Source organism: Fringilla coelebs, assembly GCF_963513975.1.
Source record: "Fringilla coelebs genome assembly, chromosome: 2".
NCBI lineage: Eukaryota > Metazoa > Chordata > Aves > Passeriformes > Fringillidae > Fringilla > Fringilla coelebs.
In genome coordinates, this window is record NC_140029.1 from 78,357,864 (window position 1) to 78,429,952 (window position 72,089).

Consider the following 72,089-nt stretch of genomic DNA (forward strand, 5'->3'; position numbering starts at 1 on the left):
CAGCTTTATTCCCTACTAGAATTTTTAAACTACACCTACCTGTTGGTGTGCCAGATGTGGGGAGGTACTTTCCTTATATTTCCCCATAGCATAGACCAAGTTACAATTTTGGCATCAAATACACTTTCTCTCTTATTATGTCAGCTAATTTCTCTTTATTTGACAATTTTTTAGTGAGTAAGTTTTTTCTTATACAGCATGAGGAGAATTGGCACCAAGAACTGGTGAAGATTTTAATGCATTTCAACTGCAATCTACCTTTTTATTCAATCAAAATGTTCAATGAATTAACAATCAATGACTTCACTTCTCGTTTGCTTTCTTGTTATTATTTTTTTAATCGATGCTGCAGGGACAGTATGTGAGAGTAATGATTTCAACACATGAGATGAACTGTGAGCTCTCATAACTTTGGAAGTTAAGCTAGCAGACCTCTGGATCTCACAGTTTAGAGAATTTGAAGAAGAGTGACCAAGTGTCCTCTTACAGATGATGATTCTGAAAATTACAAAAAGAACATTGTTTATAAGGCTAGAAAATAAAATTTGGAAAAATAGGAGTAATCATATGATTAGATAGTCCCATTTTGGATAAGTGACCAAAAATATGGAATGATTTAAACATTTAAAAGTTAAGAATAAGAACCTTTAATCATTCTGTGGTGAAAAGAAATGTTCCTGTTTGGCTTGTCAGAAAACCTGCATGCAAGCAGCGTAATTGTTATTCTGTGAGTTTTATGACAGGATAAAAACAATGTGATAATAAATTAAAAGAAAAAAAACAGTAATTGTAAATAGTAATTTTAAAACTCCATGGCAACACTGAGCTGGATAAACAAGAAATCAAGGCTGGTTTGATTAAACTATTGGCTGAAGTTGCAATGGGTTTGTGAAACCATGTAGCACTCCCGGTCTGCTCCCTTTGCTCTCTATCCTTGCCTCTCCAGTCCCTGGAACTGTGAAGACTGAGCTCATTTTTGTGTTTCCCCTTCTTCTTCACACCATATTCCTTTCTCTCTCCCAGTCATCAGGCAGCCTTAATTCAGTATGTGCAGCTCTTCTCTAAAGACTTCTATTTTCCACACAGTCCCACCCCCTTTCTTTCCCTAATTGTATGATATTAAATGGACAGGAGGCACCATAGTTCAAGTTTGCAATTTTCAGCCGCATAAAATGTCTGGAGATGCAAATTTTGAAAAGATTCAGGAAGCAAACTCAAAGCAATAAAGCATGAAATATTGTAGTGGTGAATTAGTAAAGAATGCACAATTAACTTAGACACTGTACAAAGTTGCTTCTTATGGAGAATTAAAAACAACACAACAAAATGCGAAAATCACATATCCCATTTGAAAAATAAAACATAATGGACAGTGTGATATGCCAGCTTATAAAATATAATATTTAATACATAAGTATTGCCATTTATGATGAGAGTATAAAGAGAGAAAATCACCTTTTTTAGTTAAAAAGCCTGTAATATAGTACACTTATTATGGAATGAGCTTCATTTATACCTTTAAAATTTTACAGATTTTAGGAAATAGCTTGCATGTTCTACAGGATACAGGATACAAGAATGTTCATTATAGTATAATATCTCTACGCTATAAGTGCCTCTCTGAATCTTTGTGCTGATGCAATGTTTTATTTGTATTCTGAAAGTCTAATATGAATATAGTAAAATTTCTGCTGTTTATGATGTCAATATAGGATTAAAGTTAAAAATTAGTCATCTACAGGACTTAGTTATATAACTGAGGGAAAAATACCTTGATCGACTTATTACTGAAATAACTGAACAGAGAGTTGCAAAGATGGTCAGAGAAATGGAGTTAGTAACTGGAAATGTTGTGCAGAAAATTCACAATGATAAACCAAGAAATATGAAAAATAGATTTGGTCATCAAACAGATTTGAATGTATTTCTATACTCAGTTTGAATACCTGGGAGCAATCTCTCACCAACTTCAAGAAGGAACTGGAGACTTGGGTGGAGAGAGAACAAGCTGGCATGAAGGGGATTGGCAGTAGCCATGTCTTAGATGGCTCTTAGACAGCAACTTGCCATGTTTAAATTAAAAAAAATCGTAATGGTGAATAATTGCATCTAGTGCAAATTGAGACCACAGCAAAAAATAGAGAAAAAGATAGATTTCTTCTTATTTGAAGGAGTTAGGAAATTATTATTCAAAAGTTATAACATTTACTTCTGTCTAATACAAAGCCAGGCTTTGTACATAGAAATACTGGTTTTTCTTCTGCAGGAATTCCTCAGTGAGAAGGATGTGTTTTAAGTCTACATTTCAGGTCATTATACCTGTTATTTTTCATATAGATGTGAGCTCTGGGATCTTATTACTGAAAGTAAGACAGATAGATAAATACTTCGGAAAATAAAATACTGTGACAGATTATAGAGCCAGGAAAAGAAAAACAAAATCTAATAAGGAATTGTGAGAAGTCTACAAACATCCAAATAAAATAAACACTGTGATATGTCAACAATATCAGGAGGTATAACACATGACTATAGTGAAAAGGGTAGACTAATTATTTGTCTTTTGACGGAAAAAGAAGAAAAAACCAAAGAAGGATAATAAGGAAACCATAAAAAATCTCAGTGTGAGATTTAACAGGAGAAATAATAATCTTGACAGAACAGGTGGAATAAAACTGTGAAAGTCGCTAAGGGTTTAAACATGCATGGGAGTAATAATTGCAGCACTTCATGAGGCAGATGTTATACAGGGTGAATTTCTTTATTTTTTTATCCATTTAGCAAAAGCAAAGAATCCACATATTAAGATATTTAATGAATCTTAAGAATTTTCTACAGGCTTCAACAAAGGTGAATTACCTGCTCCAGGTATCGTTACTTTACTTGTGCAACTAGCTGTTATTTGTTCTGGATAATAGATCCAATATTCTTGTATTCACTAAATTTAGACAAAAATAGGGGCTTCTCAGTTTTATGTACTTCCTCTTTTCCACTCTGCTCTCTGGAATTTGGGTTGTACATTAGACTTCTCTAGAGGCTTTAAGATGAATCTATCAAACTGCTTTGCCATTTCTCATTTTCTTCTGTAAAATTCCAAGGAAGGCTTGTCGGCATTTTGCTGATTCCTCTGTGATGCCAATTTGGTGCTCAGTTTTCTGCGTCTGCGCTGCTGCCTGGTTTTTCCATCTTATGACAGCCTGAACTATTCAAGTAATTTGTTTTAGTAATTTTTCATTACATTAAAGTGAAGTATGAAAAATCTTAAACTCTGAACCATTTTTCTGCCCTGCCCTTCCCTTCTCTTTCCCTTTTTTTTGTTTGACACCTTTAGTATAATAAATTTATTCCTATAATTATTGCATAATAATCTCATAATAAAAAAATTATAATCAGTTATCAGTTTTCCTCCTAAGATAGTTCTTATCTGATATCTCATCCTACCTGCTTATGATTTTCCTTTTTTTTGTCCTAGAGATTGCCAGAGTTTCTTCTGTTGTCTTCAAATGTGGTGTTTATATATTTAAGTTATGTAACAGTACATTTATTAAGTAAATTTAATAAACTTTTCATACTTTAGTCTTTATTTTCTTAACTTTGATTTCATCACCATATCCAATTTCTTGCAATTTGGATTATAGCTTTGTTTCTAAATCAATAAATTGGAAGCATTATGGATCACTAAAAGGGAAGACAGAAGACTGAAGAAAATGTTATTATTCATTGATAACTATACTTAAGATAAACACTGAAATGCTACTGGGAAAATTCTGAAAATTACACAGAACTTGGAGGAAGATAACAACTTTTTTATGAAGCATAGTCAGGTGTTCGGGTTCCTTGGATTACGTCTTGCCTTACACAACAGGTCTTTTCTTCAAAGCTAATGGTACAAATTCTGAAGACAACATATAATTTCTCATATGATCATACATGGAATACAGTGTTTGTTGAAGATTTTCATATTTAATGGATACTTTTTGAATGCCTGTTATAAATCTGTAAAATGAACAGCTGACATGATGTAAATTTAAATTGTTACTCTGATTATTTCTTTTTTCACTAGGTGTATAGATTTCTGTACATGAAGAAACCCTTCCAGGCCTTTAATATGCTACTGATCTGTCTGTAAAACAGCACATGCCTGATTTTCCTTGTCTTTCATAGAAATAATGTAGTCACTTCTGATTTTTTTTTGTAGCTGATTATAGAAAGGATGTTTTATGTGATACAGATATTGGTTTTGTGGGTGACTTTGCAGCTACAGCCCATTGACAGACACCAGGAAGATTATCTGCTCAATGAAGAACTTTGCTTTTTTCCTTCATCTGCTATCATAAGCTTGTATGTTATGTTGCTGAAATGTCTCATAACAAAAAAGTTGAACAAAGCATACTGTATGTTTATTCACTTTGAAGTAAAAGAAGGCAATGCTGTCAATTTATACAATATGATCTTCATTAGCCCTGGAAGTCTGTATTTTTCTGGCCAAACTTACTACCGTTAAAGGTTTTCTTTCCTAATTGGCAAGATTAGGTCACAAGTTATGTGACTTCTGCTTTTTGAACTTTGAAAACTCTCTATAACTACTGCAGCACTGGGAATAAAACCTGTCATTCAATTCTAGGGACCTGTAATCTTCTGCTTGCAACCTGCCATCTGCTCCTGTGCCCAGTGTCAGCCTAAAAAAGTTTTCTCTCCAGTAGAGAGGGTGGGGGCCACTCCAGTTGGAATTTTCTGCATTTACTTCACTCCCAGGCAGCAGGACAGCACCGAGTCCTTGGATCATTGAAGTCCTCCTTTCCATTAGTACTACTTAATTGAACCAAAAACCACCAAAAACCAGAGGATGATATGGGCAATAAGTTTGAACTGCCACTTAATCACAAGTATCTTAATTATTTAGTTTTCAGTCATTTTCTATTTGATTCCTCAGTTTGACTGCAATTCTCTATAAACATTTTTGTTTAGCACAGTCTTGTGCCACGTAAGAAATTCTTGATTTGCCTTTGAGCTAGCTGAAATAGACAGCTACCTGAGACATGGCAACACTGGTCTGTGGTTCCTTAAATCACAGTAATAATGTTAATGTGTAGGCATTCAGAGAATAACAATTGAAACTCTAAGCAGAGCTGCTTAGGCAAAGGCACAGCTCTGCAGAAAGCTGCCTTTGAAATATTTTAACAGAGTAAACCTAACTATGAGTTTTGTTGTACATTTTAGCATTTATTAATAGTAAGAAATCATAGCAATTTAGTACTTTTTAAGAAAGAATATGGCAAGAGTATTAAAGAAAGTTGAAACCAAAGGTTGATGGGAGAGAGGGGGCATTTAATGATATTGTACCTTTTTTGACACTTTTCTAAACTCAATTCTGGTACATTTTCAAGTTGGTTTTTTTGACAGGTGTTTGGGAAGAATGTATTTTTCCTTAATCTTGAAGTTTACTGTAGTAGTGTCATCCACAATTTGTTCTTCAAACCCACATATTTAGAAGTTAAGGTTGGTTTATGTTTATCCAAAGAACTGACTGTTCTTATCAAGTTCATATTTTCAGTAAATCTCTTTAAAGTTTGCTTAAATTAAAACAACTTATGACAGTGGAAAATGCTTCCTAAAAATTCCCCCTATGGTTAGTAGAAAACACCTAAATTTATATTATCTTTAAAATGTATCAGATCATTATTTGCCTCATTTTCTAGATAATTTACTGAGAATTCTATAATATCTGTTAAAAGCTCTAAGTTCCAGAACCTAAGGTATCCTACCTGAAGCCTTCACCTGCTGTGAAAATTGGACATCAACTTTTATTCTTTATTTATGATATTTTTAGCTACTCACTGACCTACAAAATACCTTCCTTCAGTCATTCATGGTTTTTTTAGGAGCCTCTGGTGAAGGTCTGAGCAAATATCTTGTTATAACTTCAGAAAAATCCAAGTAGAATCTTTTGGCTCTCTACATTCTCATGATCTCTTTCAAAAGCTGGTAACATTTTTTCTATCCAGAAGAATATCCAACCTATCCATTTCAAGTTAAAAGTGTTTGCTGTTCTTGTCTATACTTTGATGGGAGTAATAGTAATGAGAATATTCAGTATATGAGCCAAAAAAAAGAAATTAGGTCATGAGCCAGAATGGCATTTAGAAGTTCACTACCTGCTTATGATAGCCTCTTGTCCCTTGTTTATCTATTGTTTCATCTCTGCATTTTTTTTTAAGGTCTTAATTGAAAGGCAGACTGTGAGGCAGTAAGACCTTTGGGTAGGAGATGTGGCATAAAACTACTAGAGTGTAAGAAGCACATGAAGAAATTGACCTGTGAGCAAACAATCAATATACAAGAGGGGTGTAGCAGGATACCCCTCTGTAGCAGCAGTAAGTGGAAGTGTATAGAGGCAATTTGTCAAATTGACCTTCTCCCATGCACACTTTTCCCTTTATGGATAAACATGATCATCTGATTCAAGTACCAGGTAAGTGTAATCACAAACAGTGGGTGAGTTAATATGATTTCTCCATTAGATACTCAAAACATGGTTTAAGGAGGACTTTGGGCGCAAACCTGTGTAGCATGAAAGAAGGAAAGACATTATTTGATTAAGATATAGGGCAGCAAAGGATCAGAGTTTAGAAATAGTAACACATAACTGAAGTATCTACAGTGGGAGAGAAAAGAGATGGAATGAAAATTATGGGAGTGGTTGAAAAAAGTAGGAAAGTGGATGTGTCTTGGAAAGTGGTAGTGAAGATTCAAACTTGATGAGAAAAACTGGAGGCTTGTATGCTTTATCAGAAGGGTACTACATGCCTTGGAGAAGAGGACAAAGGAATGGCAGAAAAGAGGACCAAATTTCAGAAAAAGAAAAAGGAATGTGTCTGAATAAATTTTGAGACCACCACAGAAAATTTAGAGTAGGTTTAAATGATCCTCATTTCCAAGTTTACCAGTTAGATCACCATCCAAGCACACTTTAACTAGTTTCCAAAAAGTAAGTACCTTTCAAATTGAACAGATCTCAAGAAGAAGTAGTTGGTATAGAAGCTGTCCTGAAACTATATGTAAAATTTTCTGATGTGTTTTCTCTGATTTAAGTCTTAGACACTGTAGCCTAGGATGTTACAACCTACAAAGGAAACCAAAGCCAAATGAAATCATCTCCCTCCAGCTGCATATTTTCCACTCCTTTCATGACTGAAAAAGCTGTGACTTCATAAAGTAAAATGAAATAAAATTTCATTTTCATTCAAAATGAAACAAAGTAAATAATAATTAAAAAAGGGAAAATTGCTAATGTGCAGAAACAGGCAGTCTCAGTACATTAGTAGCTCATTAGTCTCATTTGTTAGCTATGGTGTTCCTCCTCTTATGATCTCCTCACCTTTTTAATTGAGCAGCTTTTTGCTGGCAGTGGGACAGATAGTGGGTTCTATTACTTCTTTATATTTTAAAAGGATGTGTAATTTTTTTAATCTGCACTTTCCCATCTGTGAATAAAATTGAGGATAGTTTTCTAATTATGCAACATTTGTCCCTCGTCTCTCATTTGAATCTTTATGGTGACTCTTCAGGTTCATTAAATGCAGAGTGAAACTACTAACTGGGAAATATTAAGAGAAAATAGTAAGCCCACTATTCTTTCACCCTGTATCCTTCAGTGTAAATTTCAATATGCCCATTGTTTTAACATTGGCCAGAAGACATTTTCTAAGACAGCCCTGCTATTTCTGGACCAGGAATTTTTTGTTTAGTTCTTTATTTCCTCTAGAAATAAAGATTTATTCCATCTCAGTTTTGGAGTATTGGCAACAGCAAAAGAGAGTTAATCCAATAATGCAGCAAGGTGCTTTATAATAATCAGAGTGACCTGGACCTCTGACTGCATTCTGAATTTGAAGGTGAGAAGTCTAAATGTACTTCACATACAAAGCACTTAATTGGTAAGGAACTAGAAAATAATTTTCTATTGACTGAGACATCGCACAATATTAATGCAATCACCAAACAATGAAGTAAAACAATGAACAATGAAGCAGAGCCTTTGCTTAAGATGATGAATTAAAATATATCACAGATGTATAAAATCACAAAACAAGTACTTTATAATGCAATAACTACTATGTGATCCCACTGAAATAACATCAGAATAAACACCATATTGATAATATGGTGTTCCAAAAAAGAGAGAAAGAAAGGAAGAGAAGAAAGAGAAGGAAGGAGAAGGAAGGAGATAGTAAAGAGGAAGGAAGGGAGGGAAGGAGCGGGGGAGGAAAGGAAAGAGGCTTCATTCCAAAATTACCCAGAATTGAACAGTTTCCCAAGATGTTAAAATCTTTTGCTGTTATTCTTTTAAGAGAATTTTTTTGGAAATCTCTAGCTTTGTGTAAGGAGAACCTGCCAGCAGGACAAATTCCATTTAAATGCATGCAGCACATACATATTGCCTAACACAAAGATATGGTAGCTGGGATTTAATGAGCTCCATGCAGTTGCCATCCCAAAGACTTTGTCTGGCCTTTGTTGTGGAAAGAACAGTTAACTTCCATTTATTTCTATACTTATTTCTCAGCCCCCATCAACACTTCCATAGGTTTCTGTACTTATTTCTCAGCCCCCATCCTCTCATCCCCCATCAACACTAAAACATCATCTCAACTGGATGGTTTTTCTAATCCTCATTAGAATCCTTTTTTCTCTCTTAAGATTTTAAACCTTTTCATGTTGATGTTTCCCACCCTGAATCCAGAGCTACTAACAATACTTGTCCCAGTATGTCTTTTTCTCTCTGTAATTTTACATTGTATATCTTTCTACAGACTTTATTTCTCAAATGACTTTGTCTTATGGGTTGGACGCTTTGTCAGCAACTGAGGCAAAGCCATGGGGTTATATCACAACTGGAAACACATGAATCCAAACCCTGAGGTGACTTAGGGAAAGGTGGGTTTCAAGGGAAGGAGGATACAAAATTCAGGAAGTATTTTTAACTGTTTCAAACAGCCATCATCTTTACTAAAACTATATGAATTTAAATCCCCTGAGTATCCAGTCCACTGGTCTGAGTTAGAGGATATAATTCAGCAATGTGTAACAGTTCATCTCCAATAATTTGACACAAGTGTGACAATATCTTCATAGGAAGTTAGCTCAGATAATAAGAAATCTTTCTTCTCTGTCTTTGCAGGAAATTTAAAGAAAAAAATCAATAAAAAATTCAAACCAAACCAAAGGTTATTTTATAATGAAGAGCAATTTACCAATCCTGGCAATACAGAACTCTATAACTGGTCTGCATTCCAGTTGAAAGCATGAAACTAAGGAAGACTAAGCCTTCTCTGCTCAATCCTCTGCAGTACCTCAGTTTGGTCTGCTCTGCCTGTTAGAGTGGAATGCTTTTACTGAGTCTCTTGTGGTTCAGTGACATGAACAAGATAAACTACTAAGGTGTTTATAAAATGCAGCTTCTTTGTATTCTGAATTGATATTTGAATTTCACAAGTCCAGAGGCAGAAATTAAAGATTCAGTTTTGAGAGTGATTTTTATGGTGCTCATAGATTTCAATGTAACTTTCTGCAGCTATAATGTAAGTGCAGCAATTTTCCAGATTGAGACATAACTGGTTCTTAAATCATAATGCACTCAAACTCAAAGGAATGTTGAGAGCTAATAGTGTCTCTATCTTGTTGCAAATTCTGCCTATGGTAGATGTTGACATAATATAGAACATATAATAATTGTCTTCTCCAGATGGGAAGTACTATGAAAAATAGTTTTATTTGTATTCATCAGTAATGAATCTGTTTCCAGACACATTTGTTCCAAAGATTTTGATGTTCACATAATCAATTTCAATCTTTCTGGAATGCCTAAAGAAAAATAAAAACACTTGTCAAAATTTTAACCATTAAAATTATCATATACAATCATATATTGAAGTTTTGTGGCTTTTGTATTTGGTCTCCAACTTTTCAGCAAAGCAGATGGAATTAGTATATCTGTCTTCTAGAAGAAACCCTGACATAAATTAGTGTTGACACTCAGCAGCTTTCTAGAGGGAAATTCTCAGATATTAGACAAAAAAAAGGAAAGAAAACCAATTTTTTTTTTTCACCTGTAAAATGAATTAATCATGTTTTGCCGATCCCAGAAAACCTATTGGTATCCACTGTAAGTAAAAACTTTTACTACTCCAAGTGATTGTTTTCACAATTGCAGAAACACTGACATAAAATATCTGTTAAACTTCTCTCATTCTTTGGAAACATATTTTTTATGATATTTCTTCAAATCTTTTCACCTGCCAGTCTTGCTGGGTTTTTTTTCCCCAAAAATTCCAAAATTGATGGAAGAAGTTTTGTAGAAAAAAATAAAAGTGATAGAGACACAAGTTCTGGTCTCTTCTCGTGTGCAGATGAGTGTTGCAGAAATGACAATTCAGATGTTCAACAGAGTTATTCTGAGATGAGTCAGAAAATCTTTCATGCAAGACTTAATCAGGTGGTGGGGGGAGAAAAAAGGATATAAAGGATAATATTTTTCTCAAAATTGATTTTGTGCTTTTGAGTCAGATATTGAATTGTTACTTTGTGCTTTTGGGAATCAGAATAAAGGAAATAAATGGTTGCATTCAAGGCCAGTATATTTCTGGATTTTCTAAGCAGCTACAAAAAGCACTAGATACTTTCAGACCCATACAAATTAATGAATTAATAACAAGTACTATACTCAGCATGTAAGTCATGCTTTGATGCAAAGTCATAATCTGGAAAAAATCTGTCACAGTGCTGAACAATGAACCATATGCCATCATTAATATCTTCCAGATTGCTATGAGTAGAAGAAAAAACCCTGATATGTTTTCATAGGACTCTGAGTCAGCAGGATAGCTTTGAGGCAGGAGTTTCTAAACCTTCTCTTCATTCACCAAAAACCAGAAAGTGTTTTAAATACACCCACCTCAAAACAATACTGAACCAGATTTTATTTGAGTATAAAGCAAAAATACTTGAAAATAAGTAACTGGAAATTTGCCTTTTGTTCACTATACTACTGCAGGCAAATTCTTGCTTGTGGCCTTTTCTTGCAATTGACCCAGATTACCTGGTAGCAGCAATATCTTCTGTTACCTTTGGTCCTCAGGGAGTGCTGTCTGCTCCCTAATGGTCTGGGTCTTGCTATCTCATTTTCAGGTCATCTATAGGTCTCCCTCCATGAAGTTCAGGCTCTTGCCTGTATTCTTTGCAATTCTTTCCATCTGTGTCTGTAATGTCCTGTAGACTATAGAAAATGCCCATTCCAATGTCCAATGTAGTATACTTCGCCCCCAAGAGTTTCAAGTGATCTAGTTATTTCTAAAAAAAAAAAAAAAAAAAAGATTAACTACCCTGAATAAACAACACAAATATCCTCACTTACTAAAAAAAAAAAAAAAATAATTCCAGGCTCGGCAATAATTTTTTTCATCTGTGCCTATGTGCAGACTGCAAACATTTGCTCTCCATGTACCATGCCATATTATTTTTGTTTCTGAAATCTCTGGAAAGAATGGCTAGAGGAATGACAAGGTAACTGCCAGGATTCCCTTGTATACTAACATGTGCAAGCAGCTTTTGTTATCAAGACATATGTATAGCTCCACTACAAGGAGTTCAACAGATTATTTTGTTTCCAAATATAAAATTAAATATTTGTTTACAACTATTTTCTTCATGGATTTCTGTAAGATGTTTTGGTTCTTAGACTTTCACTCCCAATGTTTAATAGAGAGACAAAAGATAGCTGTTTGTAGTCTCGTGTCCAACATTCACTGCAGATGGTTCTTGAGCAGTCAAGAGCTTTTTTGCTGGTCTCTGACAGACTGTAAGCAAGACAGAGCCTGATTTGGTAACCTTATGATCAGTGATGCAGGTACAAGGATGAAACTCTGGATTTCCCTGTGGATATGGGAGAGGAGTTTGATTAAATGGCTTACAGTCTAACAAATTTGTTCTAGGAAATTTTCAGCAGGCAAAGAAACCTCCTTTCATTAGTGGGAGCAGAAGGTAATACATTTAACCACTAATTAGAGCACTCACATTCCTCCTGTTGTGGCTCCACTTCAGGACAGTGTCTATATTTGACAGAGGTAAAAGGAGGACACCTAAGGAAAGCAACATTTTAAACTGCCTTGCCAAGATTACTCAAATATATCTATTGGTGTACATGGCATTTGCAGCAGTTCATATTTATTGTTTGGAGCTGTACACTGGATTTCATTGTTTTTGACTTTTGAGGTTCCAAGAGGCCAAACAATGTGCATAATAAAAGTGGGGACCTAAAGAGTTTAATTTAGAAACTAGGGGACAGGGGGCAGGGGGGGAGGTGAGGGGATGGGGTGTGGAGGGAATTGTGCCAGATTATGAAGAATAAATCCAACCACCGATACTAATTCTTTAGTTTTTATTTTTTAAGTAAATCTGTGTCTGACAGAGGAGCATTCTTCAGCTTCACCATTTCAAAGAAGGTACTTAGCAGGGTTTTAGTTAAAAGCAAGAACTGAACAATATGGGGAGTGAACAAAGCAAAGTGAAAATAGATTTCATTGTCCTTTAGGCCACATCAGCTATGGTTTTCATCACTGTCAGAAAAGGGTTAGCATGCCTGCATTTTTTCATCAGAAATGCAGGCAGTTCACTTAAACATTTTTTTCAGTTTCAAAGATATTTCATGAGTATGAATGCTCTCTTCAGTATTTTTTCCTTTCTTCTTCCTTTCTTTTTTTCTTTTTTCTTTCACCATGTCGATTTGAGGTGCATATTATCCATTTCCATTTCTAATCTGCTGAGGAACATTTACTTCATAGAAACTCATCAGTTTTTGATGCAGTTGTGGCTGTACAAAGATTTGTTCTTCTCCACTCACACTCTATTTGCTGTAGAGAATAAAGTGAGGACAGTTAGCAACGTGGGCCTTGATGTGATTTACTTTGCAATTGTGTCTTCTTTCTCAAACTACATGTTGTATTATGTGTTTAACTTGCATTAGTTTTTCTTTTTTCTTTTAAAAAATATGAATATATGTGTGTCTTACCAGCCTCACCTTGAATCTTAAATAGAAAGAAATAATTCTGGTTTAAAAATATTGATAAGACCTGAAAAAATATTTAGAGGCATTAAATCTTATCTTACTGATATAATCATGGAGGTGAAAAGGACAAAGTTCTGTAAACAGCAAAAAATTATCAAGTTTTTATTTATCTTCCATGTTACTGTTATTTGCAATATTGTCATTGGTGATAGTTGCTACTTTGGGGCATTTCAGATTGTAGGAGTAGATGATCTAAAAATAAATTTTCTCAAGCCAAGTCTAAATCTCCAAGGTGCTTCTTCTGGGCAAGAGTCTTGCTCTTGGGCTAATTTACCCTTTCCACTGTTCTCCATTGCTACTTTTTTTAATGCTTCTCTTGTTTCCTTCATCAGACTCCTTTCCCTTTATCAGACTTCCCTGAAGAGAATATATTCATTCTTTTGAATCCTATTTCACAGAATCACAGAAACATTATGTTGGACATTATGCTGGACAGTCCATCACTGGACACAGCTCTTCAGGCATGACTCGCCAGGGCTCAGCAGGGAGGTAGCATCCCCTCACTTGAACTGATGACAATTCTGCCTATGCAGCCCAGAAAGCTGTTGGCATTCTTTGCCACAAAACACATAGTTGGCAGCTGCTCTGCTCACTGTACCCCTCATCCCTCTCTGTCAGCCTCTTTTCCAACTGCTAAACCCCAGCCTGTTCAGTTTCTTGGAGATCTCACTAAAAATGTCCTTTAAAGGTCCCTTGGAACCAGTCTATGTTTTTTATTTTTCCCCCACAGGCTGGAACTGGCCTTTTCCTTCAGTAGACTTCATGAGATAACTCTCTGCTCACTTTTCCAGCTCCACTCACCTACTCTATAGGTAAGGGCCCTTGGTTTTCCTCTGTCCACAAACACGCCTAGGGTGCTCTCCCTTCCATTTTACAGGTCATCAAGGAAGATGCTAAACAGTATTGGCCGCAGCATTAACCTCTGGGGTACACTACTAGTGACCAGTCCTCATCTGGGCTTTGTGCCACTGATACAGCACTTTATGTTGTGTTGTGATACAGATTTAGGTCATCTGTGCCAATTTTCTGGTGGGCCTTTTAGCTTTCCAATAACTATTTCCTTATTGATAGAATGGATTCCAGTCTGTCAAGCCTATTTGACTACACAGCATTTGATCTTTCTCCTAGAATGCATGGTAGCTTCTACTAGAATGGTTTCAATGAAAGATTAGCAAGGTAATAGTTTCCCTGGTGTTGGCAAAACGGCATGAAAATTCCCCATAAAATGAGTTGTTTCTTTAGGATGCCAAGCAGGATATGGACAAGTTAGAAAATCTCAAGAGCTTTGCAAGAATGTTAAGAGGTTTAAAAGATATGGTAATGCTGAAAAATAAAGGGCATTTATTCTAGGCAGAAGACAGTGAAGAAAGATATAGTTGCAGTCTTCAAATCCACAGAAAACATGAAGGGGGTTATTAATTCTATTATTTTTGGTGTGAGTACAATGTGAAATCATATATTAAAAAAAAAAAAATAATACTGGACTCCAGGGAAAAATTTCTAATCGTTATAACAGAGGACAACCAAAACAGTGATTGTAACCTTAAGTATTTAAGGCTTCAGAACAGGATAGGAAAATATTTTAGGGGAATGGCCAGGATATTAGGGACAGAGATACTCTCCTGAAGACTGATTTGACTTTAATTCCTATGCTTATGACTTTCCCTTCCATTTGTTGCTTATGGGTTATCACCACTTTTAATTTTTGAGAATCTGTGTCAAGGGTAGTCTTAGAAACTATAATATGACTAAAAGGTTAGAGCAAATCCAGATCAGACATTTTTAGAGTAAATTAGAAGTTATGATAGGCTTCTTTTAATATCTCCAGCATCAATATTTTTAGCCTAGTAGCTCAAAATTTGGAATAAACAGAAATTTATGTCCAACTTCAGAACAGATAAAAAATTACTAAAGAATATAGTTCACAAATTTACCTGGGATTCTACTTTTTTACTGCTAAGCATAATTCTGCCTGAGATAATCACCTCTTAACATTCTGAATGAAACGAGCTGTACAGAGAACTCAGGTTTTAGTATGCAGTTAAAAAAGCAGAAATCAGATACATGTTGAAACGGCAGAGTAGAGACAGGATGTAGATAGTAGCAGTTAGGACCTTCAATTAAAGCTTTTAAAATTACAAGATATGTTCTACTCATATTAAATAAGACTTGAAGTGTATTCAAGTAATCTTAGATTTTAGAGAAATCAATGTAAAAAATTTATTTTCTTGACAAATAGAAGCATAAGAAAAATGAGCATGATGCAAGCTCTGCTAGAACTGCAAGATATTTACTAATAGCAAACAAATCTGTAAATGAGATAAAGGTGTTATTTGTTTACTTTTCATGCTGCAGTTTTATTCCTGGAATGTTTTCTCAGAGAAATCATACTTTTGACATGGCAGTTCTGGGAATATGTTTCTGCTGTGGATGAGTTTGTTTTAAATGCCTTCCTTCACAGAAAAAAAATAAAAAAAAGAAAGAAAACAAAAAGGTTAAAAGTTGATTTCAAATAGAGATTTAAAAAATAAAAACAAAAACACTTACATGATACAAAGTCAACAAAAGAGACAAAGAGACAAACAAAACTTTTCTTTTTTTAAGTATCAGTCTACTTGTAACCATCCTTCCCCATTCTCACTGGGGATGTGTTTTTATCAGCTCTTCTTGTTCTGTCCCTGACACCTGCTTTTCACTCAATTCTAAAATTTGCAGTATTTGTCTATGCCTTCTTGAACCTGCATATCTTTGCTATATTTCTTTGTGCCCTGAGTTACTTGCATGTGCTTTTCTTACTCTTGCCTCCATACCTTCCCACCTCACAATTCAGTGCCATAAAGTATCTGTCTGTATTCAAAGTATACACTAATTTAAAGAAGACAGGCAAGTTACTGTAAATCAGTCAATTTACTGCTTGGTTGAAGAGCTGCCATGATTCTCCTTTTGTATGCTCCTATCTTTTGCAAATATCAAGTACTTCACTCAGCTGTGCTCACAGTAGAAACTGTTGATCGGTGGTGAGTGACCTTGCATCTCCTGTAGGTTAAAAATGAATGCAGTGAGTTACCATGCTTTCACTGATGGCTCTTAAAATTCTGTTAACACTTAATGGGAAAGTGTGTTTGTCTTCCATTCCAAAAATTATCACTGTGACCAAAATGGATGAATATTTTGCCCTCATTTTGGCAGCATTAAAATTAAAGGAATAAAATGAGCTCAGCAATTGTGACCAGATCTCTATTGCTGAGTTCAGAATTATATGGCAACCCACAATGACATCCAAAATATTGCTCATGTTTGGGGTTGCACTCTTGACATTTCATGTTGATCAAACACTTCCTTCTTCCAGGTCTTTCCCTAAAGTTTTTAATCTTTACAATCTGGTAGAATCTTACAATCATGATATGATAAATGCTAGCATTTTTATTTCTGTTCTACATTTATTTACATCTTCTAGTTTCCTTTATTGTCATGAAAGCTTTGCCATTTCCAAAATGGTAGAAGAGCCTCCCTTGGTTGCAAGCTTTGAGCACCAGATGTTTTTCAGCCATAAGTATCTGTAGGAACATATGCAGAAGACACACACAGTAGGACAGAATTCAGGAACAGGTTTTTTGCACATAGTTTGGTGATATATAGGTATTAGCTCAGAAATTCAAAACTTTGCAGATAGGCTCGCAGAATTTTTAACCTACTTTTTATGAGAAAGACTCAATTTCTAAGGAGAGAAAAATGAAAATTAGGTCTCTACTTGATGCTGACCGCTTTGTGAGCTTTTTAATAATCTAAGTTGATTCAAGAGTGCATGCATCCTGGAAGGTAGACAACCAGATATTTTAAAAGAATTTCAAGGCTATTAATCTGAACAGCATTTCAAGCTGTTGCTGTAATAAGGAGCAATGTGGAAATCAGTAAATTTGATGGCATATTCTCTTTTAACTTTAACTCTATGTGCGCAGGAAATGAAATTTACTAGCTTCTAATACTCCACATCTGTTATTCTTCCCTACAGCCTCATTATCTTTACTTTGAAATTTTACTCAAGGGATGACATGATAAATTTGGAAAGCTAATTCAATGAGTATTCTTAGGTTATTAACTCCGTGACCTACTCAGGATTAGTTAACCTTTTTGTTTAACACTTTTCATTAAATGATGCAGTGCTAACTTTAACATCTTTGACTTAAATAAGTGGCCTGCATGCAGTGGATGTGATTATCCAATTGTCACAAGGCATAAAACACTACATTCATTCATTAATAGAGATAAAGTCTTTCCTTCAAGCAGGCTTCCTTACAAATGTGGATCCTATTCATATAAGACCAAATTCTTCCAAGGTATCCATGTAAATTTTCCAGGGTGTTGGTGCCAGCTCTCCAGCTGAAAATTGTGTTGAAATCTTCAGAATTCACAGGTAAAATTTTATTTGACGCAGATGTACATTTCCTGGACAAACCTTTTGTATTTTTCTTGTGTTATATTGATCTGAGTCTACAGCAGAGGACTTCCTCTTGGCCATCAGTCTTCTGTGTTTATGACTGTGCTATTCATTAACACCATCAGCTGACAACAGAAGTAACACCTTAGGAATTCCTTTTCTTTCACATGATGCCTTTGTGAAGATTCTTGCCTGGAGCAGTTTGCCTTCTTTCCATCCTATTTTTGCCCATGGTTTAAGCTGTCTTTCCTGCTTGACTCCTGGTTGCTGTTCATTGCTATTTTTTTGCACTCTAGGTATCAGGCTGAGGTAGTGCCAAAAGCTCAGGAGAGAGAAGCCTCTTGCTCTTGTCAAGGGTGATTTGGCAGTTGTAAAAGATCATGGAGTTTGAAAAGGGAAAGAGAAATCTCAAGAGAGACAGCCTGTGCAGCCCTGGCACAGAAAGAAGCCAGTCACTCTAAGAATGAATGATCAATTTGGTGACAGAATTGTGAGGATGCAATCATGTAGAGCAAAAGCTTTCAGTAACCTCACTTTCTACCTGAGTTTGCAGGTTTTTAATGATGTCCAAGAAGAGACACCGTCTCAAATTCTGCTTCTTGAATTTTATGCAAAGGGATTTAGTATTTTAATATTGAGAGGAAGTATTTTGTAACATGAGGTTTTGGTTTGGTTTTTTTTTGGTTTTTTTTTTTCATTTATCTCTATTATTGATTTCAGGACCAACATAATTTTTACTGATACCCATGGTTGCGTTTATCCTCCGTTAGATTTAACTATAGCTACAGCCTCATGGTCCATTTACAATCCTGTAGGAGTTGATTAAATGTTTCACTAGCATATTAGATGAAATGAATAAACAGTTTTGGAAGGAGACGTTGGTATCCAGTTCTATATTTCTGCTACTTTCTTCTCTTCTTCCTTCCTTTTGACACGCGCTTACCAAACAAGTCAAGCTTGTTCTTTTAATTTTTGACCCTACAAACATTTTAACATCCTATGAAATATTACAGTTGGAGCAAGAGAAATGCATTTTCTCTTTAATTCTGAAGTGGCTATTACGTGCACGTACAGCCTTGAATTGCAGTTGGCTTCTTGGCAAAAGGAAAGAAAGGTGAGGTAAAGCCCTCACAGAGAGATGAACTGAGGTCTCTCACATTTGCAATGAGGGAAATAGTTAAGTAAAAAAGATTGGGCTGTTTTTCTTCTCTAGCCATGCCAGTGTGTTAAAAGAAAAGCATAATCCTTGTTTCCATTTCTGATAGAAAGATTCAAGTATCTAATTCGGCTGTTTTTGGACATCCAAATTCTAGTCGAAGATATCAGGTGTCTTTCCATAGCCTGAAGTTTGATTCTGAGACTCAGGGAAAGCTAGGATCTAATACACATTTTTGTCATCAGCATTCTTTATTACTTGTTTGATCTATGCCCTCCACTCATCGCACTAGTTCTCATATTTTCTTTTTCACTAACAGCCCCCAGTCACCTAATTCAGAATTCCCTCCCAGGAGTTCAGGATCCTTTGAGTAAGGCATTGCAACATCCAAACCCTTCAGTGGATTCCTTCTGGTTGAAGAAGGAACAGGTCCTAACTCTTCTGGTAGCAGAAACCATTCAGGAGAGGTGGTCTAATACAAACCCCAGACTGGAAGTCAGAAATCATTGGAATAGTGAGGGATATCATGACTTTTACTGAAGGAATGTAAGGAAAAAGAGGAAGTAAATTTAAGAAAAAATGTCACCCATAAAGAGGAAAAAAAAACCCCAGAAATCCAACTCTGAGAACTAAGTTTCCTTTTACACAACTCTTATTACCTGGAGGCAAAAGGAAAGGCTACTCTGGGAGGTCAAAAAGAGAAAATCCTAGATGTGATTGCTGTCTACAAAAATGAAGGGTTAGCTATTACCATTGGAACATTTTATGTAAATATGCACACTAACAAGAAATTGCCATATTGGATATCTATATATCTATATATAGATATATAGATATATAAATATATATCTATAATATATATCTATATAGATATATAGATATATATATATTTTAAATAAAACAAGGTGTGCTTAAAACTTTCTTCTAACAATTCTAAGAATTTGACTCCATTCTGTTTTCTAAAATCTTGATTATTTTTTGGTAAGTGATTTGGGTATTTGGCTAACTCTGCATATTCATTAGATAATGAAAGTTAAACACTTTGGGAGATCAGCATCTGAATCTTTTGTGTTCTGCCCAAATGTCAGATTTGGGGAGGGAGAAGTGGGGCTCTTGGTACTGTTGATAATAAGATGATTTTGAAATGTAAACTGTTTGCATCCTGGAGTCTCTTGTGGCACTTATAAACATAAATTAATCCTCTCCTAAAGTAAACTTGTAAAATTCATCAGGGGACTCATATAATGTGTTTTTTGGTTTTTTTTTCTGTTTACTGAAAAGTAAATTCAGGGTGACCAAGTGCAGGCTTGTTCATTTTTTTCATAATAATCCCATCCTCAGTGTTTAGGAGCGTCACTTACTACTATTTTAAGATCTCAAAGGATATATTATTAATCAAATGGCATTAGTGATTTCTTCACAATCTGTAATAGTATTTAATGCCATTGCTTAGATAATGACCCAGCCTAGAGGTGGATGAACATTTGCATCATTTGCACAATACAAAGGATGAAAATAAACCATAATTTCCACATGAAAGTTAATGTTCCTGTCTTAGCTCTATTTATTCAAGAAGTACACAATTTTCTTTTATAATCTATGGATGTCACCATGTAAATGTGTCACAAAAACACATAATAAAAGAACAGCTGATGGGGGAAGGATCTAGAACCAGTTAGAGCCTGTTCAAATGCAACCATTTCCTGTATAATTCCAAGGATGAAGACTCCACAACCTTTGTACACAACCTCTTCCAGTCTTTGGCCAACCTCACCATAAAAGTGTTTCTCTCCCATCTAAGTGAAATTTCCTGCATTTCCTGGACCTATATTTTATATTTTACCATTCCATATAGACTGAGCTTCTTTTTTTTTTCCTAGCATTGAAATTAGCTCAAACAATGCAAATATATTCTACATAAAATATTTCATATCCGTGTCTTTCTTGAACCAGGTTGCTCAGAACTGGACGCAAAACTCCACTTGTGGCCTCACCAGGGCTAAGGGGATGGATCACCTCTATCAAACGTTAGGTAATAGTTTATTAGTGCAACCCATTAGGGTTTTTTTTGGCAAAAACATGTTGTTGGGACACGTTCAACTTTGTGTCCACCCCAACCTTTTCAGCCAAGCTTCTTTCCAGGTGAGTGGTCCCTACAGGGTTTTGTTCCTCCCCAACTGAATGACTTTGTATTTTCTGTGGCTGAACTTCATGAGGCTCCTGTCAGCCCATTTCTCCAGCCTTTTGAGCTCTCTCTGAATGGCATCATAATCTGCGTATGACCACTCCTCACGCTTTGTTGTCATCTTCAAGTAGGTGTGTGAGTAGATAAATGTGTTCTTTCTAGTTCTTCCAACTGTATGTTGGTATATGTGGGAGCATGGTTATCCAAGTCTTACAAAAAAAAAGATACTGCTTTTCTTGTTTACAATTTTATAGAACCCGTAATTTTTTAAATTGTCCTTCATATTGTCATGCATCTGTGCTCCATTTTCCTGTTCCCTGTTAACTAGAGGTTTTTCATGGATGCATTTTCTATACTTTCATATTGCCTGTGTTTTATAACTTTTTATTCAATATTTATTTTAAATAAGTAATTGATTTCCATTGCAAATGTGAGAGAACTGCTACTTTCACTGTCTCTCTTGACCCAGATTTTTTTAATAGAAGCATTTTAGGTGACTGAAAATTTGATAATTGTAAAAATACCTTAATAAATAATTTTTAAACATTTACAATCATTCATGGTCTTCATATGCTTTGTTGGTTTTAATTTTCTTTCTTCCATCTGAGTTTTGTTCATGACTGTGCTTGGCTTAGGGGATAAATCTTTTTAATGTATGATAGCACAGATCCTCAAAGTCTTTTGGATTCTTAACTCTGACTGAAATAATGGGAATTAGTTGTTTTGGATGCACAGTTGGAAAAAAAAAAGCCTTTTGTCTATATCTTGTTGGTTAGAATATTCCTGCTTGAATGTAGGAAATGCCAATTAGTTCATGAACACTTGCAATCACCCTACCTTTAACTAAACCAATGAAGTTTCTTTTAAGAAATGTCATTTCTAATTTTTTTTTCAAAGCACCTGTTAAAAATATCTGCTTCACGTCTGTTTTTAAAACTAAGTATTATTTACTGGGGTTTTTTTTTAACCTTGTTAACAGTTTTTGAATGCTTCCTGGGATTTCCAGTCTATCTCATGGTAGGGGGATGTGATTCTGTGCGGAGATGCAGTTTGTGGTTTAGGTTCAACATGCTTCATTACCATCTAATTTGCTCCTCTTTTGAGGCAGAAAGAAAAGCCGTGCTACTCTGCTGAAAGCCCTTTGAAGACTTGTGTTCAACACTTCCCTCCTGAGCTCACACAGCACAGAAAGCCTTTTACTCCTTCAGAAAAGGCACACAACATACCAGGTGAAACAGTCATGTTTGTTTACTGTGAATAAGGGCAACGTGCCTGTCCCTGTCACCTGGAGGACTGAGGACATTCAAGGTCCTTCTCTATAGGTTTTTAAGCACTAAATCTTGCCAGACAAGTCTGATTGCTTTTTGATGTTATTACAAAGCTAGAAAATGATCTTACTCTCAACATTAATTAAAATCAAATGGAAAATTACTCTTTCATATTGACAGGATCTAACTGCAGGGCTGTAAAACATAGCAATGATGAATAACAATATTTCAAGTTTTGATGAGGAATGGTCCTTGTTTGATGAGGCTTGTTTTAACATTTCCATTATTAAATTTACATGGAGCTTTGGCCTCTCTGAAGTGACAGACAAAACTTACTCTCTTTGACAGTCTAGAATGAGTAATAAAATGGTACATTGATGAAAATCCCATCCGATAATTAAGCTTCAAATAATGCTGAGGATAAAATATACATTAAAAATCCCTGTTACAAACAATAAATACAGACATCTGAAAATAAAATTAGCTTTGGTTTGAAAATGTATTTTCTCATCAGTGTGTGAATGAAAAAAAAAATCCCCAAAAATAAAATGCTCTATTTGGTGGGGGAGGAGGGAAAGGAAAAGAAAAAGACATGACCCTGCAGAAAAGTCATAAATCTGGCAGAAAGATCCTAGGGTAATGTTTAAAAATATGTTTGTAGTTTATATGGGAAACCTCTGAAATCTTGTATAACACAAACTGATAATGACATTATTTGTTTAGTGGTTATCAAATAATTTCCACAAACATATAGATGAAAACCTACCATTGTTTGTGATGTAAAAATTGCTTTTATTTGTATTCTTAAACTCCAACAGAACAGAAATAAAGCCTACATTCTAGAAACCTGACAACCTTATACAAGCATCTAATAAATTTATTAATCTGTGTATTTTAGCAAATTATGCAAAAGATGGTTAAGAGAGAGACTGAGAATAGTATTTTTCTATATCTGAAGGAGTCACAAACAAAAAATATGAATGTAAGTCACTAGAAATGCTAACATATAGTATCCCTTGATTTAATTTAGAAAATGCAAATTCTATAAGAAAGCCAACTATCAGTAGCCTGTTAAAAGCAGTAGCACCTAGGGGTAACTAGAGAAAAAATTTGGACTGCTAAACAAGAATTGTATTGATTTACCTAATCAATGTTCACTTATTGATAACATTGTTAAACTGAATAAAGATTTGCTGAAAGATATTTGTCTGGTAAATATATTCACATTGGCTTGCCTTCACATCCCTCCACTATTCTGCCCTATTTAACTTCATGTCTTAATTAAAGTAAAACAAATAACAACGAAACAAAGAAACAAAACCACAAAAAAACAAAACAAAACAAAACAAAAACCAAAAACAAAGGCCATCAAAAGAATATTTTTCTGAAGAGATAGATTCTACAGACATCTTTCAGCTGAAGAGTTATATATTATCTAACAGACGTGCAGTGCTTCTTATCCACAGAAAATAAGAGATATTTTAAAGAAAGAAAAGTGCCAAAATAAAAAAAATAAAACAAAACCTATGAAGCTTAAAACCTCTCCTAGAGATGTTCCATGAGTAAACAGAATACTTGCAATGGCCAAAGTAGAATTCTTTTCAATTTCCCTTTCTATGAATTTAGTGTATTTTGGAGTGAATATCTGAGAGCACATATTGGTCTGACAAACAAACATGGCTGAAAATCAGTGTTCTAGCTTGTGGGAAAATGCATATCTGTCAGGCTTGTTAAATAATCTAGTTTCTAAATTAAAACCCAAGCCCTGATCCCTTGGTCTTCAACACTGCATAAATGTTAATTTGTTGCTGAAGTCTCTTTTGGAGTACTATCAATCAGTTCCCCGTGACGCAAAATCCATCTGTCCTTAAGGAGAGAGTTTTCTAGAGAAACTGTTTTCAATTAAGCAAATGGATGAAGTTGATTAGGTTTTTTCTACTTTGTAACATTCTCCAACCTTACCTGGTCAGCACTGATCCTTCATAATTAGCACAACTTCATGTTCTTTGCCTTGGGGCAAGCCACAGACATCCTGACTTTCATTCTGTAAAGGCTTCTCCCCTTGGGACTAAACAGAGATTTCTCGTCATATCAGAGACACACTCAGGCTAAAAAGAAATAGTGGGAGCACTGCATGTGACACAGATCTGGGGCCAAGTGCTGTGTGGCTGAGGCTCATCTGCCACAAAGGTATCTGGGTCTATGGAGTGTTTGGGAGCGTTTGTGTGTGCAACTGCTTGTGTCCACTGAGGGCCAAGGACCACTGGGGGTCATAGATGCATTTACAACGTGGATATGTACTTTGTTCCTTGGAAAGTTTGATCTAAATCAAACTGAACCCTAAGATGCTTGAATTTCAAGCAAACCACAGGTAAGAGTGAGAACTGCTTGTGCCTACAGTAGTAGCACAGCCACAAGAACACCAAAGCTGGCAGCAAGATGTGCCACTGTCTGTGGCACGTGGCCAGACAAGGCAGCTCTTCTCACAATGGATTCTGAGCCAAAGGTCTTTGAAGCCAAGGTTTTCAAACACATGCCTAGGACCCAGAGGGCTGAAACCACTCATGCATATGCGTTCACAAGGATCTAACAGCTAAGATCAAAGGCCTCTAAAGGTGTTAAGATATTAATAACCTGTGACACTTAGTAGTTGATCCAGCCTAAAGTTAATCCTGTGAATTTCGATATGTGCCATACTCAGTATGTACTACTGAATCTTATTCTTCCTTCTACTTGTGTTGATATAATACTGGTGAGTGAAATGACAGTGTTGCTGGAATAGATCATAAGTACTGTCCAAAAGCAAGCATCTTTACAGTTTGGGATATTTTAATAATTGCAATAGTAATAATAAAATAAAGAAAAAACGGCTATTTTTGTTGTTGTTGTTATTATTATTTGCTATATTCCTAATAACTGGGTTGCAATCTGTTATCAACAATCAGAAGAATTTAAAAGGTTTGACAGAACATTACACTTATAAGAGATGTAAGGACACAACCTCCAAAAGCATATAAGGATACATGTTAACATTTATTTGAAAAAGCCTTATGGGAGCACTGAATTATATTTTTTTTCTTCTTGCTGTATTTCTGGACAATAAATTTACTGAAAATATTAAAGAAACACAGCAGGTGATAGGCTGAAGGATTGCTATAAACTTCATATTTATTGGAAATACAACTAGGAAAGAATCGGAGCTGGGACCACATCACAATGTTATGTTCCAAAATCTCAGATATTCTTTATATCACAAAGAAGGAAAACCTTAAAATTTGATCCTTATTAAATGCAATAATAGGTAATTTTGAGGTGGAAATTGCCCTGTCTCTCTTTGTAAGAAACAGACAGTAATATATGACTCACAAGTAGAGTTGAAAAAAGTGCTACTGATTCTTCCTTCCATTAAAATCGTTGAGAAAGAGACTGACCTGTCAACAGCAGCAAAGTAACTCATGAAGTCCTACATTTTGTTGTTGCTGGACAAACAGCATTTTGAAACAAAATGAAGTTGAATATGTTCACATCAAGATTTTGATAAAAATGGAGGTAGATTACTTGCCCACTAGATAAATTCTCATTTCATAGTTTCTCCTTTTGGTTCTCCAGCTCAAGAAAAGGAGCAGGAGAACACTTTTACATCTCTCAGCATTTTGTAGCTCAGAATGGCAAACAGATTAATTACAACACATAATCCCCCATTATTTCCTTTTCCCACTAATCTGAAATTATTATCTTGAAATAACAACTCACTCCTCTATTCAGATTTAAGTAACCCTCTGTGTGGTGGATACACCAATTCATTTTGCTTGATGGATATAAACCACACTGATGCACAGAATAGCTATAAGACTGTACTGGCCAATGCAATATTTGGTACACTTCATTCACCTTGTCACCTAATGAGGACTTTGGCATTACCACAGTAAAGACCTCATTCAGCACACTGATAAACAGCAACACAAACTTGTGGCCCAGATAAGAAGAGCAGTCACTCCACAGAGAAGTTGTTCTGTGAATGTCAGCTGTTATACGAGATCTTAAAAGACAAATGGAGAAATATATAATATTGGTGGACTTAACATTGGTTTAGCTCTCCTCTTGATGAAGGAAGTCATAAAATTTTTTGTAGGTAATGTTAAGCCTCTGTAGGCAGAGACTTACAGTCATGAATTTCCTCCTGTGTAATAAATGCAGATTTTTTCTCCCAAGTGGATCCCTCACATTTACACTAACTGAGGTTTTCTCCCCTCAGATGCTGCAAGATAAAATAAAAATGTTTTCTACCACACAACTGAGGTCTATTAGGTTTCTCTTAGAAGCCTTAGCTTGTGTGTGCCACGTATAGAATAAACTCAGAGGTAACCAATAGTAAAAGGAAGTTAAAATGAATGTTATTCATCCCTTTTCCCTTTAGAAGGAAAGAAAACAGAACCCTGCTTTGCTCATGAAAGCCCAGCATTCACAGCTCAGCAGTTAGTCTTTGATTTGGAGCTGGTTTGCACCAGGGGTGCCATGACACTGACTTTTATTTGGGGTACAAATGAGGATAACAAGGCACTTAATAAGATTAAGTGATTTAGAGTTACATCTGCTAAGCATAGTTTAAAAACATCAGGCATTTTATTTTTTTTTAATTTTCCCTCCTTTTCATCTCCTACACAAGAGCAGAGAAACAGACTTCTGAATTGCTGATTTTACTCTAGCCAAATCCTATGTATTTATATCTATCAATATATATCTATATCTATATCTGTATCTATACTTATGTTTACAAACAATTCTTTGCAACTAGCTGACTTGCCATTAAATTATGAAGTGTATTAAAAGAAGCTCAGAGAAAAACAATGAAATAGTGCACAATTATTTAATAACCTTTAAGAATGGTCATTAAGAATTACAGACACAGTTAAAAACCCACACACAACCAAGTGGATCCTGAAGTAATTAGAATTAATGGCCTCCAGTTGTCTACAAAATTGTTTCTAGCAACCTGGGACTAGTCCAGTTCCCCGCTCTGTTCATCCCCATCCGCCCATTCTCAGCCCCTTTCTATGTCTTCATTCTCAAAGCACCTGTTGCTTTCTGCAATCTGCTGTTCATTTTCCTGGGTCAGAGGGAGCACGAGCCCTGGCTGGTTTAAAGGTTCAAGGCAAGTGCTCTCTTAGATTGGCCAGGTGGCTGCTTGCTCTTGGAGCAGGTGAGACGAGCAGCTATAACTGCTTTTCTCCTTTTGTTGGATAGTGCTGATGGAAGAAATGACAATTTATTATTAATGGTATTCATGAAACCTGAAAAATTTTTGTCTCTGTAAGATCTCATCTGTTATTTTCAATGCCCTTGAAAGCCGGTTGATGATTTCAGTGCTGGTAGAGGAGGATTGACAGATACAGGCAGTGTGATCATATAAACTTTTTGGTTTAGGAAAACATCCTAAAGTATACAAAGATAGATTATTTCTGGCTTGATATGGCTTAGTGTTGCTCCCAGAAAGATTCAACCTTAAAAATAATTCAACTCCAAGATTTCCGATGTAAGAACATGTTTAAGTTCTTTAGAGAATCTGAATTTTAGTGATTTCTTCTCATAGAATGTCTTTCAAATAATTTATTTTCAAGTTTTTTGGTGTTTTTTCAGTTGGATTCCCAGATAAGCTCAGAACATTAAAATAAGAATGTCCACCCCTGAAAAAAAATTGTTTTCTCTTTTGAATTGCCAATTTGAATTAAAATGTAGAAAAATAAAAGCAGAAATACAGGGGGAAATTCTGTGAAATATGATTCAGAGAAATTATATTGCTTCAAGACAGATTTTTAGTCCTGAAACAACAGATGTCCCTTCTAACGTCTGGAATCTATGCACTTCCCTGTGCCAGCAGACAACTTCATAGATTGCTAACTATGACAGGGCCTAAACCTGGGAAGAAACTTTGATAAACATTAAAGAAGCTCTGAGATTTATTAGGAAAAAAGTCTGGTGAGCACAGATCTGTTAAGCTGAAGGTTTCCATTCTGAGGATACTCGGCTAGTCTAATCTGGTGTAGAGTCACAAACCTTGGATTTTTAAGATAAGGTAATAAAGGGAAAGACTTTTCTATGACTACAAACTGAAATGAAATAGCTTTCTACCTTCAAATTAATAGAAAATTGATCCCTCTGGATGCCTGCATGACCCGCTGGCGTAAAAGTCACTCCTCTCAGTTTGGTGCATTATGAAGTCTTGCTGAGAATACACACTTCCCTGTTACCTAGATGATTAAAGATTTGAGCAGGACTAGGCTCAGCAGAGACCCCTGGGCTACACCACTAATTAGTGGCTTCCAACTACACTTTGCACTGCTGGTCACCACTCTCTGGGTCTAACCATGCAATCAGTTTTCAATCTACCTCAGTGTCTGCTCACACAAGCAGCTTATCGGTGGTGATCTCATAGGAGGCACTGTTGAAGGCCTTCCCGAATTCCAGGCACACAATATCCACTGCTCTTCCCTCATATACCAAGCCGTTTATTAAGGTGGTCAAGCATGACTTCATCTTTTTTAATCCATTTGGGCTGTTTCTGTTTATTTTATTGTCCTTACTGGGCCTAGAAATTCTTTTTGGGATTAGCTCGTTCATCACCTTTCTGGAGATCGAGTTAAGGTTGACTAGCTTGTCATTTCTTGAGTCTCCTTATTGCACTTCCTAGAGACAGGAATTACAGCCACTTTCCTGTGGTCTTTGGTCACTTCTCCCAATGTCCATAAGCAATCAAAAATTACTAAGAGCGACCCCCCAGTGATATCAGGTAGCTCCTTCCGCACTTGAGGCTGCACTCCCCCTCAAAAATAAGACTGGATATCTACAGACAGCCAACGTAGGAAAGGCTCAACAGTCCTGTCTCAGTTACCACTGAAAGTACTCTTCCTCATCTCTTAATTCTCTGAACCACAAGACAAGGAACTATGGAAATGAAGTTCCTTCTAGGAGAAACTGAGATTCTGGGACCCTGGGACTGCAAAAGGAATTGCCTCTGGGCTCATGGTAGGGCACTAACATTGCCATCCTCCCTTTCAAATCTGAGCCACACAGAAAAATGGCTGAGGCTGTTGGGGCTGTTTATCCTGGAAAAAAGGCTTTGGGGAGACCTTGCTGCAGCCTGCCAGTACCTAAAAGGGACTTAAAGATCGAGATCCTGCTGTCCACAGAAGGTTGGAGTGCCACATATTTGGAGGTATTCAAGGCCAGCTTGGTTTGGTCTTTGAGCAACCTGATAATTTGGTTCTTTTTTTTTTTGTTTTTGTTCAGAAGATTTAGATACGTTTATACTATACTAAAGAAAGAAGAATCAAAAGCAAAAATTTCAAAGCCTGTGTATTTTGCACTCTGAAAGGGTTAATATGATTAGTACTGGCACTTGATATTTCAAAATTTGGAGTAAATTCATAAAATATGCAGATCCAAACATTAATTTCTTTTCTTACATGCCATATTTGGAAACTATCCCTGAGTTATACAACATTTCTTAAAATTAAAACATCTCTAAATACATAAAGCAGCTTGCAGGGGACGAATATAATTTTTTATAAACTGCCTTGAAAAAAACACAACCATATGGATCTGGCTTTTTTACAATATCTTTTTCTGAGCCAGCTCTCTTTAAAAAAGAATTAGAACGATAATAACAACAAGGAATGTTGTCAGTTTTTAAATGTTTTGACCCAAAAGCATTTAACATGGGTTTATCTGATGTATTATAAATGAGAAAAGCATAGAATTGCTCCCATTGCCTTAGAGTTCTGATTGCATTTTGCATGTACATTTTTGACATTTCTGTGATAAGTGTACACCTTCTAGGAAATTAGGAAAAAGAAAAATTTTTGAATACATCTGTCACTGTCATTTTTCAGTTACTGTCAATAAAATGAAATTTATGTGTGTTACTGACAAAAACATAACACTTACTTTTAGAAGGTCTGCTTTCATTGCAAAAGTAGAGAACAAAACTGCTGATTATTCAACTGACAGTGTTTTTATGTAACTGAAAAGGTGCTCATTGAAAAATGTTAGATTTATTTAGAAACATGGGGCTGAATTACCAAGTAAAATTATGGATAATTAAGGGAGTATCTTGCATTCAAGATGAAATGTAGTTTTTTTAAAATGAAGTAGGGTCTTTGCTACTAGTAAGAGTATGCAAAATGTCGTTCTTATGTGTCCAACCACCACCAAAATTATTTAGACAAGAACCCTGGGTACTTCTGTGACGTCTTCATAGAAATCCACCACCTGAAGATAACTTTTTCACGATGTGCAGCCTAAAATATAAGCAGCAAAATTGCTGCATCACCTTACCTTACTATTTAATGAATGGTAAGGTGATGGAACCGTTTATATTGAGTGTCATCACACAGCACTTACAGGATGGCCAGGGTATCAGACCCAGCCAGCAGGGGTTTAGGAAGGGTAGCCCGTGTTTTACCAACCTGGTCTCCTTTTATGACCAGGTGACCCGCCTGGTGGATGCAAGAAAGGCTGTGGATGTTGTGTACCTGGACTTCAGCACGGCCTTTGACACTGTCTCCCACAGCACACTCCTGGAAAAGCTGCCAGCCCATGGCTTGGACAGGGCACTCTTGGGTGGGTTCAGAACTGGCTGAATGGCCAGGCCCAGAGAGTGGTGGTGAGCAGTGCTGCATCCAGCTGGGGCCAGTCACTGGTGGTGTCCCTCAGGGCTCTGTGCTGGGGCCAGTTCTGTTCAGCATCTTTATTGATGACATGGATGAGGGGATTGAGCCTTTCATTAGTAAATTTGCAGACAACACTAAACTGGGAGCGCGTGTCGATCTGTTGGAAGGTAGGAGGGCTCTGCAGAGAGACCTGGAATGGCTGGACGGATGGGCAGAGCCCAATAGGATGAAGTTTAATAAATCCAAGTGCCGAGTCCTGCATTTTGGCCACAATAACTCCCTGCAACATTACAGGCTGGGGACGGTGTGGCTGGACAGTGCCCAGGCAGAAAGGGACCTGGGGGTGCTGACAGCCGGCTGAACATGAGCCAGCAGTGCCCTGGTGGCCAAGAGGGCCAAGGGCATCCCGGCCTGTGTCAGGAACAGTGTGGCCAGCAGGAGCTGGGGGTGTTTAGCCTGGAGAAAAGGAGACTCAGGGTGACCTTATCACTCTCTACAACTCCCTGCAAGGAGGCTGCAGCCAGGTGGGGTTGGTCTCTTTCTCCAGGCAGCAGCTGACAGAACCAGAGGACACAGTCTTAAGCTCCACCAAGGGAAATATAGGTTGGATATCAGTAAAAATTTTTTACAGGAAGAATGATAAAATACTGCAATGGTATGCCCAGAGAGGTGGTAGAGTCGCCATCTCTGGATGTGTTTAAAAGAAAATTGGATGTGGCTCTCAGTGCCATGGTTTCGCTGAGGTGCTAGGGCATAGGTTGGACTCCATGATCTTGAAAATCTCTTCCAACCTAGTGATTATGTGATTCTGTGTAAATAGGTACAATCTTAAGGATTTTTATCATCTGCTTCTCCTCTGCTTCTTTTTTTCTTTTCTTTTTTATTTTTCTCACAACTTGTTTATAGTTTGTGATTTTATGCAGCTTTGTAGAATTTTTGCTGAACTTGAAACATAAATCAGCTTCCTTCCTCATGTGCCTTCTTCATTAGAAGTGTGTCTTTTAGAGGACTGCAGTGTGCTTTGTGACCTAACACAGCACTGCACCACACTCTGAAAAAAGGAGACTTAAGGAAACTGAGTTCATGGCCTTGATACTATTTTGGAGGGCTATCATGAAAATAAAGATGAAATATACCTGCATGTTCCTTTTAGAGTCATAGGTCATAATCTGTGAAGCCTGTACTTAATATGTAACAGCTACTGTGGAAATAATATGGGTCTGCAGTAACTAATGTTTCCTATAGAGTTACGGATTGCATAAAAGCTGAGTTATGAATCTTGAATTTGTCTGAAAACAAACATTGTTTCTATTTCAGTCACAGAGAGAACTGAGTAATGATAAGCCCTAGTCTCATCAAAATTCATTTTCTGTCTCTCTTGCTGTGGAGCCTCCACTGCCATCTGGTATATTTTATTTTCTTCCTCTTCAGATGCATATTCTTAAGAGCCAACTACTCTACAGCCCTCAATCTCTCAATGTCTTTCTCCAAAACTTCCAGGCTTCATTTATGCCATCCAGTCTGTTCACTACTGAGGAGTCTTTAACTTATACGGTCTCACAGAACCCAATACCAGAGGTGTCATCTTGGCTGAAATTATAGGTTCTTAAACCTAGCATTATTCAAGCTACACATGAACCAGGTGAGTGAGCAAAAAATCAAAACGCAGGTGTTCATAAAAGAGTTGTTTGGACTTTATTCATCTCTTATTAGCTCTGCATGAATATGAGAATGGTCTTTGCAGCTTTTCCAAAAAGTCATTTTGGACCCCAAATGTTCTAAATTAACTATCAGTGGATGTTCAGCAATGGGTAGAATTGCTAAGAAGTAGATTTTCATTTACAATATCAAATTAACTTCAAGTGATTTACCATGCAAATGAAAAATCATAAGTCATTTGGCCTGTTGTCTTTGTCCCTTCTCTCCACACACATACATTTTACAGCAGTGATAGTTGCAGAGGCATTTACAGGGTAGATACCAGATGTCATCCCTACACTGATGACACTACGTAATGGACTTGGCCCAGCACCTCAGGAAATTAGATCACCATTGCAAGCTGACTTTGGGGTATTTCACAAGTTCTTGATGAGTAATAAATTAGTGTTAAATTTTGAGGAAAAGTCATAAAATTCTCTTTTAATTTAAAATTAAGATCATTACTTCTAACTCTGCTTTTGGGTAATGCATATATTGATGATTTTTTTTTTTTTTGAGCTACTGGATTTCTTTAAATAGCCTGTTATTTCTCCATCTAAATTGCATTTTACCTGGCTTTAAGTAGTGAATTTCAACATGGCAATTATATCTGAATGCATTATCACTCAAGAGCAACTATCACTGTCCATGTCATCACTAGAAACTGATTTCCTGAACAAATTCAAATAAAAAGCTTCAGAACTAGAAATCACATATTAATTCATAGAGAGAGTATTCTTACTCTCTGAAACCCATTATAGTTGTTTAAAGATTTTTTAAGGTAATGTCCACTGCACACCAAGAATAGTTTTTCACAGTCTTAAAGGTCTGTGCCATGTCTGGACAATCTGTGCTCTCCTTTGGATGTGGGGAGTGATACACTTCAAAGGTTCCTCATCTGTGAAACAGGACTGAATGATTTCTGTTTTGTCTTGTTTCATTTTCAGTCCAGTACATGCAGAGATTTCTGGTCTCTGCTTCAGAACTTCATATGTCAGTTTGGATGAGGAGGAAGTTTCTAATGACTGTTCCTTACAGGAATTTTTTAATTGTTTTGCTGGACATGTTCATTAAAACTGATTTTCTTGATACTGGTATATCTCTGCATCTTATAGTATATGTTAATGACTTGCATACATTTAAGTCAAAAGTACTCTCAGTTCATGTGGTATTTCAACAAAATAGTGGTAAAATTGTAGGGATTTTATGAATGCAGATAATTTTCTTTAATTTCAAGGAGAATTCTAACCCATACAAATTTACGAAGTAAAATTAATAATGTAAATGCAGCACAATTTTTTTATTCTATTTGTTTGCTGGTAACTAGGTGGCTGATGATGTCGATTATTGCATTCACTAAGCATATTTTAATTAAATTTGTGATGACAAATTTTTCTGTTGAATATTGAATTTGGTGGTTACAATTGCACTACCCAGCCAGGGAATATTTCCATACTTAATACAATATTTCTTTTGAGTATTTTTTTCATTATTTTAAAGCAATCATAATTTTATTACAATAAAGTAATAGCTTTAATAATTATGAAAGTATCAAAAAATCATGGAAAAGAAAGAAAGGAGGAAAAATATAAAAAGTAGCAGGCCAAAACATCTACTCTGAGAATAAGGGGATAGTGGATTGGACAAAAATCTATGTACTGATATGAATAATTCCAGTTCAGAGGGATTTACTGTCTCATTTATAGTCCCAATTTTGTCTAGTCTCATCAAAGCTACAAAATAAGAATGATAACTAAAAGGAATGATGACTCAAATAAAAGTGATAATATCACATATGTCTTTACAGGAAAAGGGTAATAATAAATAAAATGAAATAGTAATAAGCCAAAATTTCTTAGTGGAATTACACCTTAGTCATGCTGCAGGGAATATGGCGATACAGAATATATCTGCATTAGCAAGTAATGTATTAAGAACAAGAATCCCCTTTTGGTGCAATCGCAATAGGTGTGTACAGGGCAAGGTTGAGAATTGCATTAAGAATTGGACCTATGCGTGATGAGTGAAGAAAGAAACTACAGCACTGAAAAAACCTAACAACAGGGGAAGGGCTTTTTGTAAGCTGAGATAGCAGAATACTGAAATATGAAATATTGAAATATCGAAATATCAGTAGGTATTGTTGATGCTTATTCAAGGAAAAATAAAATTTTTCTTAAGTCAAGCTTCTTAAATGCAAAAGCCTTTAAAAACTGTTTTTAGACTCTCATGTCTGCCTGTGTCTTTTGCTGGTCAATGTCATAGAAACAATGATTATAAAAGCAATAGTATACACCTTTTTTTTCTTTTTTTTCCCTTATATTATTAGTTAAAATCACTCTGAAATTATTAAGTAGACATTTATTAGAGGGTCCTGAAGTCTAAAGCCTTGGGGAGTCTTTAGGAAATCAACGAGCTCAGGACAAGAAAAGGTAACACTATCCCACAGTGGATTAAGCTTTTTCTGCGCTTGCCCTGTTCCTCAGTTTCAAAAGATACCCATAGCCTTAGTCCAAACCTCAGGCTTCTGTGAGTATTTAAAAGTTGTACACCACAGTCATCAAATCCTACAAATCAGAAAGGCTTCCACTGCAGGTTTGCTGTTAGGGAAAGTATATTAACTGTCTCATCTAAGTGAATTAACTTCCACCTTCGGTTAACAGTTTTCTTATGGAGGAAGGGGAATTTTTCTTTATTCTTAAGAAAAGGTATTAAGAGGACTAATTATGAAAGGCATTCTGGCTATCCTTCTGGTTAACTGCCTGGAGAGTGCTGAGGAATAACAGGAGTATTTACAGGAGAGAATTTAAGGCAATCCTCTAATAGCTGTGACAGAAGATTATTTGGATGCAAGTGCCTAGTCAGAATAGATTTTCTGTCTATTGCATGAGATCCAAACCAGTTCTTTCAAGAATCATTCATTCTCACAGCATTCAGACTTTTAGAAATAGTTCACTAAGCACTGAATAAAAAGCTTCATATAAGACTGACCAGGTTCGCACCAGGTCTAAAACTTTTATCGCTAATTAAAGAGACACACTGAAGGTTACCATGAATGATTGGGTTATTTTCTTCCCCACCACACATCTTTATGATAGGTAAATGGTTGGGCATGTCAGATTTTGTTACCTTGACTTACTTTGCTACAGCGACTTACTTTATAACCTTTTGTTTCTGTTATTGCAGCCCTCACCTTCATCTTGCAATTGTCACTAAAATAATTTTCCTTCGTCAGTGCTCAGATCATATCATTCCATGGCCCTGTAGCTCCCTGCATTGCTGTCTTATCTTTTGAATCACAGCTATGTGTTTTATCTCAACTGACAAGGCATTTTAGAAACCGCTTGCATTTCCATTTTGGATAATAATTAGGTGCCTGATTCAAGTTTACTTTTCTCTGGGTCACCTTTCCCAGACATAATTATTGTGAAGTTTTCATCTCATGATGAACTCAGTTCCCAATAGCTGGGAGATGGAAACACATAGGGCTGTGTGTATCTTTACTGCATTCTCTATCTTGTGCTTTATTATGTGAAGCAGATGAAATTCCAAGAGTTGAAGTAAAGCAGGATACAGCTGTGCAGTTACTGATTTTGCCAATTTCTTAACTAACAATACTAGTGAAAAGGAAATATTTGTGACTAGCAAAACTTAATGCTTTTCTTATTATGATGACAACAAAAAAAGAAACCTTTCTAGTGCAACATTTTTTTTTCAATTTAACAGTTACTGGAGAGGTGTAGCTTTTTTTTTTTTAATTAGTGGGGAAAATAATCACTATGTTAAAAAGAAGCATTTTACTTTTTCAGCTTCTAATCCATTTTTGTTTTGGGCTTTTTTCTGATTTAGCCCTTGCAACATGCAGCAGGAATTTTCAAGCAGTCACATTTTTCACTGAAACACCTAAAACCATATCCATAGTTTTAATCTGTATGACAGTTTTGCCTGAAGATCTGACTGTGCGTGCAACTCTTCCCCCTAGTAATGATACTTAACACTGCTGTGCAGCCAGGAATATTGTTGCACCATTTCAGACTAGTGTGATTTAACCTGCACTGAAAATAGACTTGTGTTTTACCCATCCAAGCAAGCTCAGCAGTCACAGGAAAACATAAGCATCATGCTCAGTTGTTCACTTACCATCTCTCTCCCCTCTGCCTCAGTGCAGATTTCTCTCTTTACTGAACCAGTCTTTTGGGTGCCTTACACTACCCCCCAAGGATCTCATATCCTTTCATAACATTTTGTCTTGAAGAATGGCTAGAGCTCCTTTGGCCATAAACCTGTATTTAGTATTTGACAAAGCAACAGCCTAAGATAGAGACTGCTGAATTCCTTCTCTGAGGCTGTTTTGAGTAAATCTGTCAGGAACTTCTGCTATTTGCCTTTTCTAAAAGGGAAAAAAGAAGACCCATTTTTTTTTTTCATCTGAGAGATAGAAAACATTTGACAAAGTTCGCCCATGTTACAAATAGATAAGGAAAGAATCATTAAAACAATCTCAGGATTAGACATTTTGGAAGCAATATCTAATCTTAGAAAGTAAATTACAATGGAATCCAAGATTACACAGATGAATTGATTTTCATACAGTTATATCAGTGTGGGAATTTAGACAAGTGATAACATCAGAAGAAAATTTACAACTTTAAAAAATACTTTTCTTGATAGTAACACACTTGAGGTTTAGGAGTCAAGTGAGGTGAACCAGGCAGATGTAAGAGGGTTTTCTGTTGCTTTTTGGAGGTTGTTTTTCTTCCACTTTTTACAATATGGAACAATTCCAGAAGCAGTTTTAAAATAAAAATGAATTTGACAATCTTTTCCTATAGCATTTGAAATACTGGAGCAAACTATGGAAGAACAAGCAAATCCTACCTTACAACTAGGAGAAGATTATGGAGAAAAAAAATCCCCACAAAGCAACTTTTAGTATTTCAAGAAAAGGGAATTGTTAACCCAATAACTTAAAATTTAACCAGTCCAAGGGTGGTTTCTTCTAGACCAAGCAGTGATAATTAATCACAATTCTAGCTGCTGTCCCCCAGTGCCTGCTGGAAATTATTGTCACAACTGATCTGTCAGGAGCTTAGTTCATAAGTATTCCCTGTAATGCCCTTCAGGCAAGAACAGTCAGACAAGCTGGAACCACCAAAATTCACTGTTTAGGGAAGCCTGTCTGATTTTTGCCTGAAGCAAATGAAAGAGACTTGCTGTTGCCCGGGAAATCATGAAGAACTGGAAGCAATCACTTCCACTGGCACATCTGCGTCAACTGGGAACACATTTGTCCAGTGTTTTAATGGAGCTTGATTCTGCTTCTCTTGCTCTGAAAAAGTAATATTATGCAAATATTTTTATGAATTGAGATAGCACTGTGTCTGTAGACATCTCGCTTGATAGCACGGTCATCCTTACATAACTGCTATCGTGTGAGCTATCACAAAGGCACCACTTATTAGAAACCTGAATCAGGATTTTGACCCTTCAGTACTAGGGTCAAAATTGCTAGTCAGACATAAACAAAAAGTGAAATCTGAGGAATTTTCAGATATTAGGGTGATAGTAGGCTTCAGAAAGTGCATACAAATCCTCATTCAACTGGATTACCACTTTTACTGGCAGTATATGGTATAGGTTAGATAGATTCATCTGACCCACCACAGATAAATGCAGAAAGCCCTGTGTCCTTCAGTTTATGGCAGGACAAAGATTATTGTATATTATGGGCTTCTTCAGTAGAGTCAGCTAAGATTTCTGGAACTTTAAGAGATTCCTGTTTTTTTAAGTAGAAAGACATAGTCTATTTTTATTTAGTATTATAATTAAACCAAATTAATTACATGGGGCAGGGACATGAGAGAGACAATGAAAGAGAGAAAATAATCAAGGCCCTGACTAAACAGAAAATTTTAAGATTGTAGGAGATTGTCTTTTGGAAGAGATCTCAGGGAACTTAAGATAAATCCAATCTCCTGCTCACAGGAGGGTCACGCACAGGATCATAGCAGATTGCTCAGGGTTTCATCTGGTCAGTACTTTGAAAACTCCAAAGAGAGAGACTGCCCAAAGTGTCAGAGTCACTTCCTCCACTGCCCTACCGTCCTTATAGGGCAAGAAAACATAGCCTTTTATGCAGTCTGAACCTCTCTTGTTTCAGGTTGTGCCTGTTGCCTCTCTGGCTCCCTGCACAGCTGTGTAGAGTCCACTGTCTCCTCAGTGACATCCCCACTGGCACTGGGGTGCAGTTAGGCACACCTAAAGCCAGCTCTGCTCCAGGCTGCCTGAGCCTTGCTACTCCAGATGGATGACCATGCTCAGCTTCATGAGTTTTTGGACCTGAGAGCATGGAGCTGAGATACTTCACCTCTCTCAGACTGTTTTCCCCTGATTTCCCCTAATATTAAACTGTGAAAAAAACTTCTTAGGAGAAGTGTTACTGAAAATGTATTACAGGGAACCATCTGCTGTATCAGCAAGGTGATCTGACAACATTAGCAGCCATTACATAAAGCCACAATAATCATTTTTCAGGCAGTAACCTCCTGCGTTTGTATTTTTGATTTTTATTTATTTACAAATATTTGGTTTTAGAAGAGGAAGAAGATTGACCTAATAGCAGAAAATTTGTGCACCATCAGTTGATATGTCTCTTAAATCCCATATGTGCATATATATATATATGTGCGTGTGTGTGTGTATATATATATTAGACAACATTTTAATGACATTTTTAATAATGAGCTCTTTTATCAAACACAGGAGAGTGGAGATATGAGAGCAAGAAAATGTGCTACTATTTGATAGGTAAACAAGTGGATTGCATTTTTCTCCTGGTTTCTAATCTTAAATAATTGAAAAGGAAGTTAGAGCATTGCAATTGCTGATTTTTATGTACTCTATCTCTCAATGAATAGAACTAAAAATATATACACTAAGAAAAGAATACAAAAGCTTATTTACCATGCCCTCTAATTTCTTCATGTTCACTCTACCATGGAGACATTGAAAGGGATTCTTTCAATGACTACTTTTAAAAGCAGTATGTGTTTTGGTGTGTAAAGTGCATTTCAGATACACAGGAAACTAAAACTGAAATGGGTTAAATTGTACCCTGAAATCCAACATTACTGACCTAATTAACAAGTTGAATTAAGAATCATCAAGTATTCATCAAGAAGATTTTCCTTTTCATTAATCTCTCCAATCAAGTAATCCTCTGAGTGCCAACCAAGTTCCTTGGTCACATCAAATATTATGAGGATAATTAAACCAAAGCAAGAACTGAAATTCTTTAAAGTATTCATTCATTCCAAAGTGATAAAACCTAGTAGAATGAATGTTTCACAGTAAAAGGGCTTTCAAATTTCCTAGTGAAACTTATGAGCCACAAACTAAATGTGTCCAATATTCAATTTCCTCCACTACTTGGTAGAGACATTAGGACCTCCCATCTGATAGACAGGGGTTTTGCCTGGGCAATGAGGCTATTCATGTTCTCTAATAGCTAAAGAATATCTTACTGACAAATCAAGATGCAATGTTTTTGCTGTAATCTTGTTATAAATTACAATTATATTGGATTTTTATATTCAGACTTATATGCGTTCACTCTGTCTTTCATTCTTGTTTCCAACAACCATACATGAATTTCCAGTTTCAACAGGTTGCATGAAAAAACATTCTTTAGTCTCCTCTCAGAAACCAGAAATTATTTTTTAAAAAATCTTCATCTGAGCACTCAAGAGGCCCAATATACATATAAGATTTATGAAACAAATCAGGAGCTAATGTGAGAAAAACAAACCTTACAATGAGCCATTTCTTTCCTAATTTCTCAAAGGACCTAGGCATCATAAAAAACTCACAGGGTTTCCTTCTTTCTTGTGTCAGCTGTGTTTTCAAATATAAATCTTCCTCTCTCACCTATATCCAGTGAAAGGCAGTAAGGTGTTAAGTGTGTGCTTCCCCTCACACACACCCTCTCTTCCTTTCAAGTGGCTCTGTTGGGCAACAGGATTTGTGCTAATATAAGAACACCAGATAAGAACAAAAATATTATTTATGAAGGAAATGCATAATTAATACATTCCAGAGATGGTGAACTGTCATGATTGATTTTGACTTTGGTCCACATTGGTCTGCAAAAAGGTGTTAAAGGCTGCTACAGAGTAGGCAAATGGAGCAAACTCGGCTCCTGAGGTTGTAGGCAGTATTCCTTTGTGGATCCACCCCTGGCAGGAATGCCTGCAGGGTATGTCCAGCCTGAGCACTGTGAACACTTCCAGACCACTGAATAAGAGCTCTAGGGTATGGTCACCTGCAGAGACAAAATCCTAAAGTAGTTTCATCATAGAATCATTAAGGTTGGAAAAGGTGTCCAAGATCGTCAAGTAAAACTTTTGAATGAACAGCACTCTATCAACTAAACCACAGCAATAGGTGCCATATCAAGTTCTTTCATAAACACCTTCAGGGATGGTGGCTCCATCAACGCCCTGGGCAGTCTGTTGAGGTGTTTGACAACCCTTTCAATGAAGAAATTATTCCTAATATCCAGGCTAAACCTTCTCCAGCACATCTTGAGGCCATTTCCACTTGTCACTTGTGGCCTTGGAGAAAAGACAAACACCTGGCTACCACTTCCTTTCAGTCAGTTGCAGAGAGCAACAAAGCTCCCCCAAGTCTTTTTTTCTCCAGACTAAACAACCTTAGCTGTCTCAGCTGCTCCTCATCAGCTCTGTGCTCCAGACCCCTCCCCAGCTCTGTTGCCCTTCTCTGGACACTCTCCAGCCCCTCAAAGTCTTTCTTCAAGGGAGAAAGGCACAAACTGAACACAGGATTTCAGACACAGCCACAGGAAAATAATCACTTCATCAGCGGTGGGTGGATCTTAGTGCATTTAAAAGTGAATTTAGGATAGGGTTAGTGTTAGGGTTAGGGTTAGGGTTACGACACAAACTAACTAGGATATTGTGCTTAGTATTGTATCTTTCATGCATACACCAAGCTTGGATCTTCTGTCTTGGTTCATTTAGTAATTTCTATCTGATACTTTCCTCTGAGAACAGCAGAGGACAAAAGCAGTTATCAATTTCTCTGGGATGACTGAAAACTTTGAATTTCTTTCGACGCATTTTTATTCTCTCTATATGTACTGACTTTTTATTGGCTACAATACAGGTTCTTTTTTATGAATTTTTTCAAGACATACTTAATATTCCAGCAAAAACAAATAAATTGAAGAATTTATAATTAAATAATTGTATGTGGAAGCATATATGTGTGTAATTTAACATGAATATGTGTATGTATATTTGTGTACCCATATAAAAGTATTTTGTAACCAGAGCTTTATTTTTCAGCCAAATCAGAAATATCAGTCTTCTGAGCTTCATTCACCTTTTACTTCTCCCCTGACCATAGATCAAAAGAATAAGAAATGGAGGAGATATATCAGTTCAAGTACTTCAGACCCTTGAGATGAATGCAGGATTGTTGCCTACACTATATCTTGTGCTGCCTCTTCTCATTATAAATGTCTCAAGTGACAGAGTTTGAATATTTCCCTTGTAAATTTGTTAAATAAATTTAAATCTATCACTGGCAAGTAGTTTTCTTCAGATATAGTATTTTTTTCTCTCTTTAATTCAATTTTATTCCTGATAATCACACATAAAACTCTCATAGATTACTCTTACTATCTCTAACTAGTCATATCTTTCCAATAATGTACTTCATACTAAGCAGGCTATGTTTTTTCTCTTTTTAAATTTCCTATTTCTTCAAATCTTTTCTATTTATTTCCTTTAATATACCCCTGGTTCATATGAGTGTGAGTGAACAATTATAACAATTGAAGAAAATGGAAAAATTACCCAACTTAGTACAACTGTAGGTTTGAATATTTTTTTCCAGTTTTTGTCCCAAGCCCTGGTATGATCCAGTTGAATAAATAATGTGAATTAGAAGTAGTATATACATGAAACCCCACAAAAATATCTTCTAGAACTCCCTCCTGGTATTAGTCTTTCAGCTCTCTTCATTGTGACCCTTTCTGCTGTTGACATCTATTTACAATGTGGGAACTTCATAAATAACATTTTTATCTATTCTCAGTACTCATCTCATTCTGAAAAAATATGATCATAATTAAAAAATCTTTAGTGGTTACAAATCTGATTTTATAGATTCATCTGTGTGGTTACTCAAATTTTAGTCAATTCTGAGTTGGTTTAGTGAGATATTTTCTTTATTCTCATGAATTGCATGTTGCTATATATTTCTTTGTTGTTAAACATATGTTAAATAAATTAATCCTCTGTAGCCTTTAAATTCAAAAACCTTGTGGTTATCATTTTAGCAGGAAGCAAGAGTTTTTGTATTAACTTAACAGTACATGTCTCAGAAACTACTGATTTCTGTCTGGACTTGTATGGTCTTATATTCTAGGCTATCTACTCTGAAATAGCAAATATTTTCCCTGTGACAAGATCAATATGTGACTTTTTTAGTATTATTTTAGGGGTGTTTTTATGATTGCAAAGTTTTACTCTAAAACTTACACAAGCTATTTGCAGTGTTTACTGCGACTGTCTGGAACACTTGGGGAAGAAGCATTAACAATAGATCATTTTAAAATTTAAAAAATTACCAAGAGCACTCAAAGAGCCTTTCATCTTCAATTCATACTACTCCCAGTGAAGAAGTGTTTTGACAAGCTTCCATAAAAACAGAAAAGAAGGATGACTACAAAAGAAAGGGGCTGATATGCAAAAATACAGATGCTTCTTAGTTGCATATACAAATGCTTCTTAGTTGCATTTTAATAGAAATAAGAATAAATTGTTAGTTTTTTTTGGGATTGCCCCCCTCCTTTGAAATGGTGCTATCATAAAGTACTGATGTAGGGTAAACATAAATTTTTCACCTTGTTTTGAGGGTAAGACTATCAGAGATGTCTCTAAATGTCCTAAGAAATGTTGGGGGAAGTAATATTTTTATTCTAGTCATGAGAGAAATTAACTAAGATAATAAGCTAAAATAACAGTACTGGAATCTCATTGTGCCTCTCTCTCTTGCCTGCCATAATGACAGCTGCAGAGACCCAGCTCTTGCCTCATTAGCAGTAGTCTCTGAAACCCCAAGTTTTCAGGACTCTGGCATAAATAAACTAGGCAGCAGGCTTGTGTCTATTTTCCTGCCCTTGACTGTATGCTGTTCTCCACATCTGCTTACATTTTTTGTGCCAGCAGAGAACTCTAGGTATTTCTCATCCACTTCCTGACTCCCATTCTCTCCCTGCATCTTTGGCATTTTCTGAATTTTCTGTAAGGGTTGTCACTTGAAACACCACACAGTGCTTATCAAAGTTCCTGAATTCATCCATACTCATCAGGTCTCCAGGTGACCACAGCTATTTCCTTGTCTGATGTTCCACTCTATCTCTCTGTGTTTTATTTGAATTTCCATCTTTGTGAAAAATTATCCTCCTGGTCCTTCTTTAATAATATTATAGACTGAATAATAACTTTATAATACACTGGATGAAACCATATAAACCTATGAAATCAGCACATGCTTCCAAGACAAATAAGCAGTGATTCCTTCTTGTTATGATATTATTGCTGGTAGGTTGTCCCTCTTTAGGAGATAAAACATCAGTTCTATCTTCTTCTCTAAGCATCTTTTTTATACCTTTGTCTTCAGAACTAACAAGTCACAATTCAGAGAGAAGAATTAGAGAAGTGATTGTGGAATGCAAATGAAAAGATTTTATATTTAATAGAAAGAAAATCTGACTTTCCTACCTCTTGAACTTTGCTTTCTTTTAGAGTTTCTCTGGCTACATGGAAAATATGTGGTTCTGGAGTGTTACCTAACTCCAAATTGTGGTTGTCCATCTTGGCCACACGTAAGGATAAGACCTACATGCAGAAAAATTCACTTTTAGTTCCTCCCTTAACCTGTTTCAGCCTTCTAGAAAAGAATAAAAAAGTGAATGTGGATAGTGAAGTAATGAGCTACAGTGCGTTTCAGGAAAAACCTGATGGAGAAATTAGAAGAATATCACAAAAAGCAAATATTAGAGCATGGCCTGCCTCAAATTCTTGGACTGCAACCTGAGGAACATGGTACTGCTTATGAATGTGCTCATTGATCCCGTTTTTATCACTACACTGAAAGCAAATGTTAGGGCAGATTTTTGTTAACATTACTACTTATACTTGCTTTTATTAAGATTAACCCACCTGAAAACAAACGCTAGTTGACAACCAAATGTTTTGGCCCATAAGCCCCTTATGAAACTGTGCCTTGTTCAACTTTGAGCTAGGTGGTGTGGGGGTTGGTGGTGTGGAGGGTTTTTGTAGATGATTTTTGTCTATCACTAGCAAGTAGTGATAGATAAATGGCTGGTTAGCAGAAAGGCTGTTATTAGCAACTGAAAAAATATTTGTGCAATCTTTGCTCCAGAAGGCATTATGAAAGGGGGCAAAGCCAGATTAATGCACCTTGCTCTGCACATAGAACCGGAAAACAAATTTTTTTAGAAAAGACCCTAAAAATATTTTAACCCAACAGTTACTCAAATGCCTCCAGGGATGGCGACAGAGCAAGAGCAAACGGCCTCAAGTTGTACATGGGGAGGTTTAGATTGGAGGTTACATTGAATATTAGGAAAAAAATTTGTTCACTGAAAGAGTTCTCAAGCACTGAAACAGGCTCCCCAGGCAAAAGGTGGAGCCAAGGTCCCTGAAAGTGTTCAAAAAACATGTGGATATGGCATTGAGGATGTGGTTAAATGGTGAACATGGTGGTGATGTACTGTTGATGGTTGGACTTGATGGTCTTAAAGGTCTTCTTCAACCTTAACAATTCTATGGTTCTTTTTGATAAAAATTGGTGCTAGACTTACTAAAGAGCTAAAAAGTTAAATTTGAACAAGAGTCATTATTTTGTTTTAAAGAAGTTCGGGTTTTTTCCATTATTTGAAAATCTGAAGATATCAGGAGAGCTTTTGTAGAACTTGTCACTGTATTTTTTTTTTGGTTTTTTGGGGTTTTTTTGGTGTTTTTTTCGTTTTTTGTTGTTGTTGTTATTGTTTTTTTGCTTTGTTTTGTTTTGGGGTTTTTTGTGTGTTCTGTTTTTAATTCTGGTATTAATTCTCAGAAATCTATTTCCTAATTAGAGCAACAAAAATATAATGAAATATTTACATTACTTTTCTCTCAAGTCAAGCAGTTAAAAATAAGGAAAGAAAAATAAAAAAGTGAATTTTTTTTTAATAGAGAAAGCATTTTGGTGAAAAACACTTTCTAGTTCAGCCTTGAGTATTCCTAAAATGTAAGTGAAAATTTTTTATTAGGTGATTATTTTCAGGAAAAATATGTACATTCTTAGGATTAAAACTTGACATTTTCCAATTCTTTTAGATCTTTAGTTTTATTATTCTATTCCAGTGCTATTGGAATCACATATGCTATTTATTCAAAAGTGAAAAGATGAAAACATGCACTTCTAAACTGAGTTCTTAAAAGTGTACATAGCTTTTTACTGATCAGCAAAACAGGGAATATCTACTTTAACAATATAAATCAACTGCTGCAATCAGAATATTTAGAAAGAGCTGCAGTACCACCAAAATTGTTCAGATTGCTTTATAGTATTTCAATTTCCATAATCTTTTAGCCTGCTGTTGTCTTTGTTTTTACTAGTTTGGATACATTCATTTTCAGCTGGTTTAAATTGGGTACTTAAATTAATGCATTGTCAATTTGCTCTTATGGCAGAATGAAATTAAAGTAGGAAACATAGATGTGTTGTAATGATAATATAGATTTAAAGATGCTCCTGATTGCCAAAAATACACATTGTCACTAGCCAAATAAACTTAATGACACTCACAAATGGTATTGGTGAAGGCTATTAACAAGATGTTCTCTTTAAAAATCAAATTGTTGCTCAAGAAGAAATTATATTATTGAATTTAAATGGCTGAATGCACACCTATTACTTTTGCAAGTACTTTAGATAAGGCAAATACAAGAACAAGATGTAATAGTAACAATTAGTAGTGCCACATTCTCAAACAGTTGTTTCCTTGATATTTAAGTTTAAAGTTCTTGGGGTAAAAAACTAGAAAACACTGAAACACTTACGTAGTGTTTAAACATCAATTTTATTAAATAGGGAGGAAATAGGCAATAATTTTTATCTCCAGGAAGCACTGCAGTGTTTGGCAATAGCTTGTCTGATGGCTTCTTGCCAGTGCCAAATAGCTGCGTGCACAGCTCCTGGTAGCCATGCTCATGTATCAGCATATCAGATATCACTGCTTCTCAGGTCTGAACTTGTGCTCTTCATTATGGAATTGTTACCTCACAAGCTGTACAGCAAGTGGAGGGCTTTATGTTTGTTAACTCTATGATTTTTAGGCTGCCATTAAAATTCTCAAGTCTAGGGTTATAATTCAACTTTGTTCGAGTTAGAGATCATATATAGTAGAAAATTTTACATGCCTATTTCTTTCTGAGGGCATAAGCATCTTCCTACGTCTATTGTATATGAAGGTCACATTGTGCCCATCTGCGTCAACAGAGAAAAAAACTGTATGCCTAGCTGAATTCTGTGACAATAAAGCTGTAAGACTGTGGTGCAAAAGAGTAGGAGGGACAAAACCAGCTGCATTCTTGGCACTTCCTCTCTTTTGCTTCTGCCCCTACACACATACTTGAAAAATGCTGAAGGTGTCCCTTAGCACACATCTTAGGAATGGGCCACCTGTTATCACCTTTTCAAACCCAGTCTCAATTTTGCTGCAAAAGTATTTAAAAACATAACCCAAAGAATTTGAGCTAACATTTTCAAATTCAGTCTGTGGTGTCATACTTGAGAAATTTTAAAAGGCTGGGGATAGGTTGAATGACATTGTTGCCCGACAGAGAGACACGAAACAACTAGGTTGTTTAGTGCGGTGCTTTATTGAGGGCCCTGGGGCCTGAGGACTAGCGTCTCAAAGTCAGAGCCCGCCGTTCCCCTTTTTCGTCAGGTTTTTATATCCTTTTACAAAGTGGTGTAGATACAGAAGTACACAATGCAGTTACATAAACCGTACACAATGCAGTTACATAAACCTTGTAGATATTATTTCTAAAAGTCATAAATTCTATACGCTTGTCTACTCAAAACTATAGGTTACCCCCCTTTAATCCCCCTTGCTTGTCTTCCCACCACCAGGACCCTTTATCATTGGTTATACTTTAACCTTTATCATTTATTATTTCACTGTGTTCTGCATGCTCTACTAGATCCTTTAATTATTAGTTTGTGGTTCTTAGTATATTCCCAGGCCTGTTTCCCAGGGCCTGCTTGTGAACTGCTGCTTTTTAAGCCTTAGCATAACTACTGCTATTGCTATATCTACATTAGTTCTTTTCTTGTTATTTCGGTATCAACATCTTTGCATTTCTGGGCACAACATGCTTGGGAGCTGCAGTTCTGGCATCAACGGTGCAACGAGATCTTGTGTTAGTAAGATCAATAAGTATGTGGGAAAAACAAAACCCTGGAACCATGGTTTCACAAAGCAGTTCAATAGCCACCTATCCTTTTTAACAGACAGTGGAAAATACCGTGTGACTGGTGTGGCTGGTTGTTTTTAGTAACTCAGCCATGGATCTTATAATTTTGCTTCTCATGCTTAGAGATCATGCACTGTTGCTGTAGTTTGCAAATCATTTATCTTTTAATGCCACAGAGCACTATACACTCTTTTTCAAATTCAAATTTGCTTAATTCATTTAACTAGAGAGAATAATTTTCCTCTGGAGACTAGTGGAAGAGGTCACTTCCTTCACATCAAACATTTTATTCATTATCACTGAGATTGCCACCAGTGCTTGCTGCTAAGAATGCGTCATTTTCCTACCTCTAAGTCTTTGTTACTTTAAAAGGGTTATATTCCCATGGACTTTTTTTACTGATGTGTTTTGGGGTGCATTTTTATATCTTGGGGAAAATCACTGGTTTGGCCAGGGTATGTGTATGCGTGCATGTGTGTGTGGCGGTATTACATACAAGCAGTTGCTTCCATACATCGGAGTAGAGAAGGTATGCTAACTAGCAAAAATATACATATAAAAGAACATATATATAAATTTCTAAATCTAGTTAAGTCAGAGCAATTTTCTTGAGATTTTCAAATTTTCGATAAATTGGTCTAAACCTTTTTGACCAACTGAGGCAGGTAAAAATCCCATAAATTTAACAAACTTCTGATATGACACAAATAACAAGAATCAGGGATGCTGGAAGACATTTCTTACTACAGATATTAAAATTCTTAATAGAAAGTCAAAAACTGATATTGCCCTTCAAATTTTTTGCATTTCTTATTTTTCCCACAAGAAAAATATTTTTAAGATTAGATCGTCTTATAATTCCAGATCAATAGTACACATGCACACGACATCAAACTTTTAATCATGCCCAAACCACATATAAAACTTTTAATTGTATTTGTTCAATGCAGATCTATTCACAGCAGAGCAAGCATGAGATGGTCTACAAAGATGAGTAAGACAAGTGGGACCCTATTTTATGACAAATTAAAGTGAATCTATCTGTGCTTGAGTGCTGTAATAGCATGAGCTGACATTTCTAAATGACACAACCTATGTGGTTTCCAGTAGCATTTTATTCTTTTGAGTCAGATCTGGAAGAAGAAGAATGATTGCCTTGGGTATTGTTCTATACTCTGTGTCTTTTGGCCCAGAGCTACTTGGTTTGATAGAAGTGTAGGGATCTGCACTGCATTGCAGTTTGTGATGTGGGTAAGCCCCAAAAGAATTGTGTTTATTTGTTCTACCAAACAGAGGTCAAGAGAAATCAAGATTGCTTGCCATAAATATATGAGGGAGATAAATGCCAAAGAAGGAAAAAAATCAGAACAGTTTAAGCTAAAGGACAGTGCTGGCACAAGAACAAGCTTGTTTAAATATCAATGAATGAGTTTAGACTCCAAATGAGGAAAAATTTTCCAGCCAGCAATAAGGTCCAGAATAGCTTTCTGGTAGCTAAGATAAGTAGGCATACAGAATATTAGCTATTGTTAAGAAGAAGTACAATCCATTTATGAGGCTGTTTTATGCAATCACCTGAAACAAAAGAGAAAACATAAGCTTCAGAGAACTTCTTCAGTTGTCACATCACCTTCTCCCCTTCTCCTCCCAAATGACAGAGACATTAAACCCCATTCACCACACTTAAGCACACTTAGCATCCAGCAGAATCTGGTCCTTCCAGCTCATAGCACTGAGAGTGGAGAGAAAAAGTGATGTGTAGAAAGCTGCTCATTCACTAAAAGTTTGAATTGTCCTGAGCAAGTAGCCCCACTCTTTGCTTTTCATCTATAAAGTGCAGCAAGAATCTATACTTAAAAAATAAGTACCTTAATTCAGTGGCATCAAGTTGAGCATTGTTATCATATTTCTGCTTTTTTCTTCAGCTGTTAATATTTTTTTTAATGTATGTTTAAACTACAGTCTTGTTAAGAATTTGTCATGGCTTCAGGCCTACTGCACTAAAGGCTCCTTAGTAACTAAATAAGGTCAGTGCACCAGAGAATTTTGAATAAATATAGCCAAGTGCTATTTAACATGTAAGTGATGTTTTCACGTTTTTTTAGGTCTGTATCTTTTTCCTCATGCAGTGTCATGTGGAATAGCTTAAAAACAATATTTAATGTGTTTGCAATGTAACCCTATTTTCAATGATAAACACAAAAGACAACTTTCCAGATGTCTAAGTAGTCATGAGTACAGCACACACTAAAGGAAGACTGACAGATATTTCAACACAGCTAAGTTAAAAGACCTGAAAAGAAAATCCTTAGGACCAGAGAATCTGATGAAGCAGCAATTGCTTTGCAAGGCTAGAACTGATTCTCCCAAAACTCAAGGCAAGATTTTGCAGCCTGAGTCAGATCTATCGTAAATAAATAATTTACTAAAGTTCTGCTGGATAAGGAAACATTTCCAACTGTGAACGTTTACTCTCCAATTAAACCTTTAAAAGGAAAATTTTAAACCAGCATAGCATTAAATTTAATAAAAGATAAAGGTCAGCATTTACCAGACTCATGTGCTTATCTGCTTTACCCAGTGTACCTCTGAAGTGTGTGTTCCTGTCTAGAAATACCACCTAAAAAGGCTTCATCTTCTCTGAACAATGCATGTGATGAGACACAAAATCTGAAGAGATGCTAAGATTCTGAGCATCCGTAAAGCCATTTCTCAGTTTTGCTGTTTTTCTTTCTGTGAGGAATTTACTAGCATTTCAGCATTCTTTGTCTTCAGTGTTTACTTTTGCTACTCAGTACTACCACTGAGGCCACTCTGAATTTGTCTTGCAATACCATGAATGCTGGTTCCCTAATTCAAAACACAGAGTTACATTTACTTTAGAGTTACCTTGCTACTCATCCCAGCTACTTAAGGGCATTTGTGATTCCAACATGGGAAGACTATGCTGGCAGCACAGTGACACTGCTGAAGTGTTTACAGCAGCTGAGGAGCTGGGGTAAATGCAGATCTGTATTTCCACAAATCAAGACTGGAATATGATCAGATATGATCAGATATTATCAGATATCTCAGAATTTTAATACTGCCCTCAGAGAAATGTCAATGCTAATGTGACTGCGCAGAATTGAGTCCACGTAGTGATGTGTCTCAAGAGGGAAAATGTATTTTGACTTCAAATCACACACTCGGAATTTCTTACTACTCTCTTTAACCAAAACAATACAGTATTATCTGGCCATGTTCCAGTAACATTGGTAATAGCTACAAGTGAAGATTTCCCAAGCCTCCCTCAAGACAGAAACTCATTTCCTTACTACTGCATAATGAAAAGTTTGTAAAACCTCTGGGATGACAAAAAAAAAAAAAGTCTTGTTTTATCCAAATGGATCTTCTATCAGAATGAACATACAGTGCACTTTTAAAACCATAATTAGCCAACCATCAAGCAGGAAGTAAAGAATAGGCTCAGAGTATTGATGCTTCAAGAAACAAAAACAACAAATCATGGAACTTACTTTACAGATTTCAAAAATATGAAATGTAATTATCCAATGAAAATTTTGACCCTAACATATTATTAAATCTTGAAGCTGAAAATTAATTATTCCTATCAAGATTAATTTGAATCTGGGGGAAAAAGAAGGTGAGCTATAATCTAACAAATTCAAATAATGTGCTCTTCTTGATATAATTTTGCAAATAGCTGTGAAAGCTCTCACCTTCATTAGCTTCACAGGCCAAATCTATTGGTGAGTAGCCAAACATATGAAGAATTTTTTCAAAAAATTAATTGTGTTGGCATGTGTGATACAATTCAATAAAAAGAGAAGCTGCAGAGTCACAGAATAGTAAACCAAAACACTAAAATGTTAATTGAGTTTCCTGGTCTTACAAGTCATATTCAAGGTGGCAGAAGAAATCGAGGTACCTTTCATAATTTTAAATGCTGTTTCTAAGATATCTGAGCCTAGAGGCTGTGCTTTGCCTTTAACTGTTGACAGGCAGATGACCAAATTCTTTCAGGACTCATTTCTTACTGTGGCTACCACCTTTGGGATGCAAGTGACTAGCTTTGTCCTACATTCCTTTTGCATTAGCTTCATTCTGGTGCCTATTAACATGGGTTACTATCTGCTTTGTCATAGCAACTCTGAAAACACACAGTATATTTACACATATATAGAGACTTGCAGATATTCATACAAATCGTGGCAAAATTGAAACTTTTTCTTCTGTTATTTAGTCTGCACGCAACAGCTAGGAAAATGTGGAGGAGTATTTTTTTCTTCATTATGTTAAAATAATACTGAAGTATTATTACAACCAAAGTTAAGCACACAGCCATATTGTTACAGGGAAGCCAGAGTTCCTCATTCCTCTTTAACTGCTGTACTCACCACTCATCCTCAAAGGAGCATGAACATATCACAGAATTTGAAATGCCCACTCTTTTATTTTTTCAAATTTATGGCACTTAAGTGCATCCTAACTTTCTAGTTCCTCCATGGGAAAGATGTAAAAACGAACTATGTCTTCTATTCAGTACTTTCCTTCCTATGAAATCCAATAGTTGATTGATGGGGTGTGGCAGGGGGGGAGGTGTTGGCTTTTTTCTTTAATGACAGAAATTAATTCAGATTAACTACACACAAAACTGACAAAGACAGGACTCAAATGGTATTATTCTAAGTTTACTAGCAGGTGTTTTAAGTGTATATAGCTTGCAAGACCATTACTTTATCTTCCTCAATTTTGAACCATTGGCAAAATTTTATAGACTGCTATAACTCCTCAATAATATAGCACCTTAAAATCATTATTATTAAGCTGTACTGTCCCTGGTTTTTACCATCAAGCCACAACTACCAAAGGTGGATTGGCAAGATTATTGTGGGAGATATAAAGTTCTATAGACAAAAATCAAAAGTGTGATCATTTATTTGGCACAATTCTGTAATGCCAACGACAGTTTCATTTGAACAGTTTGAGATATCAGGTCATTAAATCATTGACACTAAAAACAACACCTGTGAGAGATGCTTAGTGATAGTATCTTTCCAAACTTTGAAACACATTCAAACATGTATTTGTAACAGAAAAAAATTTTAAAAAGTGCACTTGAAAAAGTATCAAAATTTCTTCAGTACATATTTAAAAAAACATCCTTCTATTTTTACCATATCTACACTGGTGTTTTTATGAGCTTGAGAGTTATTTTCCTCTGCTGTTTATACATGGAAGTATAGTATTGTCCCATGGTAGAACCATGATCATGAAGTAACTTCTGAACATAAATTTTATTCCTGCAAATATTTTGTCTCTCCTGTGAGACTTTCCATTTAATGGTAAGAAAGCAGCTAGCAGTGATGCTATTTGTTTGGAAATGAGCTGTGCAGGCTTCTCCAGATTTTGACTTCAAAACTCAAGTGTAAATGTTAGGTATATTTGCTTTATATGTTTGGCTCTCCTTTGCTCCAGTCTTATACAGACTTCCTCTTTTCACTGCATGACAGTGACTGAAGAAAAAGTTATTTCTGACACTTCCATAAAAGTTTAAATATATGTCTCTTAGAGACATCTCTGCTTCTCATAACCCAGAGAAAGTCTCTACTTTCAGCTCGTCTTTCAAGATCTCATTTTCTCTCATCAAATTATTCTATGGGTTCAAAGGCAACTCAACAGCAGCATTAATGTTTCCAAGAACTGGCATTTCTAATAGGTATACCTCTGATTTTAGGAATGCAAGGAAGGAAATTTGGGGTTGTTTTTCTTTTTTCTTTTCATTCCTCTTACTGAGCAGTGGAATTATACAGAAATACAAAATCATGCTATGAAAATGGGAAGTGAACTATTTGGAACAGAAAGATGGTCAGTTAAACTGAGACAAAAAATATGGTCCTATACATGTCTACTAACTGAGACAGAAAATATGTTTCCAAGGGAAAAATGTGGAGGTATTAGAGAGTTACTTCATACTGCCAAATGGGAGCCCTCTTCTCCCTTTTGGAAAGGTGAAGCAGCACATCTGGAGATTGCATAGACACAGATGAGCAGGGAGGCTAGTGAGGCAGTGTCAGGTGTGGGAGAACATGCACCCGAGCTACAAAATATTTCAGGTTTCTCTTTTTTCGTTGTTTTTGAGGTGCTTTTAGAAGCCCAGAATAGGATTAATTTTATCAGATGCATATATAGGCAGTGTAATCCTACACCTGAGCCTGTCATATGCCACCTTTAATAGAATAATAGAGAAAAACATGTTTGCTGAGATACAGTTCATCTCCCTCTACAGTAGATGTCTAAAATTTGTTAAAAGGGAAGCTAAAGGTAATTAGTGTAGGTGAACACATTTATGCTATGAACTTCTAAAACTAAGTGAGGTGAATCCCACCTTCCCACCTTACATTTTTGGAAACTTTATTTTCCTAAGTTTTTCAAGGAAACAAGAGTTTTGAGAAATTAGTTTGGTTTAGTCAAAACTCTCATTTCAGTCAAAAAAATAAATTGATGGAGAACTGTGGACTAGCTCTAAATGGCACATGAAATCTATAATAAAACAATGTTTTATATACATTTTAAATTTTTTATTAGCTGATCTTGAATTTAAACTAATTTACTTTAAATCCATGGAATCCTAGAATATTTTGTATGACTTCAAGGTCATCTAGTTCCAACTCCAACTCCGTGAGCTGGTACATCTTCCACTAGCTCATACTTCTCTAAGTCCCATCCAGCCTGGTCTTGAACATGTTCAGAAATAGGGCTTCCAGAACTTCTCTGGAAAACCTGTTCCAGTGCCTCACCGCCCATAAGATAAAGAATTTCTTCCAAATATCTAATCTAGGATTACCCTCTTTCAGTTTAAGGCCATCACTTCCTGTCCTGCTCTACATGACCTTGGTTTTTGTTTTACCATGTAGATTTTCTGCAAATCCTCTTAAACAGTGGAAGTTGTTTATCATAATTTTTGGAGCTAAATTAAGTGGTGTGTAGTTTCCCACTGTGCTCATGGCTTTTTCATCTCTAAATAATGGCAGTACATTTGTAGGCATAATGGTCTTTTCTACCACTTTGTGAACTTGTGTAACTGTCATCTACTGCTAGACATTCCAGTGCAAAGACCAGAATGTTGCTATTCAATCTTGTTTTTCAAAGATATTAAAATATACAACCTCAAAATAATTGTTATGATCTTCTTTATATATATATGTGTGTGTGTGTGTGCGTGCGTGTGTCTGTGTGTGTGTATGTGTGTGTGTGTATATATGTGTGTGTATATATATACATATGTTTACTTGCATTTATAAAACAGTTTTGCTATTTGGCATTTCAGTGAAGCTTTTCATGTTGCTTTAAAATAAGGCTCCAATTTTGTTCCTATTAAATTGTCTCAAAACCTTACTGTTTCCAGCAGTGCAGAAGCTGGACCCTAAATACCTCATTTCTTCTTAAGCTTTAAAAGTGCTGCCCTTGTAGCTTGGGCCAAAAACTTGTAATTCAGCTACTCTCCATTTCAATAGCTACCTTTTCCTTAAATCATCTTAATTTGCTTTACAGCCAGTAGGAAGGTATAAGCATTCATAGCTCAGAGCAGTAACCAATTTAGACCAGTGAGCAATTTAGATATTGCTTCAGAAGAATAAATTTCACTTGAGAAATGTCAAGCTCTGTTCACTAGAGCAATCCATGAGATTAGGTGAGATGTAAGTATCAATGTCATAGACCCTCACTCAATTCAATTTTCTAAATAGGTATTTCATATCAACGGGGATGTCCCAAGGTATTCACCTGGTCTCCAGCTGCCAGTCCAGAATGGTGAAAATCACTTTTACTTTGTCATGTGTCAGCACCTTACAAATGGCTCAACTACTCTGTAGATCCCAAGATGGATGTTTTAGATAACTGAATTATACTCCTAGTCTCATCTCTCTCAGATCTCTCCTACAGGGCTGACTTCAGCTCCATGTTGAGATATCTACATGTCTACACGCAGATGTGTCCGTGTGAACTAGTCTAAATTGCAGCCATCAGCTATGGTCAAATCTATCTAACACGACAAAGATTGGAGGTAGTTGTTCAGCTCATCTTAAAGTAGATATTAGGGCTCAAATCAATTGATTCAGCAGATTCATCAAGTGCAAGTTGAGGGTCGTTAGGGAATCTTGTTTGGCCATCGCAAGCTGATCTGGAAATATCTGGTCTCTTTCAGGTCCTGCGCTCCAGCTGCCACTCTTGTGCAGGTGTACTGGATAGTCTAGCAAATGCACTCTGTCATCACTGGAAGAAAATGTAGTGAATCTATTCTCCTGTGAATTCTTTTTCTGGAAGAAAACATATAAATCCCGCTCTAATTTGTGCACTAAAAATTAGTTGTGATTTTAATTTTTTGTTTCTAATGCTCTGTCACAATGCCTAGCCATATATTTTTTTACTTCCTTTTAATATGCTTTTGTCTTTGTTTATATTAATCTGCTCAGTGCAGTCTGATCAATTCAGGATTTTTGAGTGGTTCTTAGCTTATTTTTTTGCTGAGCTATATTTCCTGCCCCAGGCTTACTCTTAGTTACTTTCAGAAGTGAGCTCCCAAACTTGAGATAATGCTAGCCACAGCTGCAATGGTCTTCTAATTCTGGGACACATTTCCTAATCATGCTATGGCATGAGGTGACTGAGATGCAGTCATCTCATTCAATAGCTCCACAATCACAGCCTAAATTTTGTCTGTGGGTATGTCCCTGTTGCCTGCAGTTTTACATCATTATTGTGTTTTACTTTGTACTGAAGTATAAACTACAAATGGGAGCCATGACCTTACCACAATGAAAAAAATATGCCAGTACAGTAAGATTCCTGCTCGGATTCTTTTCTCACCCTCTTGAAAAACAGGTTTCACATGACAATCCCCTCATCATGAAATTTGATTAAACTTTGTAACTCCTTTTCCAAAAATGGCTGATCATGTATGACCTTATGTGGTACCAGGTCATTACCTCAGAGCTTGACAGAAGACAGACATTTGATGCCCAGCACAGCTATCCTCAACTGAGCCTGAACCAACACATTGTCTCCATCATAATATATTTCTTGAAAATCATGGAATCATAAAATTTTTAGGTCAGAAGAGATCTTAAAAATAATCAAATTCTATCCCCTCCAACATGGATAGGATTATCTTCCACTAGGCCAGATTGCTCAAAACCCCATGCAGCCTAGCCTTGAACATGTCTGGGAATAGGGCTTCCACAACCTCCCTGGGAAACCTGTGCCAGTTGCTCACCAACCTCACAGAAAGGAATTTCTTCCAAATATGTAATCTAAACCTAGTCTCCTTCAGTTTAAAGCCATCAGCCCTTGTTCATGCTTTTGTAAAAAGTCCCTTGTTAGATGCTGGAACATGCTGTAAGTTCCTTCTGTTCTCCAGGCTTAAAGAAAGAAAGAAATTGGAAAGACAATGTGGAGAGAGAGAGGCAGAGACATACAGATAAAGCAGAATATACCCACAGATCCAGTGGCATGTAACTGGTTCTTCTTTACCCTGGGCCTCATGAGAGGAAGAGGAAGGGCAGACATGGATCCCTTCTCTGTGGTGACCAGGATGTGAGGAAATTGACTTGAGGCTGTGTCAGGGGAGGTTTATGTTGGATATTAGGAAAAGGGTCTTCACCTAAAGGGTGGCTGGGCAACTGGAACAGGCTCCCTGGGGAAGTGGTCACAGCACTAACCTCACAGAGCTCAAGAAGCATTTGGAGAATACTCTCAGGTATGGTGTGATCATTGGGGATGGTGCTGTGCAGGGCCAGGAGTTGGAATTCATGGTCCTTGTGGGTCTCTTCTACCTCAGCTTATTCCATAGTTCTGTGATTCTATGATTCTTGTTGGCGGGGGTCCCAAGGTTGTTTAAAACTTGTCAATATTTGTGCATTTTAACAAACAAAGAAATTAATGCTACACATTTCTCTTATTCTATTGGTTAAAAATTCCATCACTTCTAATGCTAATTAATCCCATGCTGAGTTTTCCTCTTGTTTTGAGTCAGCGCATTTCTTCAGTCCATGGGTTGTGGTTGATGGTTGCACTCTGCCACTGCCAGAATTACCTTTTATTGAGTGGGAGTTGATTTCAACACAGTTTCTGAGTTGGCTTTCCTTGTGGCCCATAAATTCTGCATTCTTTTAGTCCATTATCAGTAAGGCCTCCTTCTCTGCTCCCCCCTCCAGCTTTGTTAACGTTTGGACAATAGTGCCACCTTTACCTTATCTCAGGTTCCTGTCACAATGGCTTAGAACAGTCCAAGTTCCATGGAGGCAAATTTGAGGTTACTTCAGTGGCCGCAGATGTGATCTCCCTCATAACCTGGGCTGGTCTTTGTTTGACTCTGATATTTGTATGAGCAGTTGCTTCTTCACACTCTTGGTCACAGTGGGAATTTTTGTCTGTATGCATTACCTAGGATGTGCCAGCCAGACACTGCCTCTTCCCAGCTCAGAGTTAGCACCATCCTGTCTCTCCATTCTATGCTTTCCTTATGGAAAAGTGGCCTAAACAGTGCTTGGGAAAGGCAACAGTGCATTTTAAGTCCCTAGAGGTGGGTCTTCTTCAGTCTGTAAGGCGTTGACACGGTTCTGCAAGGGTACCTCAGGCTTTTGGTAAAGTCTTTTCCTCCTGCAGGTCCTTGGAATCTCAAAACAGACTTGTAGGAGGAAAAATTTCTAAAGCTTGTTGAAAATCTACTAGGACAACTAAACAGAAAGCTTTGGATTGATGCACAGTTTATTTTCTGACTGAAGTATATCCAGAACTGTGTGTTCCCCACTGTGCAAATTTATTACTCACAGCCTTTGGGATTTGTTTGTTTCCCTTGCAGTTTATGCTGCTGACTATACTTCAGCTATGCCATCTGTTGTTCTTCTTTCCTCTTTCTTAGTGTTTCTTTTTCCCTGCATCCTCATTCCAGGCTACATTAACTGCTCTGTGTCTCAAAGGGTATTTAGGAACTCTCAGCTTTACTTTGCTACTCTCAAGTGCCAGTGCTGTAGAACTCTGAGTTCCTTTTCACATCCTCCAAAAAGTATGAAATGGCTTCAAAATAAAAATTATTTTTAGCCTTCTGGTGGGTATCTTCATCTATACTTGGTTCTTGCACCTCTATTGCAAAATGTATGTAGGTTCCTTCTTTCTACCCCAAGGACAGATTTTCCTATCTCAATATTGACAGCTCTTGAAAAAGAAGAAGTTTTTGTCAGAGTTAGGATTTTTTTTAGTCCTTACTCACTGAACTCATCTAATGCAACAGAATTCTTAGCTTTTATTTTAAAACTTATTTCTAGATCCTTTGTTTGAAAAGATACAGTGGAAATTCTGCCACAAATACACCCAACATGAACGTGGGCTGGAGGATTGGAGCACTGAATCAATAACTGACAAGGAAAAAATTCTTAACTCTCAAGATTTCTAAAGAAATAACACAACTGAATAATTTAAAAAATATTATAGATATTTATTATCCACATTTTAAGGAATACAAATCTGTTCTCAAGTGTAAATGTTGAGGGACAGCTGGAATAAAACTGAATTATTTCAATTTTTTGGGACTGAATTGGCATGGCACCATGTATACTCTATATTTAGTCTCAAATAGCTTGCTTTTAAAAGCAAGCCACAGTCACTTTAAACACTCGTGAGTGCATGGAGTGCTGGGACGCTGCGTTAGTGTGGTAATGTGCATTTACTCTATTGTTTGGATTCTTGTGTGTGCTTTGTATCTTATATCCTCTGTGCACAGCTTTATTTACCTCTATGCAGCAACTAGGGTGACTTCATGAATCAAAGTTTAAGTAAGAGGGAGAACACACTGAGCCGCTTTAATAAGGAGACACTGAATAAAGAAGTACCTATTTTGTATATCGCTGCACAATAATAAATTTATGTTACAAATAAATACTCTGCAGTTTTGCAGAGTATCACATTTGCTTGCTTTCTTGCTTATAAACTAGTATTTTATATTGAAACCCCAGTCTTTGGTGAGAGAACTCTTGGCATAAAAATCCTGGCCCATTCATTCTTCTACTTCCTATAATGACACAAATAGCAACTGATAAATTGCAAAAGATTTGCCACCTGGGCAGAAATAGAAATTATATGAAAGGATATAGTATTTACTTTTGCTATTTACAGGGTCTTCTACTGTCATGTGCACTTTCTTAATGGTTATTTGTTTGGTTTTTATTGTAGAGGTGGGGACTGCTGCCCTTGAAATAGCATTTTTCAGATGTTAAAGGATGTATGTTGAAATGAGTTCCCTCAGCAGAAGAGGACAGCAAGTGTATTAATGCAAGTATTAGAAAACTTGATCAGCTTAACAAGTCGAACTATTTACACTGACTGTATAATGTAAGCTCTGCTACACTGTAAATTATTGTCTTCTACCTTTTGAATATGGCAAGCAGTTGATAAAGCCCTCTGAGGAATTTGCCACCCCTCTGCTTATCCATCTGTCCTACCATCTCTGGCTTTTGGAGAAACAGCTGTCTTTAAATATTATACAGTAATCTATGCCAAAGGAATGCATGCATTACTGGAGCTAGTATTGTCTTGTGCATCCTAAAAGTGATTAATTTTTAACAGGTTTCAAGAGATGCATTCATTTATCCAATAGGCTGAACAATAAGCATGGACTGTGGAAGGTAGATTACCTCCTGTTTTTTCAGTTGTTAAGCTGATAAATCCCCATGGAAAAGTTAAATATTTATCCCATATTTTCTTTCAGTGTCACACGAAATCACAAATGCCATTCATAATGAAGAAATAGTAGCAATGTCATACTGTTTTGAGCAAATGCACAGTGGATATACTTCAAAGCTCAACAGTTTATTCCAATAGGAAAATTAGATTTTTTGAAAATTGAAACAGTAATCCTGCTAGTATGCTACACTATACAATCCATAGTATTTACATACTGCTGTTATTGAACCAGTGTTCTTCAGTTTTGTGGTTTAACAAGTAACAGGAGCTATGAAACACTGAAGAGAGAAGATAATTGCTCAAAATATGACTCGTTCAGTCACTTGAATGGGATTCACTATGTCTAAAGGTGGAACTTGACTACCCAACTTAGGCAGTTGGGGATTTTATACAAAGTCAAGGGTACTTCCCACTACAGCCTTCATCCATCACTAGAGAATAATATGAATCTCACACAGACCTTGAATCATGCTTTTGACTGTTGTGTAAATGCCTGAGGTGCACTAGGGCACCTTAACGTGCCATTACAGAGCTATCAGCTTATGAATGTTGATCTAGATGACCACAGTATACATATCTGCACTTGACCTAGTCATCCTATTTTTCTGTTCATGGAAGAAAGAAGACAAAAAAAAAAAATTAGGGCATGATTTGTATTACTGTGCTGTGCGTAGTGAACTGCCTGCAAAAATACTTATTGCTCTTTGCTGTATGAGGAGCTTAGTGCTCAGCTCAGATACAGATTTACACATGGTCAGATGAATCCCAGGCTTTTTTATGAATAACTGAAAAGTACCTGTTGAAAATATTAAGGCATTGGCAATCTAGATCCCCTTCTTGATTGAAAAGGCAATGCAGAGTAACTCTAATCTCAGAAAGCCTTATCTTCCTGGTCACTTTTAGAAAGAAACAGATCAATCCAATTACTCAATTAGCATGAAAAGATGTGATAACATCCACTTATACTATTTACTGGGCCCTTATTTCATCCAAGTGGTTAGTGTGCTTGGATCCCTGAAGTGTGCTGCTATTCCTTTTGAAAGAAAATTAGTGGGCAGCAGACAAGAGAGTAGTAAATTACCTTAATCTCCTTTTAATTACAAATGTGCAGTTCCTGCAGACAGGCATTGCTGAGTGGATTTTAATACTAGAGCAGCACAAACCTGGTGTGCACATTAGGAATTGAAAGGTAAAATTGCTCTTGCTTGGACAAGACATGCTTGGTCTTTTTCTGCAGCAAAAACCCCATACTTTAGTGCAGCTATCTTATCTCGTGGTCAGTGGAATCCTTTCCTGGAAACTGTCAGTGTGATGGCTCTTCCTAATATGAATATTAAATAATATTTTACTCTTAAAGCTCTTAGTGACTGTACTGGTTATGACTGGGAAAGAGTTAAATATATTCATATTAGCTGATATGGGGCTGTGATTTGTGCTGAATACAGTGTTGATGACACAGGGATGTTTTCATCAGTGCTGAGCAGGGCTTACACAGAGTCAAAGCCTTTTCTGCTGCTTACCACACCCCACCAGTGCAGAGGCTGAGGGTGCACCAGGGACTGGGGGAGACTCAGCTGGGACAGACAACTCCAACTGACCCAGGGAATGTCCCATAATGTATGACACCATGCTCGGCAATAAAACTGGGGAGAGGAGGCTGTCAGGCTGGTATTGCTCTGGAATTAGCTGGGCATCTGTTGATTGGTGCAGAGCAATTATTTTCTTTTGCATCACCCATTTTCCTTGTAGATTCTTTCCCTTCCCGTCTCTGTTTTATTTTTTCTTTTTCTTTTTTTTTAAATTATTTATGATCTCAATCCACAAATTTTCTCATTTTCACCCTTCCAAATCTACCCCATTTTGCTGTGGGGGAGCAAGCAAGGTTCTGTGCGGGGATTAATTGCTGCCATGTTTTAACCCCAGCTGGGACCTAAGCACCAGACAGCTGCTCACTCACTTCTTCCCTCCCCTGGTGAGAGGTTCAGCAGAATCAGGAGAAAAAACAAACTAAAAGCCATGGGTTGAGATACCAACAGTTTAATAATTGAAACAAAGTGAAATAGTATAATGCTAATACTACTAGTAGTAATATTTGCCAGGAAGAGGAGAGAGAGAGAGGAAAGTAAAGCCCAAGAAGATTGAATGATGCACAATACAGTTCACCACCTATCAACTGATGCCCCATCAATATCCAGCAGCGATCAGTGCCTTCTGGCCCACTCTCTCTAGTTTATAAGGTGAGCATGATATTCTGTAGTGTGCAATATGACTTTGGCCTGTTTGGGTCAGCTGTCCCTCCCACGCTCCTTCCCAGCTTCTTCCCAGTGCCCCCTCTCACTGGCAGATTACTGAAAAGTCCATCCATGATATTCGGTAATCACTGCTCAGCAACAATCAACACATCAGCGTGTTATCATCATTTTTCCTATACTGAATCCAAAACTCAACTCAGTATGAGCTACCAGGAAAAAACCTAACTCTATCCCACCCAGCCAAAAGCTGGACAGCTTCCTATTGGAACTGAACCATGACACTGACCCTAAGTTATTGGTTGGTTTAAAACAAGTAATATTCACAGAAGTCACTCCAATAAGTTCTCTAATTTGAAACAGAGCATTGGATTTGATTGCCCTGTCAGTTTGGTCAGATTATGAGTATCTCTGGAGTAAAACCATGTTTTATGCAGCATTGAATGCACATAAAACAAATTAATAATGTGTTCAGATTTGTCCCTTGGCCATCAGGTTTACCCATTTAACTAGTAAACAACTGCCATTTGATGGTTATTTGCTACGCTGGCCAGAAAGTTTAAATAAGATACTTTCAGGGAGATCAGGCCGATTTACTGGGGTGGTCAAGCAATAATTGAAAAAAAAAACAAAACAGGGGGATTTCAGCAAGATTTCAATTGAAATTCCAGATAGATTCCTGAAAATGCCTAGTCTGATTTTCTGCTGCGTATTCTCAGCAGACCTAGAGTTAAGAGCTTCAAGAGGCTTTGGGATAATATATCTGGTAGCTGCTTTAGCCTAATGTATACTATTACATGAACTTTGCAGAATGTCAGCTGGCTGCTTTCTAGCTCGGTTGTGTCCTAATACACCAGCTCAGCAATTCATTCAAATTATCCCTTTAAGGAAAAAGGGCATCGATAAAATTGTACACTGTTCATTTAGCCTTTTTTTTCTTCAAAAGCTACACAGAGCCTGAAGTGATAAAACAATTAGATGTAAATTAATATTCATATTTACTTGTAGTTAATTAGAATACTTTGTTTAATGTACCTAATTTATTTTTGACACCATAACCTTTTAAAAGCCTGTCTTTAAAAATACTGGAAACCTCATAAAAGCATTCATTATAATATACCAAGTTTTGATTTTTTTATTTTCTCGTACCTTGACTGTTAGGCTGATTGGTAGATTTATATTATACCTATCTTTGATAACCATTCTATTTCAATATATAAGTATCATTTAGCAAAGGTGCTTGCAAAACATAGAATAAAGGGAGTTTAGACAAGTCCTGTAAAATATGCGGTTTGTTACTCCAGATATTAAATTAAAAAAAATTTTTATGTAAGACAAGAAAGAACTTTGAAATATTGTAAACCTAAACAGCTGAAAATTCAGGCCATTTCTGTCCTTTATATTGTGAGTCTGCCTTTTTTTTTTCTGGAATTTTCATATTGTCTAAGCTTTTATTCACCACAATCAAGTGGCTGCTGAACTCATGCAAATCCATTTTACATTTCATGACCAAGAAAAGGGTGTGACCTAGTCATAGTCCCTGCAGTGCAACTAGACTAATGTGGTTTTCACTCCAACCCAAATAATCCCAGACAGAAACACTGGACACTACACCACAGAAGCAATATTCTTTTTTATTTTACCTGTTAGCAGGTTATAGTTATAAATCAAGGATAGACTGTCCCTTTTGTCCCCATGAATCAAGAGGTCATCCATTTGAGTCTTAATAATCTAGAAATAAATTATGATCTCGAATAAGCATTTATGGGTTTACTATGCAAATATTTTAGGCACTTAAATCATCACTATTAATTGTATTTTACTTAATAAAAGCAATGTTGCTGCATGTTTTCAAAAAATAGAAAATGTTATCTTCTTCATATGTTGCTTATCACACCAAATGAATGAAAAAATGAATGAATGGAAAAGAGACAGAAACATTAAAAATACAAAAAAAAAAAATCCCCATTATAGTTACATGTTTATGAAGCCACTATATTTTAGGAGGTATAAAAAATGTTCATCTCATCCATCATCCAAAAATATCCATTGTATTAAGAGTGCAAGAAAAGCTCGTGTTTATGACAATAATGTTTCAATATTTACTTTGATAACTGTCTCTGGCAGATACTGAGGTGGGGACTCTTTTTTAAGCTTGTTACCTGGTCTAACAATATTCAGGGAGGGTAAACAACATGATTAAGCTTGGGTTTTTGACAGTGATGGCACTTTGACAAGTGATTTTGTCTGTAAAGATTAAAGTAGTGGTCAAAATGTCCTCATGGAATATGTACCTTGTCAAATAAACGTGGGTTCTTATTACAAAATCTGTTTGGTTGATAATGGCAGCAGATAACTGCATTGACATAATGCAGTTATACTTCTATAAAGCAGTTTTCCTTGTCTTCCTTCCTTCTGGTGAAGATACTGCTATGCAAAATCAATGAAGCTTAAATATCAGCTATGAAAGATGTTTGAGAAAGTAATTACAAATGAAGTATCAGTGTCAACAGGATGCATAATCAGATGACTCTGGAAAGTTAGTTCTTGCTTTTCAACCTCTTTATCAGTTATCTGATTGAATTTGCTGATCATGGATAATTAGTGAGCAAGAAATAATGGGCAAAGACCAACTCAACTAAATTATATTGCTGAAGGAAATTACTTTTCTTTGGACAGCATATGTTTAACAAAGCCAAATGAAAGGGCATGCAGCAAGGAACAAAGTGTGTAGCTCACACTTTCAGGATGACAAATGGCATCCTGGTGTTCAGCAAAACTCTCGGACTTAGAGGAAATATATATAAGTGAGCATGAGCTCCCTGAGCAACACTACAGCTAAGTAGGTGAACATGTTTTTAGATGCATTAGTGGAAAAATATTAAATAGAAGTGAGGAGGTTGTATTTGTGTACAACACTTGAGAGACTTTTGCTACGATGCCTACATGCATTTTTTGGTGATTGCCTTTAAAAGGGATATTGATATATTAAAATATTATAGAGAAAAATTACAAGGGAAGGTCAAGATTTGGGAAACTAGCAAAATATACCCAAGATAAGATTATAAAGTCATTGTCTACAAGTTCATACGTTGAAAAAATCAATTCTGATAGGAGGCAGAGCTTGAACACAGGAAAAAAGCCTGTGATTGGAAAATAGGTAATTCAGAAGACAAACAAGAATCGCCTCTTAAAATCATAGATTCATGTAATTACTGAGATTGGAAGGGAGCTCTAGAGGTTTTCTAGACTGCTTTCCTGCTCAGAGCAGTACTAACTTTAAATTAAGATCACTTTGAGCAAGGCCTTGAACAATCAAATTTGAATGTCCCTGAGGGTAGAGGTTTCTCAGGCTTGTTAAGCATCCTGTTCCAGCCCCTACCCTTTACTCTGCATTTTTTTTCTTATATCCAGATGAAAATTTCCATGGCTTATACCCATTCCTTCTCATCTATAGATTGTGTAGCATTGAGTGGAGTCTGGCTCCAAAATATTTTTTATTTTCTGTATGTGTTAAAAAGAGAATTTAGGTACATATTTAAACTACCACAATTGAAAATTAAATGTGATTTGGTGAAAAGAAAATGCTTCTATTTTGCAAGTGATATGGATGAGGTATCCAAGAGGTTTAGGGTTCATATAAATCAGGAGCCTGATGCAGGAGTTGCTGGATGAAATTCTGTGATTCCTACAACTTAATTTAGCTAAATTAAGTTTTGATTTACTGTAAAAGTTCATGCTAGACATTGAACTCATGATGCTATGAAGTCAATCAATTGAAAAAATAGTCTGATTGAGTAATTAACAGAACTAAAATGTTTCTGGGATAACAAGGGAATAAAGTCCTTCCCTGTCCTATTCGTGATGCTCTTCATTTCCCAACGGTGCTGAGCTGGTAGATTCACTATTGATTTGGACTCTTATTTAGTAGCCTCTTTACTGGTATTTACAATCTTATGGAGATTAAATGATAGGCTTGGAGCATAATGTTGGGACGGTACTTACTTTCCTATATATGTCTATAGGACTGACATTCATACCTTTTCTAAATACGGAATATTCTTTTTAATCACTGAAGAGAGAAAAAAGTATTTCTAGTGGAAAAAAAAAAATCATGGACCAGAAGCTCAGATTAATTTTGGTGAGATTAATTTTGCCTAAAAGTGCCTTCTCTTATCCACTGATTAGGAAATGAATATAGGTGAATGATTCAGGAGCTGATAGGGTAGTCATCTAAGTAAGTATCTTAAATTATGTGAGATGAGTTCTGAGAAAGACTGTGTAAGAAAATAAATATTCATGAAGAAAAAATACACATAAACCCTGAATTCTCAATTCACAAACTAAATCTTTATATGATTGTTCTCTCCTAAAAAGAGCAACAATGATGATGAAAGGACTAAAGGGCATGACTTATGAGGGGGTGGCTGAGGATGCAGGTTTGTTCAGCTCAGAGGAGTCTGAGGGGTCACCTCTTTGCTGACTATCACAAGACGATGAGTGGAGTGGGAGGTGCTGTTCTTTCTGGTGTTGGGTGATAGGCCACAAGGGGAAGGCTGAAAACTGTGTTCAAATAAGACATAGAGAAAAAGTTCTTCACTGAAAGCATGAACAACAATGAGAAAAAGCTCCCCAGGTAAGTAGTCATGGCCCCTAGCCTCTCACTGCTTAAAAAGCTTTTGGACAACACTCTAAGACATATGGTTTAGCTTTTAAATTTCCCAGTGTGGAGTTTTGAATTGGACTTGATATCTCTTGTGTCCTTTCCAGCTCAGGATATTCCATGATCCCAAGAATCTAATCTTTCATGATCATGTATTTGGATAGATTGACATTTCAGCTGCTATTTATATTTCATGGCCCGCAGTGACATTTTGAATAGAGACTCTGCTAGTGCTTGTAAAGAATTGTACTTCTTCAAGTTTTTTATCATAGTTTTATGTATATGCTGGTAATTATCACTTTGAGTATTTCAGAATCTATTTAAAGACAGAATCAACCCTTTCATTCATTTGATATGTTTTCACAAATATTGATTCAGTTTTGATGGGGTTTAGTGGAAGATCAACTTCTGCTTCAAATGCCTACCTTAACTAAAAATGTCCCTTATTTTCTAGAATAATATCTTTAATCGTATATTTTTCTGAGATGAAAGCTGAAGTCTTAATTGGTACTTACCATTTATATAAGGTAGTGAATTTGGGGCTTTGTTCTGTATTTGATTAATATTTTTGAGGCTTTTCTTGTTTAAAAAATGACTGCCTCATAAATATTTTGTTTCATGGACCTACAAAGCAATATTTAAATTTACAGTCTGCAATTAAATTCCTCCTTTCAAATAACTTGCATGTTGCAGATCAATAACTTACCCACGTATCTTTCCCAACGTGAACATAATAGAGTATTAAAGAAAGTTTTTATAAAGTTGTAGTTCAATCAACATACAAATCCATGGAAGCAAAAACCACATTTTTACATTCAAGGACTCATTCAATGTGTTTTTTTTTTATTGTGGACTTGATTTCCAAGGATTTGATTTCCAAGGATTATCTTTTAAAACTAATACAGTTCAAAAATAATAGAGTTATGGATTATGAATCATATATAATTAACTGTGAAAATTTGTCAAAATTTTTTAAGTACAGTTAATAACCTGATATTATAATAGGCAACAGTTTAAAATGTAGATTTTTTTTTATAAATATTTAGAACACTTGTAATTAAGTTTTCACTGTTTTCACTGTGAAAACTGTGAATGTATTAGTGTATGGTCATATTGTATCCAGGTAGCACACATATATATAATAGCAGCATTGCTAAGATTCACCTTAAATATGCAAACCCAAAGATTAAAAACCTAGCTTTAACCATCAAAATGTCTAAAAGGTTACAAATGAACAACCAGCTTTGTCTTCTCTGGACATGCTCAATGCACCTTTTCTTTACCTTTCTGTTTTCTTAGAAGCAGTAAGCTAAAAGATGTTAATTATTGCATTAACTATGGAGATGTTAATTATTGTATTTGTGGGGTGCCCCGATGAAGGAAGGAATGATGAATCTGGCTCCAAGTTCTCAGAAGGCTAATTTATTATTTTATGATTCTATATTATATTAAAGAATAGTAAACTATACTATACTAAAGAATACAGAAAGGATACTTATTGAATGCAAAAAAGATAATAATAAAAACTAGTGACTCTCTCCAGAGTCCTGACACAGCTTGCCACTGATTGGCCAATGAGTGAAAACAATTCACCAGAATCCAATGAAACAATCACCCCTTGGATAAACAATCTCCAAACACATTCCAGATGAGCAAAACACAGGAGAAGCAAATGACATAATAGTTTTCCTTTTTCTCTGAGGCTTCTCAGCTTTTCAGGAGAAAAATCCTGGACGAAGGGATTTTTCAGAGAGTATGAATGCCACAGTTAACTTTGTTAGAAAGGGTATTACTACTAAATTGCAACTCTTGCTTGTGTTCCAACAGAAGACAATAATGAATTAAAAAATATTTTTGTGGTTAGTATCCTGCTGCTACTTCTGTCTGCTTTCCTGTTTCCAGTGTATGATGATGACTTGTTCTTATCTTCTCTCTCCCTTTGCATATTAGAGGCCCCCTCTGTGTTTCCACATCATCTGATTCTGGTGCACCCTTTAATGACATTTACTGCACGTTCTCCCTTCTCTTATCCTCTGCCCTGAACTTCGAGGAGTTCCCTCCCCCTGAACTGGGGAGTTGAAAGGCATCACGTGACTCTCCAGGCAGAATAATCAAAACATTTTTGTATCCTTGCTATTTCAGAGCCTGTGCCTAAGCATCAGAGTTCTGACACACTGTCTCACCACCTACCCACTGGACTGTGTCTGCGGGTGGCAGGTATAGTTTCAGAAGCTTTACATGCTGCATAATTAAGTCCTGGGTAGGCCATGGAAATAGTCTTTTGGGACTGTGATTAATTGTATTTCTGTTGCAGCTATTATAGGTTATACTTGCAAGATAAGGCTCAAATGTTGAATAGGTATCTTTTTACTGAAATGTATTAGGAAAGCAGATTACTGAAACATCTATCTGGCAATATTCACATAAGTTCATCACTAGGCATTTAAATACACACCTTATCTTCAAAAATTTTCTTTGTTCTTCCTAAACTCTACCTGATTTAATTTGTTATTAAAGCAAGCAGAAGTGTACTCAAACAAAGGTGCTTCTGCAAGTATATCAGAACACTGGGTTTTTTTTCACTTTCATGGATAACTTAACAATTAAACAGCTTTAGTGCATTCTATTACACAGACCAGAATGGTCACCAGTCTGTCCTGTATAACATCTTGCATGCTGTATAGTCGTGAATGCTTGTTACACTGCCAATTAATTTGTAATGATAATATTTAACAAAGGATGATTTTTCCAGCTGGAAGCAAAGTTATTCCCTATTCCCTATCCCCCTAACACTACTACCATGATGTCCCTTGAGCCAGGATCATGAGATCTTTATCATCTCAAAGCAATGTTAAAAATAAGCAGATGGGAAATAATTTTAATTTCTTATCTGGCGGATAGCACCTCCCAGTAGTGCAACTGCCCTCCTAATATTTGACCTTGGCATCAACCCTGCAGAAGCCCATTCCCAATGTGCAATACTTTCTGTATGCCCTTGTTAGAGGTCTTTTGTTTGCCTCCTTTATTCAGTGTTTCATCATGACAACTGAAAGTGACATTTCAAAAGCTAAGAGGATTTTACATAACAGGACCCCTATTGTCATTCTTCATTTCCTTTCAATTTGAGCACGTTTGCTGCATTTTCATTATGTAGGAGATCATGCAGCATGTCTGTGCACAAAGTCTCTTCCTTCCTGCTGGCAAGGTACATGAAGAGTAAGTCTCAGGGCCAGAGAGTTATTCTTGCACAGAATACAGAAACGCCTTTTATTAAGGGAGGCTAACAGCCTGTGCCAAAAGCTAGCTTGACATGGACAAAGGAAGAAACTAAGCAAAACCTTATGAATTTTGTCATATAAAATGTTCATTGTGACAGCAATGCAACAATGCAATGATATAGAGAAGATGCAAAAGAAAGGTAACTGACTACATTAACTGGCACAAAGGACCTACAACTGTAATAGAAGTTTGGGGCTTATGTCTCATCCATCACCTCTTAAACAGGTTGAAAAAAGGGCACTTAGATATGGTCAGAGCATGGAGAAAATTTTGGGGAAATACTTCTGAGAAGAGGATTATTATTAGGCTTTTGCATTTCTCTGCAGATTCTAGCTTTATGATTTAAAGACCTCCATGACCACCAGTTTGATGCTCTAACAGGACTAAAAATGGGCAGCACATAGTAGTGCTGAGCTAATTGAAGCCCTGCTGAGAGTCCCATGGGATCTACTTTGTCCCTGCTCCACTTGTGAATTCCTTTCTGTTCTTCTGCTTTTTCTTCACTAGTAAAAAAGAAAAGTCTGACTGTTTAACCAGCAGCACAGGAGCAGGTGGATTCTGTCTCACTGTAAGAAGAAACAAACCAAAACAGAGTATCTCAGATTGAGGAAAATGGAGGAGGAACCAAAGCATAAAAGCAAAATCTGTTGTCAAGCCCTGATAGTCTAAAGATATAAACACAAACACAAATATGTCCTTCTATGTCTTCTCTATTTCCTTTTGCTCCTCATTTTCCCTTTGAATTTGCCTTTGACTGTCTAGACAAATAGGAAAGTAGCAGAACTATCATGTCCTTACTTGATAAAATGATAGAAACTATGACAGAAATCCTTACCCTCTAAAGGGAATTTTGATATATTTTGATTTATTGATCTTCACAGCCATGCTCAATGCTGCCTTCTGATCATTTTCTTTGATCTACCTAATACATGTACACTTATTCTGTAATTTTCCAAACTTTCATAAATGCACCTGTATGCTTGCCACCTCAACCAGAAATATGAATCCTGTCTCTTTAATGCTGTAGTAAAATAGAACC